Source organism: Aulonocara sp. 'chitande type north' Nkhata Bay, linkage group LG20 (assembly GCF_057382095.1).
Source record: "Aulonocara sp. 'chitande type north' Nkhata Bay isolate Kocher_YH1m ecotype deep benthic linkage group LG20, A_spYH_male_GT1.1, whole genome shotgun sequence".
NCBI lineage: Eukaryota > Metazoa > Chordata > Actinopteri > Cichliformes > Cichlidae > Aulonocara > Aulonocara sp. 'chitande type north' Nkhata Bay.
Window position 1 is genome coordinate 3,299,279 of NC_141363.1, and position 71,342 is coordinate 3,370,620.

Here is a 71,342-nt window from a genome sequence, read left to right on the forward strand (position 1 = left end):
TTTGTAACATGGATCAGTATGCCACACAGGCAATACTTAAACCCTCACTGTCTCCATCTTTTCCGTCTCTCTAATTACCAGCTTGGCCTCTAATGTTAAAAAAAAAAAGCTCTTAGGGGGAGACAAAATATTTATAGATCATTGTGTTTAACTACTGTTGCGTGTAATTACTGTCACTTCACAAACATATTGCTTGAAATGTAAAAAAACAAATATTTTCATGCTAGTAAATCTTTCTGGTCCTTAACGTGTGTTTGCTTTTGGGTTACACAGTGTTAGAAGGACTTGTTAGTGAATGCCATGTTTACTAGTGAATCTTGCCACACTGTTATTTCATGGGATCGTTGGCAGTCTATAACAAGACAAGCACTGTTTGCAGTTCTATTGTGGATTTAAAAAATATGCTTGTTTTATAAGACTCAGAATGCTTCTTACATGATGTATGCATTCTAGGAACGCATGCTGTAATAGGAGCACAGCAGCACTTGCTATAATTATCTCACACGATTAATTTTTCTGTTTGCTCTGATTCAACACTTGAACTGCTGAGCGAGCTGTTTGTTGCTCTAAGAAGCAGCTGTTCGCTTTGCTAATTGTAAGAACTCCTGCCGAGCCCTCTTAATGTGTGACATCTCTACGTCAACAAACCGCAGGTGAAATAAGTTTCCTGCTTCATAACCGCAAGGATTTTCTTATATTCCCAAACTGAACCTTTGAAAACCACCAATTAGTGTCTGATAGTTCTCACCTGCTTTGGATCTCCATCAGATCTCTGCACGGATGCACACCGAGGACTTACAGTACAAGAAAGCGTTACATGACTTATGAGCAGATGAAATCATTGTGTGGCCCACAGTCGACTGGACTCAGCTGCAGCAGCCTACACTTTGGCACAATATAAATACAGTTGTGCAAGCACAGTCTTTTTTTTTTCTTGAGCAAGTCCATGTTTATATTTAGAGCGTATATATTTAATTTGTGAAGCCTGAACAGCTTGTCCATAGGATTGTGGTTAATCTCGATTCTTTTTGCAATCATCACACCGCAGTCTGGCAGTTCTCTGGAAAACAAGCTAGCTCTAATTACTTTAATTGTACTACTGCAGTCTACAAATGTAAATATATGTGATTAAATCCATACACATGTTTCGCTCTTACCCCCGGGTGCATTTTACAAACTATACTCTCCAGTCACTTTTTGAAGTTGTTGAAAGCCAAACTGAGGGTTTTTTTGTGAATTAAGATGCACGACTCCAAAGTCTGAGTGTGGGTTACATTCAGTTTAGATCCATCTGGACACAAACTCTAATTAAAATGTAATGAAACCCAAAATACCTCTGAGTCTTTTAACACCTGTGGAGACAAGATGGGGTCAGAGTCTCCACAATGGTGAATGCCAGTTTTTGTCACGAGCGGATCCAATTTTTCCATTAATGTGCCAAAAGCTCCAATCAGCTGTTGCACATGTTCAAAAGAAAGTCACGCCTTGGTTAAGATTGCTGTTTGTAAAATGATAGAAAGGTCATATTAGTTGTCATGACAGCCAAAGCTTACCAGTGTTACATGAAGCAGTCTGAGAATGAATGGCCAAGGCTGAGTATTCAGACAGGAAGGGCAACAAAAGGCTGTGATATTCCTTAATGTGCCTTGAAAGTATATATCCAAGGCTGTACTTACTTTGCTTGGCTTCAGATGAATACTTCCCATTCATTGTACAGCCAGTCATTGCAGTTTAATGAATAAGAATAGATCCTGAACAACTCCGCTTGGAGAAGTGATTACTGAGCCATGTTTAAACTTCTCTAACAGAGGGCAGATGATGGAGCTGTATTCCTGTATCTCAGTCAAACTCAGCTGTTGCTAATGAAGAACAGCTTGAGCAGTTCCTTCAATCTGTGACGTTGACGCCCAGCCAAAGACCCCAACTGGTGCCAGCGCTGCTGTTGTGTCCCGTCAGTGAAGTAAGTCAGTAAATCTGTCAGAGTTACTTTTTTAAAAGCGCAGGATCTGTTCTGCCAATACAGGCATGCAAAACGTCATGTAACCCTGACAGTAAATCAGAAAACAAAATGTAAGAATGTGTCTCGTGGTTTGTACACACACAAATGCTCGTGCATTCATGGGTGTATATCTGTTCATACTGTATGCACAGACACAGTGAAGGGCGCGCAGACAAAAGGTGCAGAAGCACAAGCACCCACACACCCACCTTCACTTTGCTGTTCTTAAGCAAAGAGCCCGAGGCACAGTGAATGAGCGTGTCAGCAGTGTGGGATGACATTCTGTCGCACAAAGAGTGTGTGTGGAGACAGATGCCTCCTCAGCCTCCTCCTGTCCATTTACCTAACATACGCAAACACACTCAGATTTCATTGTTGGTGTTTTGTAATTTGAGTATAGAATTTCTGTTTTAAAAAAACCTTTACTATTTAAATCTTTATCTCTGTCAATTTTGGCACTAAAAGACAAAACTGGTAGAAGATATGAAAATATAGCTTCAAAAGGTTACATCTGGGGAAGATCCTTATTAAAGTGAAGGGGGAAGCAGAATAGGGTACTCTGCACAGGTAGCTCTGTGATTGGGTGGCTAGCACCAGAGGCTGAGAGGATGGGCAGGCAGGCAAGCAGACAGGCAGGCGATGTGCCAGGGTTCTCCCCACAGTCACAGACACTCTAATTAAGGAGCACAGTGGGGAGAAAGGGCAGAAACAACAGCTATGCATTGTCACATAGTGGTTTTCTTATCATGTCTAGTGCAAGAAAAGCTGCACATCTCTCATCTAATGGATATAAACACCTTCTAGATGCCTCCCTGAGCTGCAGTCTAGTCATGGACATGGAATCAGCAGTCTTGGTGTTACTTTCAGTGTCTTGAAGAGGCAAAAAAAATTTAAATCAAGTTGTCCTAATACAACTGTGTAGAGCTTATTTTCAGTTACCAATTCATTTTATAATAACTCTTGCCAGTCTGTATTTATATTAATGGATTTTTAGTCCATTCACAATATTGCTCTGCAAAATTACTGACACATATTTATAGCTATCATTACATTTCTGCAGCATCCCCTATTCTGTGATGCCCAGATGGACCAGATGGACTGACGGGGATGGGAAATACCTGTAGAGAGGGACAAATAATCATTCATTTTTAATATAAAACCTGCTCCAGTAACCTCACTAAAACAAAAACTGGAGGGTCTGTGGCACTTTGTTTCAGTTTAAGCAACAACACACTTTACATTTAAACAGCACAGCCTGGAGGCATTATGTCGGGAGGATGGCTTCTTATGAAATTTATTCACATGGAATACTCCACGTTAAAATGTAGGTTACATCCACTGAACTGAAAACAAACACTGCAGTAGACATGTTTGTTTTATTTTCAGTGCATATTGCTGCCTGTATAGACTAGTCATTCTCACATACAAGTTAGTTTCCCAGCTTGTATATAGTAATACCAAAAAAATGCTTGTTACTATGTAACAGGCAATGCATAGATGTAATAATAATCAATACAAAATGAAATGCACACATTTTCAGTAAGCGTGTGGAAATAAATATCTATATATATATAAACTAAAAGAATAAAATGATTAAAAGAATAATGATGGAGAAAACTGTATGGATTTCACAGATTAATTGTGGGAGAGATGAAGAGAAGTGAGGTAGGGATGGTAGGGAAGTTTGAGCAGATGGGTCCTGGTCTGCTTTGTGAGAGCAGCAGATGCCCTGAGATCCTAGGCCACAGAAATGCCCCCAGACACTTACAGCAAAGCGTTAAAGAGGCCAAGCCCAGTAATTCCACCTCATTACATCTTCCCTCTTTCTCACAGGAATAAAGGTTAATGTATTTCCTCAACTAAGTATTTCTACTGGGAAAAAGACCAGGTGAATATTTGTACTTGGTGAATGGGAGCTGGTCAGACCAGTGAAAGGCAAATCTGGACAACTGGGATTTGTATTGTGAAATTGGGATTTATTATTGATTTTGCTGATGATGTTGTCCATCCGTGTTCTTTATGGACTCTTGCTTTAGACCAAACATCCCCTGGTCAGACAACAAAAATATATATTCATATGTAAAACCTTATATTTTGCTATTTGTTTTAATTTGTTTTTGCTAATGATTGCTTGGACATTAGTTTTCCTTTTAATATGTGACAACAGATGGCACTGTAAACAAAATAGTGCGATTAAAAAGAACATCCCAGAAATGATCTCTTCTGTTTTTTGTTTGTTTGTTTGTTTTGTCTTTAACCTTTTGACAGAGCCGTGTCATCTCCTCGTGTAACTACCACCACTCAGCTTCAACAGTATTTACACTCCCACCAGAGACTGTGGGGTCAGTGTGGTCAAACACAAGGTGATATCCCCACTTTATGTCAAATGTAAAATGCCAGCTGCTGTGGGTAAAACTGCCCCCATGCCCAGCAGAAACAGAGTTAATAAATGTAGCAGATGCTCGGCTCCACTCACTGATCTTGGGCAATGAAGCGGGTGCTGCAGGACCGTGGGCATGCTGCATACCAAGCAGACGCCATCGCTCAGCCTTCTCTGAGAAGAGTGTTACCCTCTAGTGGACCAGAGGGGTAAAAGCCAGGAAGCTATGTCTTTAAAACAGGGAAAGAATCAGCACGTTAAATGATGCCCTCTTCTGCATCTTCCTGTATTCTCTTCCCTCCAACAACACCACATACCCTCACTCCTCTCCCTCTTCCCTCATAAAATATCCAGCGGTCTCCCACTTGTTCACAAACCTGTGGAACTGCATACCTAAAGTAAGTTTCTCTCTCCTTTTTTTTAGTCTGATTAATTTGCCAAAGGAGTAAGAAAAAATACAATATATAAAATGCATAAATGCATTTAACTTACAGCATTTAGATTATTATTTCAAACTTAAAATTCCATATCACAAAAACATCAGTGTTTTACTTTTTTGGGGCGTTTATATTCTGATGCATGTTAACATGAGTAGGGCATAGGATACAGGGCTGTGAAAACATATTATCTCCCATATTTATTTTTGCATATTGGTCACACTTACAGTATTGAGATTATCACATAACTTTTATTTTTGAATACAATTTTTAAACAATGACATCATTTATTAAGGGAAAATGCTCCTGATGTCTTTACTCAGGTTATCTTTCCTTAATATTAAAATTTGTTTGATGATCTGAAACAGATTCGTGTTACAAATATGCAAAACATAAATCAGGAAGTGGGGGGACACTTTTTTACTGCACTGTGCCTATGGCCCACTTATGCAAACATGCACAGTGACAGTGGTAAAATGCGGCAGTGTTAGAAACACCTCTGGGAGCTTTCTCTTTTCCCCCTCCACTCCTCTGCACATGCCCAAACCATCTCAGCCTCCCTTTCTCTAACTTTGTCTCTAAACTGCTCAACCCGATCTGGTCGCCCCCAATGAAAATCTTCTGCTCTGGTACCTCCAACTTGGCCTCCTGTCTTTTTTGTCAGCACCATTGTCTCCAAACCATACATCTCCCTTTCATTCTTGCTGCTATCCTTCCGTCACAAATCACCCCTGAGTGCATTTCACTGAATATAATCAGAAATCAGGAATATTAAAAAAAAAAAAAAAAAAAAAAAGTTATCCTAGATAATATGCCTGGCAGAGTCTGGCCATGATCATTAATAATTAAAAGTTATAAATAGCATTAGAGCACATTATTAAAAACATTATTACAGTCTAATTTTGGTGGTAAATAATAAAACATTCACAGGATGTTGCTGTCATGCTTTAGTTCCTATACAACCAAGTTGTGGGCAGCTAATATAAACTCTCTGCAGTAGCTGCCACATAAGCATGCAGAAAATACACTTCCCAAAACATTCCAATGTCACCATAAAACAATGTGAGCAATTTATATTTTGTATTTTTTCACTACAGGCGATACCATACAACCCCCCACAGCATCCATTTTATCAATATTAATCCAGAGAGGCAACACTGACCTCTAGTGGACATATATTTAACATGAAGCGTATGTCGCACACTGACACACGCTATTGAACACATGTAAAAGGCAGACACTACGCATGCAAATGAAATGTGACAGTCTGGGGACCTGGGATACGAGCTTTCCGACCAGTATAAAATAATAATGCTAGGAGTTACTTCCGCCTGGATCCCATAATGCACACTGATGGGAGAGAAGTCCTCTCTCCCCCTGAATTTTTTCCATGCAAATGGCTGTTTAAAAAAAAAAATTAATAATAAGTTAATAAATAATTATTTTAAGAACAAGCTGCTGGTTGTTCAATGAATTTTCCATTTTCTCCCGTATGAACGCAGATAGATTTGTGACGTAGAAATGAGGACGAATGACGAAAGTGCGTGTGCTTCGTCTCAACTGGATGATGCACGGCCATGTACTAGGAAGTGATGCAAACTCGGGACCCTGTGCTAAAGAACCTAATCATAATTTATCACTTTCACTGACATTGACACCAAAAGGCACATTTTTAATAGAATATTATCGCAGTGATGAACTTTACTGTATAAGATTAGCATAATAATATACAACTGTTCTCTGTTCTACTTTGAAGAGGCAATACTGTAGACTGCCTTTTACTCTAGCCCAGTCCTATTCTGACATACCATGGCTCACCTTTCAGTTAAAAAAAAATAAAATAAAAATGTATAAAAGATGAGTGGGGACAGTTGAGACATGTTTTTCCACCTATCTCAGTTACTCAGAGACAGTTTGGGCTACACTGATCCAATTTGGATATATTAAGCGTATATCCCTGCTCTAATTACTTAGGTCCACTGAAAGATGAATATATACCTATCAATCACAATTGTATTTTAATCTATGATATAAGATGGGGGGGGGGGGGGGGGGGGGGGGGGGGGGTCACAAGCAAAAGCATGGTGTTCTGAAAATAAGTATTGTATTGCAATGTTGAGTGCATCTAAGTGGGCTGTCTGGGGTCCTGTCATGCAACCTCACAGACATCTGGTTACATGGTAAAGCTTGTAAAATAAAAATACAAATAATGTATAGGCCTGCATCAATATACCCCAATTATCCACAATAATATTAGAAAACCACTAAACAGGAAGTCAGCTTTGGTCACATTACAATGCAGTGCTTTACTTACAAGTCTTTGGGTCTACCCATCTAAACACTGCTGCAATGCACACACCCCAGTAGCAAGTGCCTTTGTATAACTACTAGAGTGAAAGCGTGTCTGTAAAGACCGCAGGTACTTAGTTACAAAGTTATTATACAGTATTTGTAAGAATTAGTTTGAATTTACAACTTTAGTATCTGACTGTTTCATAACTGAAAGACAGGTTGCAATTCAGCTTTTTCCAAAAGCAATTCATGTTCTGCAGAAAAAAGATTCAAAATGCACTCAAACAGGTGGTGAACTCTGATTACTCATTCAGCCAAACACTAAGTTGTTGAATGACTGCTGAGCCATAAAGTTAAAATGCATACAGCTACCAGTGGGGATCCATTATGTAATTCTTCCTTTTACAAGTTGATAATACTGGTATAACCATTGTGCTTATCCTCTTGTAAACTGCGGTTCTTATTTGTGAAATTATAGGATACCTACAAGTGTTTTTCACTGAGGACTGTGTACATGTTCAACTTCACTACAGTGAAGTTCAATATTCAAACAACCGCAACTGAAAAAATAGCCAATCAAGTTGTAGAAGTGTTTTTAAAGCAGTGCCACTATTAAAGCATTAGATGGTATAAAGAGGATAGAAGTTTGGTTTCCAGGGGTTGTAAAAAATTTCTATAACAAGCATGATTAGAGGCAGTAATCTGGACTCGTGCCTAACAAATCATCACTAGCTTGAGATCAAGTTGCCTATGACGCATCTTTTTTATTTAGGGTCGACAGTGAATATCCAAACATAACTCTTTATTCAAGTATTAAAATGTAAAGCACATTATTTTGAACAAAGTACAAGAGTCAACACAATTAGAAAAGCATAACTCAAACGTTTCCTTCACAATCAATGTGTAATACATGTCACTTCTCACACTTATCGCCTCTCCTCGGGCTCCTCCTTAGTTGTGTAATGCATAGAAATGTTTGCACAGTAGCTTTAGTAAACTACAATCCTGTGTCCCAAAAATATCTCAGTTGGTCCCTTAACTAAAATAAAGGGAATGACAACAAAATGAAAGTATCTGATGAACGGATCTGACCTAAATTAACTAAAGTGGCCGCTAGCCAAGCAAGTTACTGCACTTAGCAAATCACTTTCACACATATAGACTGATCGGTTCTGAGGGGTTTTCCAGCATTTGGAGTACAAGAATGTTTATGGTGAAGCTAATAACATTATTAGCGTTAGTATACATATCTTCATGAGCTGTGTAGCATTTGCACTGAAAGCCAGATAGTATAGCTACAAACATAATGCTGCTTGCCTATTAACTAACATCAAAATAAGCCCAAACCTATGTACTATCCATCAGGAACATCATGCTTGATTTTTTTTTTTTAAATCAAAAAATCAATGTAAGAAAGGCACAACAAAATGAGATCAATATCCCAGCCTAAATTAGAATTATTGTTCTCGCACAATTTCTTTTTTCTCTCTCTCCACCGTGTATTTTAGAGTACTTATTTAGATAAATTAATTGAAAACAGTTACCTCATTTTAAATGAGAAGATTAGCAGGCAAACCTCCCAGTTTGACAGGAACAGAGGCATGGATATTTAAAGAGCTTTTGTGCCTACGATTTGGTTTAACTGGTCTATATGCCCTTGATATTTGACATCGTCATAAATCTGGTAATCAGAGTAGCACATTACTTACAACTGATGTAATGGGTTCAACACTTGGGAGACATCTTGAAATAACCAGCGTGACCAATGGGAAAAACCCAGTGGGAAGTCCAAATGCAAGTTAAAAAGGTGCTGCTATGAGACATCATTTAACATTCTTCCTGTTTAAGCGAAAATGAATGAAGGGTGAAGAAGACACACGAATGAAGCAATTGACATCACCTTGTAGCCACTTTGTAGGGGTTTGCCCCGAGCACTCTCAAAAGAGGAAGCAAAAACCGTTATTTCTACTTAAGTGAAAAACATACTTCCTTACCAAAGTGCCTGTGAGTGCTTTAGATTGCAACATCTTCAGAAAATTAATTCAGTTTATAGAAGCAGTGCTATCCTTGCGACATGAGCCATGTACTGACCTTATAACGTGGAATTAGTAACAACTCAACAAACATTTCTGGGGGGGAGGGGGGGCAATTCAACAAAATATGTCTGCTTATATAAGAAATAAGATGATCCCCAGAGAAGAAATACACATTAATATAACATAAACGTTAACATTAAACTTAAGATTTCCTAAACAATATTAAGTACCATGAATTCCAACAAATCACAATGCTCTTAAATATGTGCGTCACAAATCAGTCCCTGCTGCCAACAGTGGAAGCTGTAATACAAGGATGCACTGCACTCCCGAGTATTTTCTTCCACGTGTAGCACTGGGATAAACTGAAAATGAGCAAACTGAGGAAGTGAACTAGTGGAATGATATGGGCTCTGCTGCAGCATTAGACTCCTGTTTGCTGAGGTCTTTGTCTTCAGTCATCTTTTAAGAGACGGGCAGTCTCAAGAGCAAAACCTGGAGCTGAGTCATGTCCACCGCAAGGACAATCAGAAAGTCCTACAAAATCCTGGAAGAGCCTGTCGCTTTCCTGCCATCAGTCCGCTGTGATGCCCTTCTCTCTGAGCTCCTCTGTCACTCGCACCAAGTACGTGGGGTCAGGATAGCCGAAACTGTAAGAAGGAATAAAAAGCCATCACTGTGCCGGTATGAGTTCAAGCTCAAGTAATAGTGGCAACAACTGACAGCACATCTCTGTCAAGAACATGGATGAGATGCGTCACTAACTGTTCACCTCCAGCTGAAAGTGAGTACATACCAGCGTGGCCCGCCCCATATTGAGGTCTTGTGGTGAATGTCATTCCAGGTGATGACGTTTTGCATGCCCGTAGTCATGGAGGTACCGATGGTGAAGATAAGGCGCTGTTCAAAGGCCCGGCGTAGCAGGCCCAGCACACGGTTCCCCTCAGGGCTGTCAGGGAGGTAGGCCACACGGTCTGTTCCTGGGTACCGCACACCCGGGTTGGGATGTTCTGGCTATTAAGAGTTAAAGTGTGATGAGCTTATAAACGCATAAATGGCTTTAAACAATCAAATGCCTCAGTTCTGGGGCACTGCTACACATCCAGGTCTTGTATTTTTAGCCATATTTCACACAGCAGGAATGTGTTTTTTATATAATCTATTACAGCTACTTTGTAATTTTGACAGTTTCTTCAATCCAGGAGAGATTTTAGGAAACAATAAAGACAATCTTAAACCTTAATTTGATAAGAGATAAGGCACCTGTGGCACATTCTACCCCTTCTACTTGGCGTCTGTTTCCTGGGAAGGTAAACCCCACAAAAGTGCAGTTTATTTTTTCAGGGGAATTCCGACATTGACACTTGTTTAAATTTCCTACTGTGTGGAAACCAACTTTCGTTGTCAACAGATGTTTTCTCAGCTCAAGTTTGACGTTTACACAGTAAGACACAGAAAAGCTGAATGCAATCTAGCGTGACAGGCTTTGGAGAGATTATGACCCTTATTATGTAGATTATCCTGCATCCTTAGAATAACCTTTTAAGGTTAATGAACTTCCCTCTGGAAACTGTAAATTTGTGGCTACATTAAAGGTCATTAAAGTCAAACAGCGAGACATCAGTCATGACAGAAAGAGTAAATATACGCAGTCAAACTGAGGAGAGAGACTGTCATCATATGTGCAATATGGTTTCTTTTATGCCAAAGTAAGACTCTCTTACATAAATACACTCCTATTCTTAATTATTCACTGGAATTCTAATGATTAACAATGTTTAACAATCTGAATTATAAGTCCAACAAATTTCTTTACACACACACAAATGATTACTAAAACTTTTTCCCCTGAGTTGCATCTACTGTCCACATCTACTCACCGACTGTAAGCCAGGAGGGAAGCTGTAGATGATGCAGATACACCCATAGCCTTCATGGCCAGGAAGCTCCAGATCAGGATCTCGTTCTACAATCATCGAGCCATTGGCAGGCTGATTCCCAATCAGCTGCCCATACACCAGCCGACAGACGGGACACGCTTTCTTCACTTTAAAGGCTTGATCCAGGCAACAGCGACAGAAAGAATGGCCACATTTTTCCAGGGTAGTCTTCTCCACTATGTCCCCCATGCAGATCGAGCAAGTATTACTGTCCTCGGTTTCACCGTGGGAAGCCATGCTGGAGTCCACATCTTTCCTCTGGGCAGCCTCGTGGAGCATGACGCACGCCTCCTCGTCAACAGGCTTCTTTAACCTCTGCTGCTGTCTCTGGGAGCGCCGAGGCTGGGGAGGTGGAGGCTGGAGCAGGCTCCCCTCTCCGTTCTGCTCCAGGACTCCCACACAGGGCAGCAGAGCCCTCTTCCTCTTGGATCCCCCCTCCTGTTTGCTCATTTCTTTGCGGGCACAACGGCATAAGTCAATGAAAGCTTTTCGCGTCTCGCTGGAGATGGGTCCATCCATCACACCAGCCCCGACGCTCCTCGAGCCTTCCACCGGCTGCAGCCGAACAGCACAGCAGCCCCCCCTCTCTCCTCGCCTAATGATACCAGCACTCATCCCCTGCTTGTGCTGGAAGTCAATGAGCCAGGGCCGCCCAGCTGCAGTCAGGTAATCCCACACTGCCTGTGAAACCAGCACCTCATCACTGCCCTGGCCAGCACTCACACTCATCTCATCAGAGGAAACTGCACAGAGAGGCACATGAAAGTCATCAGTGTTTGAGCAGCAGAAGCAAGTTCAAACAAAAAGTGTTGCTTTTTCATAAGCATTCATCTTTTAATGAGACATGGCCGCAGGAGTCTTTTCACCTGTGCTGTTTTGTGCTTTTCTATATAATTTAGGCGCTCAGGCACACGCACATAAAACCACCATAGCACTCGCTGTGTTTTGCCTGCAGTGTATCTGTGCATGAGAAATTAATCTACGTCTATTTGCAGCGGATTCAGAAAGAAACATAACAGCGTCGCGGCACTGCTGAAGACGTATCAGCTGTTCCCAAATTCAGACTGTAAACAAGGGAAACTTAATCCCGTCACACGCGCGACAACACGAGGGGGGGGGAAGCCCACTGACAGCGGGGGCCACACGCAACAAAAACACTTGAGAGTGACACTTGTTTTGTGGTGAAAGGGTTACCTTGTGATCCCATAAATTCCTTCAATCGCGAATAAAGCGTCCTGTTGAACAGAGAAAGAGAGGAAGAGACTGAAGCACTGGAATAAACGTAATCACAGCTGCTCGCCGATATTTACACTGAGACATTCTCCACCGCGGCGGCAGCGATATCGCAACATTAGCTTAGCCTCGCACACATTTAGCTTGAACATTTAGCTAGCCTAAGTGTCTCCACCACACCAACCCCTCCACCTCGATCACTTCGACACCTCACCCTTTGCCGTAGCTCGTCGCTGCCTGTCAGGGAGGTTTCTGGCTGGATTAAAGAGCACTGAGCTCCATCGGAGGAGGCCTGTGTTGTTGTAGTTCTTAGTTATTGTTGTTGTTAAATCTGACGTACTGCTGCAGTTAAGCTAATCTTTTTGTAGTCAAGACATGATTCACATCTCTGAAGGATTTAAAACGGACGTTCCCCAAACCCTGCGCCTCCTCTTGTCAGTCACGCCTGTGTTTGCCTTCCTCATACGTCCTTGGCGTAACACGGAGTAAATAGCATTTGTAGTTGCTCTTCTTATCTGGCTCCGAGCACACTAGCCGTGTGTCCGCCTTTTACAGTCAGATAATTTGTTTCTCCTCTTCATTCTGCCCGCTTGTGTCTGAGCTTTCTAATGTAACCGTGCCCTTTCTGTTTAGCGCGTGGCAGCAAACATTATTAAGGAAACTAGGACCTACGAGAAAATGTGACCAGGAAGCTCGTCACTAAGCTGACGTGATTGGCTGACAAATGGTGTGTGTGTGTATGTGATTCATTCTGTAATGTCATGATTATCAGCTTTTATGATAACAGAAGAATACATGGAGCATGACAGCTTCTATGTGATAATTTATTTATTAATGTCACAGTTCAGAATGTTCTGTATACTACAAATAACAATACTGATATCTGTCTACTTATCTATCTAATCTAACTGGATATCTTATCCAGTTTAGGGTCTTGGGGGAGGATAGGGTAAGAATTCGGATGCACACTGGACAGGTTGCCAGGGCTAACACAGGGTTAGAAAAACAATGTAGTAAGCATATGCACCAGTAACAATATATTATTTGGAACATGGTTATCATTTACTATTCATCCTGTGGTTACTAAACAATGCAAAAGTCTTGAGCCATCCTTCATTTGTTTATATTTTTTTATCTACGAGAATAAATGGCAAATAGATCATATTTAATAATGTGCTTATTAGAGCAGCTATTTTATTACCAATATCAAAACATTAATTAAAAAAATCCCTTCTCTTGTGCTTATAATAAGGTTACACGTTTTTCTTTTACTTGCCTGTGTTTATAATTTTTCTGAACAATAACCAAGATCTGAGATCAGGGTTGCATTAATGGGAGATGACAGTAATCCGCCATCATCCTGTCATGAATTTACTCTGTCCTTAATGAGGCAGCAACACGGAGCCTGTTAAAGGAATTATTAGCCCTCACAGAGAGGAAAAGATAAGGCAACTCACTGCTCGCAGAGATGACTGAGGAGATACACCACATTAAACATCTGTTCATTTTCATTACAACACTTTCTTGCCAATTTATCAATTAAACAGCTATTGAGTCTATAGGCATCAATCAGTGTCTGTTCGTAGAACAGGAATAGAAAACATCAGTTTCCTATTCACTGTGATAATAAAGGTTTCCTTTAAGCCTAAATATGTCTTATAAAATACAGCTCAATATTATTAACCAATAAAAGTGAGCCCTTTGACATTTCTCTTATTCTATATAATTTTTACTTGTTTTCTTTAAGCTAATTTGTATATTAGTTCTGTTTCTTGGCGTTCTATCTTTCTGAAATAGATAGCTCCATTGACTCCATCAAACAGATCACAAGTAAACTTCTGACTTTAAAGATTTTTCCTGTGTGACAGGAATACATACGATCCTTGAGAAACTGGGACTATTGTGGAGGTCTGCACTAAAAAGCTTGTAAAGAGATCAAATTAATATTGAGCAGAACTGAATTTAGCCTTTTGGTTCAGCCCTCTGCATCAGTCTCAGTTTCTCATTAATTAATTCCCACCCCTGTTAAAAAGGAACAAGCAATGTGCTTAAGAAATGCAGTGTTTTTACAATATCACAGTCTCTATCCTTCTTCTTTTCACTTTATGTAGGTTTGTGTATGAATGAATAATGAATGAATGAATTATGATATGTGTGCTTTCAATAAAATGAAGTCACACGAGACACTAACACACGTTTACAGATCTACACATACGATACTTCACATTTTCAAATAAATGTTGATTTAAAAGTTGAAGTAAGTTTTCATCTTCCACTTAAAACAACAGTGGACGCAAGGGCATAAAGATCCTTCTCCAGACTGATGTATGGTGCACAGTTCACGAAAAAGGCTTTCAGTGAAACAAAAATTCTAATATAAGTTTAATAAAAATAAAAAATAGAAAAAACATGTCAGCTGCTTCCTTCTTTGTCTAAATTTCCACAAACTGCTTCAGGTGAATATCTGCGATAATGGCTACCCGTCCAAGGTGTACCACCATCTAAAGAGGTTGGAAGGTTTTGTTTTGTTCACTGTCCAACTGCTGCTACAGCAGCGAAACAGAGCATCATGAAGCAAAGTAATGCAAACAGTTCTTAAAACCATCGCCCTTAAACTGTACTGCGATAGTGACCGCCTTTGCTTTTTAATTTCTTTTTAAGACAAGATGAGATTTATATGTTTAAAATATAGTCATATCTTGCTGAAGACACCATGCCTTTGAGCACAGTGACTAATGGGTCATTATTCACTGAGACTGGGGCAGCTCCAAGCTTTGTGCACCTGGCCTTTTATTTCTGCAATATTAAATCTCAAAAGGGTTTTTAGTATTACACGTGTCATTTTAATGCTTTCTTCATGAAAATTGTCTCGGAGAATGACACAGATACTTTATTGCTCTGAAGAATAATACATAAATGATAGACTACAGCAGAATTACCAAACCATTATGAAAAAGTAATCTAAGCCCTCTATAAATCCAGCCATGGGGGGCCACAAGCCAGTGCTGGTCCAAAGCCCGGATAAATGAAGAGGGTTGTGGCAGGAAGGCATCTGACATAAAAATCATTGCCAAATCAAGAATGAGATTCCCATGCTGGATTGGTTGGAGCCTTGGTTAACAATGACACTGAAAACTGTGCTAATGTTGGCAAGACAAAAGAAGGAGAGAAGGGGAAGTGTGTTTGGAAGGTAGGCTATCTTGTAGAAGGAAAAGACAAAGACCACAGAAAAGATTAATGAATGCAGTGAAGGAGTGGACACAATAAGATGCTAGAGATACGGTGATTATGGAAGCAGCCAGAAGAAGAAGAATCAAAACCCTCTATGACTGTTTACATTGTTCAGAGATTTAATGTGCACCATCTTACTGTGCACAGCTTTAAAATAACGTTTTGTTTTGTTTGTTTGTTTGTTTTTACATTAATTACATCTAAAGCACATTCAACCATTTTTTGCAACATACTTGTCAGGCCATTAAAGGCGATCAGGACTGTAAAAAAGAAAGAAACTGGCTTTAAAACTCACAAAAAAACAAATTATGGCTTATTATCTGGCAGAAAAACTAGAAAGATAAGCAACAAACTATTGTTAGATCATCATTTCTTTAAAAATCATTAACTCACAAAATAGCTTTAGGTAGATGAAAAAAATTGCAATATTGAATTGAAAGTGTTGATAGTGTCTACTCTATCAATCTACAAAATAAAGTACATCCTGTCCCTTACATTTCATCATCAATTTCATCATCCACTTACAGGTCTCAAAACTAGATAAATACAACTTCAGATAGACAGCAATCCATGACATATTATACTGTGCCATTATTTAACAAAACTATGCCAACATGCAGAAGCACTGTGTGAAAAACACAGATGAACTCAGTACCTTGTAGATCACGGCTGGTAGAAATGACTTGAAGTTTACTGTCAGATGTTTTTTCAGTCTCTCGCATAGTTACAGATGAATTTATGCCCTCTCGTTTTTACAATACTGCTTCAGTTCATTGAGGTTTGTGGTTTAAGCTTGCCCAAAATTGGGTCATGCAACAGAACAATGAGTCCAAGCACAGCAGCACATCTACAACATGGCTGGGAAAGAGAAAAAAAAGATAATCAAGATGCTTTAGTGGCTCTGTCAAAATCCAGACTTCAACCAAGTGAAATTCTGTAGTGCAGCTGCATGAGGCATGACTGAATTTTGGCAAGACTTTAGCCGTCAGGCGGACAGATTTGCATTTTGGTATACCATGAACTCCCCCATTGTTGCCTTAATGAGTGCAAGGTGTGCAGGTCGTGTGGTTGCAAAATAAAAGCACCTCAACAACCATGCTTGAAAGTTGGTATGAGACGTTTGTGCTAATATGCTATGTTTGGTTTTCTCCCAACGTTGTGCTTTAGGCCATTTTGGTCAAACCTCTCCACTTTGGTCTCTCCGGCCCAAAAGACATTGTTCTCGAAGTCTTGTGGTTTATTCAGGTGTAATTTTGCAAACCTCCGTATTTTTCTAATTGTACTGTCGCGAACATTTAACCTGCAAATAGAGTCTGAGTAGCACTTGGGGTTTTTGCAATTTATCTGAGCATTGCATCATATGACTTTGAGGTGAAGTTGCTGGAACTTCCTGGGAAGATTGTTAACTGTCTTGGGTGTTTTCCACTTGTGAATAATCTTTCACACTGTAGAATAATGAACTTTAGATTGTTTGAAAATGGTCTTATAACCCCTCCTAGGCTGATGGGAAGCAGCAGTTGCTTAAGATCATTGCTGACACCTTGCATCCTTAGAATTGTGTAAACAAACACGTGAATGCTCCACACCAGAAAAATGCCCAAACCTCTGCTTTTACAGAGGCGCTCACATTTAAAGGTGATCAATTTGTCAAGTGCATTTATTAGCAGCACCAAGCTGCTACTTACACTTTTAATTCTTATGGAAACAGTAATAGTGTGCTTACTTTTTCACACACTACCTTAACCTTTGTTAAATAAATAATGACATAGTGTAATATGATATATTTTGTTGTTTATATGACAATGTTTTTACCCAATTTTAAGACCTGCTAAGAACCAGATTACTTTTGTTAAAGCCTAATACAAAAAAACTGACAAATGAGTGTACATTCAGTAAAAACTTCATACAGCAATCCCTCCTTCTTTGCACTGCCTCCTATTAGATCCATGGAATCAGCTGTTCATAGTCTACCACACCTTAATAAGCTGGAGTGAATGAAGGACTGTACTGTCACCAGTAACCTATACCCTTCAGCAGAATACATGAGGCATGCAAAATGCGCCATTACTGTCTGATTCACATAGCTCCCCTTTCAAATATTAACTACCTAACTTCACTGCTTCTATCCCACGCATTCAGAAGCTGCAGGCATTGTTATTCTACCCGTTATCATCAGTGTCATCTGTGGCTCCGTCCTCAGTGAACACTCATATGACTGTGTTGTCCTCTTCTTTCCATCCACTGGCTTTTGTTCTATTTGTGTTTTTTCTGGCAGCTGCCAAGCCTCATACTGGCAATACTGCCTCTCTCCTCTCCTGTTCAAGTACAACTGCTTGAAGCAGCTCCCAAAGTGACATCAGCTAGCCACTGATTACATCCCCCGATGGCCTTCTGTCAGTTTTCATGTGATTTTCTGTGAGCTTAAGTGCTTTAGTTTACAAAGAAAGCCACTAGAAGAAAAACACAGAAGTAGCAGGTGCATATGACACCCTCTATTCCCATGGGCCTAAAAAGTTGTGCTTCACTATGATTCATAGCCAAGGACAATGCTAGAAAGTCATCTATCGAGCAAGCTGTGAAGCTAGATGCTTTGGTTTCCACCACTGTATCTCGGCCATTTCTTGTCTGTTTTGTAGTAAGATAGGCGTCACTACATTCACTCCTTCAAAAAAAAATTTTTGCTCATATTTTAACTTTGTGTATGAGTCTTTTGTGTGTATTGTAGCATGACGGGAGGAGTACTTTGTGTGAAGACTCCATTTCTATCCAACGTTTGCAAACATGAGCAAAGCATTTGCAGTGAACCTCTCCTGAGAGGTGGTTTGCGTCCCGTTAATCGCACTGTACCAAAATTGGCTGCAAATTGATGGCACTCAAACAATCATTCTTAATGAAGCAAGCAGGTGAAATTAAGTGGGGGCTGCATTAGGAAGGTCATCCAGCATAAAAAATAATCTACCAAATCAAACATGCCTAGTGACACCTTGTGAATAAGGGAGTAGCTTTTATTCCCTTATTCACTTTTATGTTTTTGTTTTTTTACTGAGAGGTCAATTTTGCCTGTAGAACACTTTCTACTTTAAGGATTTACAGCTATATGCTATAGAACATCATCGCTTGATGAAGGCATATAAAATAAGAATGAAGCTTTCCAGTCTAAAACCCTGCATTATTTGTAATGACCAGCAGGAGGGAGAATCCACTGCATGGAAGCTTGTTTACACCAGTGAGGGAAAAAGAAACATTTTGATTGGCAGAGCTAAGTTTAACTTTAATGTTATCTCAAAATGTTGAGATAACTCAAAATTTTAGGTTATATTCTCACAATTCTGAGTTAGTAAGTCGATATTTTGAGGTAGTATCCCAAATTTTTGACTTATCCATGGCAATTGTTTTTCAGTTGAACAAACAAGCTTCTATAGGTCACATATGAAGGGACCCGAGATTTATTTTACTAGACTGCTATACAGTTTCTATATAGTTTCAAGTTATTTTTTACTCACTAACTCAAACTTGTAAGAAAATAACTTGAAATTAAAAAAAAAAACTCAAATAACTGCCGCCAATATACCCAGTGCATTGGTTGCTTCGTGCATGGCCGGTAACATTATCACAGAGTCACTTCTATTTATGCCGTTACAGCACAGGTAACCAAAGTACTCTCCTGAATGATACATGTAGCCACTCAGACAATACCTCCACATCAGCACTGATATAGGAGCAGAAGAAGTCAAAACCAGAAGCAAAGAAAATTGCAGTTCAAGTTTTTGTTCAACCTTGAGACATTTGGGGGGGGATGGGAGTATACATATATTTACAAAAAACTTGAATTTTACAGTGTTTATTTATCAGATAAAATAAGTTAAATGTCAGTGTTATTATTGTCCGGCGGACACGCCCTTCGCGGTCTAAGTGAGCAACTGTGAAATGGGTCGGTCTAGCCTTCAGAGTTACGTCATGAGCTCTCTTGGTGGAGTGAAACTCTGCCGTCTGCTCCTTGCTATCTAAAATATAACCAGACGCTGGCGTAAATTCTCGACCATTTCACACTTCTGTTTAATCCGTTTTCTGTTTTATTCAGCTGTGTGAAAAGCCCCGGAGGAACCCTCCTGAGGGATTAATAAAGTTTTATTTAATCTAATCTAATCTAATCTAATAACTTTAATCTCAGACAAACCGATTTACTCACGAACAATTAAAACACTGACAAAAGCTAAACAATAACATGTTTAAGTTATTTAAGTGACTTATATATCATGTTTAACCTGAGTTAAACATGATATAACTGCGAAAGACCGCAGGGGTTTGAAAACGATGTGCCGGGAGTTCGCTGTTCTCGCCGGCTCAGATATTTGAAGTTTACACAGCCACATTCTCGCCAGAAAATATGTTAAAAGTTTATTTGCGACCCAGAAAGAGTAATAAGAGTAATATTAAAACTAAGTAGCTGCAGTAGTAGTAGCCATTGTTGGAAACTGGAATTGGCTGGGCCAATCTGGGATATGGTTTTTCAATTTTGTTGTCCAGGTGGAAAATCGGGAGAAAATCGGGAGAATGGTGGCTACGGGAGATTTTCGGGAGGGGTACTGAAATTCCAGTAAATCAGGAGGGTTGGCATGTATGGCAGTGACAGCAGTACAGCCTACCATGTAAAAAAAAAACAAAAAAAAAAAAACGGCGCATGACCTACAGAAATGGCAGCTACCGACAGCAGACGTGACACCATGCAGCAGACTGTGACAGCACTGAGCAGCTCCTTCAGTGGGAGACTGCGGCACCCACGGTGTGGGACGGAGAGATTTCGCAGGTCTTTCCTCCCCACTGCTGTCAGACTCCACAACAAAGACTTTAACTGATCAAGCACACACATCCATACATATGCAATAATACTAAGTGCAATAATCCTTTCTGTCATCGTTGTATTTTTACTCAGTTGTATATAGTATTTGTATTTGTATTCTATTTTTATCTTATTGTATATTTATTTTATTTTATTCTACTGTATATAGTATTTTATTTTATTCTATTCTGTACAGTTGTGTACTGTATTTATTCTTATTGTATTCTAATTTTTGCCTCATAACTTTTGCACTGTCCACTTCCTGCTGTGACAAAACAAATTTCCCACGTGTGGGACTAATAAAGGTTATCTTATCTTATAAAGGTTATCTTAACTTAAATGTCACCTCTGTTGTCCAGTGCCAGCAGCACCACACAGAGGGTGTAAAATGGCCCTTAAATAAACAATGGGCCATGTCCATCTTTTATATACAGTTTATGGTTGTGCCAGAAATGGTCAGCTACTACTACGACGTGTGAACTCAAAGCAGTAATTGCTGTAAAGTTTAAAGTGACAGTGAAAGCACTGGTTTGCACCTTGAGCAGCTCGCCCAGTTACAACAATCAATTAGTTTTCATAGTGACCCAGTTATCCTATTACTGTAGAACTCAAGGAAGCCTGCTTTCATCGAGTTGTAAAACTCATAAAAGTATGAAGTGTCCTCGCTCGCCATCAGGTAGGACGACATTATTCAGGTGGTGGAGCTCTTTCACTGCTCTGGTTCCATGAGTATACTCTTTCTAGAATAATCTCCGGCGGCTTCGATCTGCCGAACACCGTGCTCACGTTCCAAATACCGGACGTCACGAGAGAACGTGAAAAACACGCGATATTTCCAGAGACACCAGTGCATATGTTGTAAACCCGAGTTAACTGTTTAGTTGTCAGTAGTCATTTTTGCCGGGCACTACTGCCAGACAACAGTGTGAATACCGTGGTTCTTCGAGGGAGCTTAAATTGCTAAAACAGTGAATATGTAAGTCTTGATTTACCGTGTTTACCTGGTAACCAACTAGTTACTTGTTAGTGCGGATCACCCACCTCATACTAGCTAAGTGAGCTAGCACACGAGTTAGCCTCAGCAGTTCAGCCGTACTTAACACTGTTGCCGAGACAAAAAGGCACAACTCTTCGTTAACGCCACAGGCTACAACTTTCCATCAATCTACTGTATTTTTGCACAATCCTGTCTCAAACTCCTAAACGTGATCTTGCATTGTTTATGGACCTGACAACAGCTCAGTCATCGTTAGCTAGCATGCTAATGTCAATGAACATGACAAGGGTAATGCTAAGAGTGGAAAAGCATGATGTCACGCTCCGGGGTATTCACTTTAAGCTAACGTAAGCTAACACGCACTTTCACTTTAAATGTGATTGCAAGACATTCTTCTCTTAACCCTGTGAAACAATGGCCTCAGTGTGGTTCACATCTAGCAATGGCGGATTATGGTAGTATTACCCGAAACCTTTCAAGTGCGATAATCTAATTGTACCTCCGATATAGATATATATCTCAACAAGTGCATAGTTTGGCTTAAAAGATATTGTAAACTTTTTATTGGACAATAAGTATTAGTATAGGACGGATAAAGAGGGCGTTTGGGAGGCCTATGTGCTCATTTCAATGAATGAGTTACGCCTTTCTCAATTCCACAGTGTGTGGGTACTGCACTCTATACACGTGGGCCATGATCTTATAATGCCCACACTAGGCAGTGGAAATATGAGATCAGAGAGATGCATTGGTTGTTTTGGATTGTCTTAATGTTCATTTTTCATTTTTGTTCTTGGTGTATAGGCAGCCTGCAGCAGCCAAGTGGTATGACAGACGAGAGTCTGTCTTTATAGAGTTTTGCATGGAGGACAGTAAAGATGTGCAAGTAATCTTTGACAAGTCCAAATTCACTTTCAGGTAATTTGCATTGTTAGCATATTAAATGATGACATTGTTAAAACCCTGTTTGCTAAAAGTGTCTTTAAAAAAAGTTTCATTTCATCTTACAGCTGTGTCAGTGGAACAGATGATATCAAACACCAGAATACAGTGGAGCTTTTTGGGGAGATTGACCCTAAAGTAAGTTTTTAACTTGTGCAGACAGTTCAGGTTGGACCCTGCGTACCATTGTTAGGAAACCTTCACCAGTTTCTCCTTCTGATATACAGGAATCCAAACACAGACGCACTGACAGGTCTGTGTTGTGTTGTTTACGAAAAGCAGAGCCTGGGAAGTCATGGCCAAGACTTACCAAAGACAAGGCAAAGGTAACTCTCAGCAGTATAACATTTACAAAAACTCAGAATACATCAAAATCTCATAGTATACATCATTACCTTGTTGTTAACATTGTCAGTTACATTGACCCTCAAAGAGGTAAGATCAGGGTTTAAGTTGAAAGGTGGAGCATGTAATGCATATGTAATTTTTTTTTTTTTTTTTTTAATGGAAGTAGGTTTAAGAGTGAATGACATTTTTGGGAGAATCAGGTTGTTCATCTTTCATTCAATAAAAAGAATTAAGAAAAAGGAAGTAGATAGGGGTTTGTCTCCATCAGGTTGCACTTTTATTAAGTATTTTACAACTTGCAACTTACTGTTTAAAAATAAAATAAAATAAAATGACTCCACAGTTTCATCTGCTCCGCTATGAAGGACTGTATTATAAACAGTAAGCTCTCTGTTGCACAAACAGTTTGAAACCATTTCCACATTACCCCGAGCATTGTTCTGTTTTAAAAAAAATACCTAAGTAAATATCAAAATTATAAAGTGACTGAATTTTAAACTTTGCCTAACCAAAACATTTTAATCTACTTGCTTTTAGTGCAACTGGCTAAGTGTGGATTTCAATAATTGGAAAGACTGGGAAGATGACTCAGATGAGGACTTGTCAAGTTTTGATAAATTCTCAGAGGTAAGTGTGTCAAACATGCACAGTCTGCTCATTGTTTGACTATGTTCAGCTAAACTGACATGTTGATTTGTGTCCTGCACCTTCCTCCAGATGATGAATAGCATGGGTGGGGATGATCTACCAGATTTAGATGGAGCAGATGAGGAGGTATAATATTTGTTTGTTTTATATAGCTATAGTACAACTGTAATTTGGCATTTAAATTTTATATAACAGGTGTTACACATAATTTTAATTGTTTTTTCCTTTTTTTTGCAGCATGAGTCTGCAGACAGCGATGATGAAAGTACGTAGCGATCTGAAAGGGCTCTGTTGTGATTTATAATCTGTAGTCACTAGATCACACGAGTCCCAAAACTCTGATAATGCCTGGCAGTGCGAAAAAGTGTCAAAACAGATGATTAATTATGGAATAATTTGAGTAAGAAATTACACGTGTGGGGAAAAAGTCACAAGTTATGAGATTTTATTTAATAGAATAAATTTTTATTTATTCAATGTTTTTGTTTTTATACATGTTAAGATTGCTGCGTTTAAACAAAATGCAACTAATGCAATGTACATAAGACTTTCAGCCACAGCTAATTTGCAGATCTTGTCCCTGGTTACGCTTTTCTCAGACAGTTAGAAAACAGCAATAATAAGAGAATTAACAGCAACCATGATAAAGAAATCCCATAATTCATAGCACTAACACACATTTGGTATATCAGAAATTGTTTATTAGTTTCTTTAACGATCCACTTTATCCAAAAAGCCCATAGACTTTTTTTGTAATGACCATAGCCATAAAAATTAAATTTCATACTTAGATCATGTTTTTAACTTTCTCTTTCAGAAATGCCTGATCTTGAGTAGTTGAATATGGATGCCACCTCAGTAGTTAACAAAGTGAGTTCTAAGTTTGTTGAAGAGGGAGACTAGGCATGAGTTGGCATCCACGTTGAAGAAGAACCTAATCTCGACGCAGTTTCCAAAGCGACACCCCTGAAGGGAGTGGCAGGGAGTGACTGTTGGATGGAGACATGCACAGAAATCCATAGCAACATACAGTGCTGTGCTTTGCTGTTTTGTTTTGCATGGACAATTCTGTTCAAATGAAAATGTTATTGTTCATTGACTTAAATGATGATGTTATGGGATGTACTGATGTCTTACAACTTCTCTCCGTCTCTTTTTTTTTCCTTTTTTTTTGCCGATGTCAGGTTATGTATTAAACGTTGTGATTTCTAATGAAAAGAAAAAAAACCTCAAAAATGCCTATTTTCCAAAAAAGTAGATTTTTTAATAACAGATTTTCCCCTTTAATGTTTGTATTGTAAATTGCACATATTTTCTTTGTTAATTTAAGAGGCAGGAGTTCTGCTTGTAATGGGTTTTTCAAATGTATGCCAACATCTACAAATATTTAACAATAACTTTTTTTAAAAATATGTTTCAGCACTTAAAATAAACATGCTTGTGCAACTTAACAGCTTGTGTTGAGGTTATGGTAGTGGAGTGCTGCTGTTGTTCCACGTAGTCATGCCTTTGCAAAGATGAGTTTCTTTATGCTGTTATATGAATCATCAAAATTAATTTTCTTACAGATATTCCGAGGTGACGGCAGAGATCCTGTGTAGTTAACAAAGTCACACAAATGGTTTAATCCCGTATAGATTATAAATGTTTATCATATACAACAGAACTATGATTGGAGGTTTGTTTGATTCAACATGTGTTGAATTCTTTCTTTGTCTTATATTGTGGGAGTTTGGCTATTAATTTCTAATAAACTTTACTGGTCACTGTAATTGTTCTCTTGCCCATAGTGGCCATAGTCTTGCCTTCCTAACAGTTCCATTGTAAATGATGGAAGACTGCACTAATATATGCAAGTTCAGCTTTATTAATATTGAGACTTTTGCCGTGTGAGTCAGCATGTTATAAAGCTTTCCTTTTAAGAACAAAGTTCTCAATAGGTTTTGTTTTTGCTGGAGCGATGGCAAAGCTCAAAGAATTGTATTAAGTTACTCCAATTTGCTCTTCAAAAGTATTTTCACGCAGAACAAAGACTGCAAACGTACCATAGTTCTTAAATTGAGCTTCATAAGGAAGGGGTCTTTTAAGGGTCAGTGCTAAGAGATTTGCAGCAATTAAAAGTCCATCTGTAAGTACTGCATTAAAAAGAACTCTGAAAAATCTTTATATCCCATGATCCAAGTTCTATGAAATGTGAAATAATGGATTAATCACGTCATAGTGTCAGGCTTTTCACAGAACTGCACTCAACTTTTCTCTAGCCTTTAAAAGGGAAATTCAGGGGCTTTCCATCTTCTTTGTTTACTAGAAGGAACTACCCAAAGGTCACAAGTACTGTAGTTCACCTCAGTGAAGTTCGTGGGCTAGATAAACTATTGCTATAAGATTATAGTTTGTTGATGAAAGATGTCAGTGATGATCCCAACTTCTCATAACAAAAGCCTGTTTTTATATATATATATATATATATATAAACATAACTTCAAGGAAGTTGGCCCATTTTTTATATGAGCAGCTTCAAAAGTTTATGTTGTGTGTGCAGTTACCCGATCCGTGTCCTGTATTCTGCAGTTCACATTTTCACCACTGTGTGGTGAGTATATTCCAGAGCTTCTAATCTAATGTGAGATGTTTAGGTGCTGCATGTTAGGTATGCGTCAGCAGTCTGGACCCAGAGAACAGGAAAACACAATGCAAGCACCTTTTCAACACCCTCCCCAGTAAAACTGAACTGTGGGCTTAAACCCACAATAGGTGGCTTAGGGAGTCACGAAAAGGCCATAATACTACTCTCAATAGAGATGCCCAACTGGACCAAAGTCATAAAGTGTCAGAATTTTTTTTTAAAAAGAAGAAGATAAACACTATTTAACACAAAGTTGTTTTATTTAAAAGTTGTTTGTTCCATCATATTAAACAGGCAACTTCAAAGGTGACCTGCTGTAGAAAATTAATATTTCTACCAATTATATTTGTATATAACCTTTACAGTGAGCAAAAACAACCCTGGAACAAACATATAGTCACTCTGGGCTGTGGAAACGTGAACTCAGATTCAACATCGAGGTTAATGCAAACAGATCATAGAAACTAGCAGAAACTGTTACTGCCAGCGTTTTGTTTAAATGGCTGAAAGGAGAAAATCAGTGAGCTCAGCATAATCCTTTCAAAGCACTGCAGCCGTCCCTTTGGCTGTCCTGGTCAGCATGATGCTCCAGTGCAGATGCTCAATGCCAGGCCTGCTCTCCCCTCTTCCTCTCCAACCGTGGATTTTCCACCGCTTTATCTGACCTGAGCCTCCAAACTATTCCAGCCCACACAATGTAAAACTCTGCCTAATCAGTTCTGTTGCCATCAGCCCAATTTGTACCAATCCAGAGAACAAATGGAGAAATTGAGAAATTCCTCGTGCTTTATAGATTACACCTCTGATTAGTCAATGTGAACTGCTGATGCTACTTTAACTAGATGAAATAAAAAGAAAATAGTTTAAAATCATTTAAAAAAAATTCACACAGTATTAATATTATCTTCAGTGCTTGGAGAAATATCTGGATTGCTGGAAAATCAAACAAGTTAGTGCAGTTAGTTCACTGCACTAACAGGTTCTTCCCACCACTTGCTCACTGCTCTTGTTTTTGAGGTTCAAGACCACTGCAGTTTCTCAGGGGGGGTTCAGAGTCAGCGATGGGCTACTGATTGGTGTTTTATTGCCAGCTTTTTTGGTTGAATGCTTCAGCCAGGCTGTTGGAGGTACATAGGTGCTCTCATTCTCCTGCAATGAACCCAGAGTTGTAGCTGAAGCCCTAAAAAGATGGAAAACCACATGGAAATGTAAGAAGTCCAAACTGTAAATGCTTGCCAACCATGATTTTTGTTCTCTGGCCCACTTTGATTAGTTCATGGCCTTTTATGTTTATGTTTTTCTTTTACAATAAGCTGAGGGTAATCAAGGCAAGAAAAGGGTTGAATTGCTTTGTTTTGATTTGCGGTATTGTGCAGTGACCCCTCCCCTGGACTGTGTGGCACTGCCTTGGACCTGGGGTGTTATAAAAAGGCCCCCGAGCTCCCCCTGCTCTGGTAAAGAGGCTGAATGTCTGCAGGACATGCTTACCGTTTGTCTATCCATGTTCTTCTACTAACAACCAGCGGGGTTGGCATATAGATGCGCAGAGACTGGCGTACTGCTCCACTCAGGAGCTCTCTATGACAGAAAGCAGAACAGCAGATTATTTGCAGTTGCACGAGAGTTGCAAGTTAGTAAGGTGTAAATTTTGTCGCTATTAGATTGAGAGAGGTCTTTTTTCGGTTTAAGAGCAAATTTTGCTCTTTGTTTTTTAGTGTCAAACTCAGTCAATCCTGTGGAGAAACATCTTCTCCTTTTAGTTGATTAGTTGTTGACTTTTCATCCCTCCACTCAGAAGTTGCTTTTTGACCTTTCGCCACCATGTGGGAGTTCAGGTCCATGTCTTTCTGGCGGGCGGTGTTTGCTGAGTTCTATGGCACAATGTTCTTCGTGTTCTTCGGGCTGGGGGCGGCCCTCCGCTGGACCACCGGGCCCCATAATGTTCTTCATGTTGCCTTTTGCTTTGGTTTGGCGGCCGCCACCTTCATCCAGTCTATTGGCCACATCAGTGGAGGACACATCAACCCAGCCGTTACCTTTGCCTACCTGATTGGCTCTCAGATGTCCCTGTTCCGTGCTTTCTTCTACATCATTGCCCAGTGTCTCGGAGCGCTGGCTGGTGCTGCTGTGCTCTATGGGGTCACACCCAACAACATGCGGGGAAACTTGGCACTGAACACGGTAAGATTGCCGTCACCTGCTGTTACCTATCATTTTCCCATACTCGGAAAGGAACTATAAATTAAAATACTTTACAACTAGGTGCACTCTTTCTTGAGACTGGATGGATGTATTGAAAGCTAAATGTCTGTTTCAATTTCAAACAGTGTTTGTCTTGACTTCTCAGTTCAATCCATCCCTCTGTCTTTCCCTCTGCAGCTGCAGCCAGGCATCAGCTTGGGCATGGCCACCACAATTGAGATTTTCCTCACCCTCCAGCTTGTCGTCTGCATCTTTGCTGTGACAGATGAGAGACGCAACGGACGCCTGGGCTCTGCTGCTTTGGCCATTGGCTTCTCTGTGCTCATGGGGCATCTTCTTGGGGTAAAAACCAACCCGGGGTCTATAAACTTGAAAATACACTCCGGGTTCATACAACGATATCCTAACAAGCTAAACAAGCACCTTTACAGTCCTAATCCCGACTTCTTTCTCTTACCTAGATGTACTACACTGGCGCCGGAATGAACCCTGCAAGGTCCTTTGCTCCAGCTGTTCTGGTCAGGAATTTTGTCAACCATTGGGTAAGATAACTGTATCTGCAAAATGACTTCACACCATAGCATGAACATAACATCCTCAGACTAAACAACACTGTCTGCTCTCTGTCATATCTGTAAACAACAGGTGTACTGGGTGGGTCCTATGATTGGTGGTGCCATGGGTGCCTTGCTGTATGACTTCATGCTGTTCCCTCGTTTCCGTGGCCTCTCCGAGAGGCTCGCCACACTGAAGGGCGCCCGATCCCCAGAGGCCGACGGCCAGCAGGAGACCAGGGGGGAGCCCATCGAGCTCAAGACACAGGCCCTATAAGCCCGGAGTTAGAAGATTGGCTTTTCTGAACCCCCTCCTCCCGCCCACCTCATCCCTCACCTGTCATGCCTCCCTCTGCACCCTCAGTTCCTGGTCCATCCTCAGCCCACACACTATTTTTGCACACATACCTCCTCCCTGTCTCAACACATGCTACTATAGATCCCAAACGTTTTGTTTTCCTTTTTTTGAATCTAGAACTGGACCTCCTGATTTACAGTAAAGGGGCACCCACAGCCCTGGTCATCCTTTCTGATTTTACCACTACCCATCCTACATTTTCTTCTTTTCCCCTTGGATCACAGGACAAAGATGGAGGGTTGGAAGAAGACTTGCCACTGACAGAAGCACCCTGTGCCCTGTGGTGTGGGGAGTCAGTCACTCCTGGCTGACCAGGTGGCTATATACTGCTCAGGACAGGGGCTGCTATTGCTGTCTTTCCTTTGCTTCCCTTTCTCTTTCTTTTCTATTTTTTCCCTCCTTCCTATTTTGTAGTCTGCTAGGAGTGACGCTACAATAGAGCAGTGGACTTCTGAATGCTTTTTTCCCCCGTTTTGATCCAGTGTGATCTCGCCCTTTGTTTGTTTTGTTCCATGAACTTTGGGTAAATTACATGTAGTTATTGTACTTCACTAGTATTTATTTGGCTTATGTGCAAGTGCATGCGTGATGAGGAGTGAGAGAAAGACAGTGTGCTTGCGTGTCTGTGTGCATGTGTATGCTTGTGTGTTTGTTTTAACTGATCATTCCTTTGTTTGTGTTTTGAGTTTTCTTTTCATCTATTTTGCCAGCTTTTTTAGAGAAAGACGCTCCCTTTTTATTGCGCTCGCTAAAACCACAAAAGTCCAATACACCAATTCAATCAATTCCATGTTTAGAGTGGTCCTATTGTTTTTTAATAGCAGTTGAAGATCATCAATGCATTTGAATCCAGTCAGATTCAGGCAGTTCCAGGTTTGTGTCTCATCTAGTGAAGCACACGCACTCACATTCATATTTGTATTAAAATAAACAACAAAAACACCCAGTGAAATTATTTGAACTTTCAGAAATTCAGTGAAGTTATAATTGCAAATCCCTAAATTGTATTATTGCACCCATATATGCTAACCATTGTTTGTTTGTTTTAATGATTTCATTTCAGTGGGAAATCCGCTGGTTTACATAACCTCCACCATATCCCAAAACAGCTTCCTGAGAATTTGTTTTGGATGGTGACTTCCTGAGTTCATTTTTTTCTCCAAGCTTTAAAGCAGCGCTTACCAGATATTCATGTACAAGTGTGTAAAACTGGTTTGCTTTTACCTTCACGTGCCTGCCATGGTAAAACAAAGAGAGCAAACCTGACAGGAACAAGCATTTTCTCTTTGGACTGTGCTGTTTGACATGACTGAAGGGTCGTTCTACATCAGCTTGAGGTTAGAAATGAAAGAGTGCATGAGGTGTGACGGCTTCTTGCTGGTGTTAGCAAACACCTGGTGACTTCTCTTTTCTTAACTGTGCTGGGTGGCTCTCAAAGAGTGAGATCACTTCACTGGACAAGGCCCTCGGATATTTTGGGGGAAGAGACTGAACTCTTTAGTGTGCTTGTACAGGGCGGTGGATGTACACCTTTATTTTCATACAGTCTACACATGAGAGAATGAACTTTGAAGTTGAATTGGCCTGATGTCCCCTCTCTCTTCCATCCCTCCTTCACTCACCCTACCTCCTCCCTTTGTTCACCAGGCAGCCACTCTGTTCCTCTGTCATGAGGGAACATCTTCAGCTGCTGGGATGGAGGGAAGGGGACAAGGTACCGAGATAAGTTAGCATTTTACAAATTACACCAGAGCAGTCACTGAACCAGATATGTAAGCTGATTCTCTTTCTGCTTCCTCTACATAATCTTTGTGTGTGTGTGTGTGTGTGTGTGATTTCCCTGGCAGTGGTTGAGTAGAAATTACATTTTAATGGCCTGTTGAAACTAGAACTTGTTTTCTAATGGGGGGAAAAAGCTTTGTGATGTACAGTGTATAGTGTTCTTCTTTTTTAATTTCATGACTGTTGAAACTGGACAGACAGGAAATATAATACGCTAGCTATGCAATGTCTCCCATTTGGCTAATGGATTATGGAAGCGACGCTGGTTATGTTATACAGCAATATGGTTTAATTCAATAGACAGCCTTTGTGGTAACAGGCATACCTTCCCAATCAAAATGCCATTGCTTATTTTTATATTTAAAAGAAAATCTGAAAATTATTAAGTTTCCAACTCCTGTTTTGTCTCCTTTCTTTTAGAGTAAGTGTAATAAAAAGAAATACAGGATTTAGATATATGCTTTCAGTCAGCATAGACCAATAAAGCAATTCTTATATTTATACAGCAATCGTCATATAGTTAATAACACACTTCTCACTCCCAAACGAATCATTTCCATAAACAAATCAGATGAGATTGTGTACCTCGAAAGCTGTAAATCATCTGTCCGCAGCTGCTTGTACTGAAGAATATTTTCCACTGTGCAGTGATAACTCATGGATCTTGACTTAAGGGAGAAATGACCAATTTCTTGTAAATAAATTCAAACAAATGTTTTTGACTATTTACAGAAAAAGTGAAATTTTATTTGTCTCCACAGTGAAAGACTATAAGGATTGTAGTAGTATCCCCAGGGTGATATAAACAAAAGTCACTCCACAAGATATGAAAGGTTAAGTATACATATAACATCTGTTCTCAACATCCAACACACACTGTTATGTGATAACATGCACAGCACTGGCAGTGACGATAGGTAGTGCTAAACTTGTTGTAAAAACATCTTTTATGGGAATGACTGGTTTGGGTTAACATTCAATGCATATAAAAACAGCCATAATAAAATTTTTAAAAAAAAATTAAAGCTCGGACAAGTGAGAAAACACTATAATGTGTCAGAATTACCGTTAGGTCCATGGGCGTTTGTACAACAGCACAATGTTTGTAGTTTTGCATCTGTACTCCACCCCAGGGGTTTCTAAACCTGACAATCAACATGTGATTGAAGTGCAGATTTTCAGCTTTAATTCAAAGACTTTATCAAAAGTATTGCATTAAATGATCAGGAATTACAGACTTTTATAGAATATTACATGGCAAACCCTCTGCTCTCATCTAAAATGCTGCAAAACAGTTTAAAATAGTGTTTCACATTGCAAAGGGACCCAAAGCAAACTGCTAAAGCAACCCAAGAGTTTGTAAAGGCAAAGAAAATAGGCTATACTTCAATGGCCAAGTCAACCACCTGATGTCAGCCCAGTACAGCACGATTTTCCTTCCTGTTAAGTGCAGAAATTTTAGTTTATCTAGTTATTTTTAAGCCTCTAAATGTCAGTACTTTCCCAAACTGTTAATGCAATATTTTTGTTACACCCCTCCATTTGAAGCTACAAGTCTGCACTTCAATCACAACTTGAATATGTGATTTAAAAATCCCCCATGGTGGTGTACAGAGGCAAAACTACAAAGATTCTATTATTGTCCAAACGTCTATGGATTTAACTGTCTGTTTTCCTGAACTGCTTACTTAATAACATTATTGTTGTGCTTGAAAATAAAGGGAAATAAGGGGAAATCGGTTTGAAAATATATTTTTACTTTGACTCTTCTTTGGTATTTTTTTAGTATGCTTGGGCCTTAAAAAAAACTTAAAAAAACACGCACAGTGGCACAAAGTTCGTTGAAAACAATAAAACTAGAACTACTAAGTATCAGCTGACATTAAACAAGAAATTGTTTGATAGAACAGAAAACACAAAATTGAATTTTTAATTGACATACAGTAGATCTAATATAAACTTTGCCCATCACCCTTCATAACTTCTGACATTTTGCGCAGTCTGTCAGTGTTGTGACAGTCTCACAGTCACCACTGCCAGAAAAGGTGTTTATTCCTTAATGAGTATTTACCATGCGCTATATGCAGAGACTAAATGAATAATATACTGTGAGAAAAGTGAAAACACAAAGGGTTACATACAATGTATGACTAAAATAGACCAACATGCAATATACTCCAAACACTAATAAAACAAAATCCCCTGGTGTCTTAAAGTCCACTGGCCAGCAATGTCATGTGCCCTTGCCCTTTTTATACCCGCTGTCACACTTATAGCCACTGTTGGAAAAATGCTATAGTCTGTACAGTAATCCAAATCTTTTCCTAAATACAAGCAAAGAAACACACACACACACACAACAGAAGAGAAAAGAAAAGCAAAAAGAAAAGACATTAACAGACCTGCCACTAGGCAAGTTCTTGTTGACATGCACACAAAGGCACAGATGGCTGCAAAAAAAGCATTTTTGTTCTGGTTTGTTCTCAGTTTTACTTTGGATTTAAACTGATTTTCTCCTCTTTCTTAACATGTTGAGCCCCAGACAAATCAAGTTTGTCTCAAAATCTTCACTGGTCGTAGTCCAAACTTTAGATGTTGAGAGTCAAGGAAGAGAATCTGCTCAAATGGTGGCACGTTTGTTACATGACACAAGTCTGGCTTCAATCTCTAGCCGGCTTCTTCTTTGCACAGCCCACAGGAAGACTCTAGATTAATCGTAAAAGTTCAAATCTGGTAGCCTAGAAAAAGAGAGCGCAAGATGTTACTGTCTAATAATCAGTCACCATTGCAATGGATGTCTTACAGAAATTAACCCAAAAAAAAAAAAAACGTACATGGGTTCCAGGCCAGGAGCTGTTGTTGCACCATCTATTATTTCATCAGAGAACTCTGATGAGTTGAACGGTGACGGGAACTGTTGCCTGAAAGAAGAAGCAATAGTTAAAAACCACAAAAATAATAAAAATAATAAAAATACGTATAGACCGCAGAAATCCACGATATAGATTCACAGATAAATGTGCGATGTAGTGAGTCCATGAAAGATGAACCGCGATGTGAAGCAGGAATACACGCACATGTATAGATGTTTATTTCCGTGGCACCGTTTAATGTAAATAAAATGTTTTCACATTTTATTTACATTACACAGACTGTCAAGTAGCATCGTAAATGTGGTACACAACAGTGTGTTTCCTGTAGATATGCTGTTTTCAAGACGCAATAAAGAATATTCAAACAAAGTTGTTCACATTTCAATATTTTTTGTGCCCAGAATCTGAATATCTGATCATTTCTGATAATTTATAGATATTTATGTTGAAACAGGGAGTGCGTGGTACAGAAGTGAAATATATAGAGTTATCACATTATCACTGGTTAATATGAACAGATTGCTCTAAATGAGATTAAAAAAATGTGTAGGCTTGATACTTACATAGAGAAGCTACTCTGTGAGGTTTCAGGCCCTTGTAGTATAGGTGCTGGGGCTATAGGCTCCCTGCAAATGTATGTAAAATGAAAGGTAAGAACACAATGTGAAGCAAAAGGAAAGTCCAGATCAGTAGGAAAAAAAAACAGTGGGTCAATCAGTTATTTAAAAGAAAAACACTGAAAGATTTAAATTAAGTAATTGGTGTGGATGTTGAGTATAAAAGAGAAATACATAAAAGCAACACTTACACATTGAAGCTAGAGTGAAGCGAGGGCATGGTATCCCTGGACATACAAAATAAAAGCACATAATATGAAGTGTAACCAAAGTCCAAGATAGCGAAACAAAAAAGGCAAACAGTCCAACAGCACAGCTACTGCAACATTATCTTTTCTAACTATTAACAACAAAAACAAAATGAGACATGAAATGAAACATGATCTGTCATAACTGAAGTATATTTTCTAGATTTGAAGCTTCAGTGCATTATGGCATTAAGCATAAATCAGGATGTTTAATTACACCACCTAATGTGATATTTATGCCACACCTACCTTAAATTAACAGTATTGTTCATTACCATTAATGTTAAAATATAATTATTGTTGTTATCGATGAACCTTCAAATGCACTGTTTTATAAAAAAAACATATCTATCTATCTAAAACTTCAATAACTTTTAGCTTTAAACACTAAAATGTTTGTGTTTTCTTATTTTCATGACAGATGACCTCATAGATTTCATTGTAAGTATAATTGTGACTATAAATGGGTAGCATTGGCAGCAATTACACCTTTCATGTAATTGCTGCCTGTGCTAAACGACTCTTCCTTAAATAGCAGAGCTGGTGGTATGGAAATACTGTACCAAAGACTGTACAAGTGACACTCACATGTTGAAGGAAGATGGTGTACTGGAAGTTGGGCGTTGGGCATCCCTGCACACATAAAAAGATACACACACATACACATGACATGTTCCCTATATGTATTATTTTGTTATGAATAGATCCTTACATGCCGACTTTAAGTTGGAGAGACACAGGGATGTAACCCTCGTTGGTGGACGACGTAGGCTCTGCTTCAAACCACAAAAAAGAGGTTAGTTTTTTACTTTCACTTTCTTTTCCTAAACTGAGAACATATGACTGTCTTTGTACAGGACAACCATTACCTGTGTAGAATTTTCTGAAAACGTCATGTTTAGGAAATTCAGGATACAGATACGTTATGTGGTCAATGTCGCGGATGCGGTCCCCGAGGCCACGGATCTCAAGATCTCTCTTGGTGAAAGGCTGGATGTTTTGGATTTTTTGTCCCCCATCTGGAAAAAAAAGTTTGATCTGTCACGTCATGTTTATAACCGCCAATTGCAAAACGAGTCGAAATGCAGTGTAAAATGCAAATATTTTACTCAAAAGTACTGGCTGCCAACAGTGCTACCCCTCAGCCTCCTAGTAGATGCACCTTTGGTACAAATTTGAAAACTGTAGGTGATTTTCTTGAGGTCAAGGTCACTGAGATTCAAGCTTGTCAAAGATTTTTAGCAGGTGCACATAAGGAGCTTGGAAAGAAAGTGACTGACTTCTTTAAGTTTCTTGAATACGTTTCACCTCTTATCACCTCTTATGTTCTACAACCAAAAGGTGGAGAATCTCAGGTATTTCAACCCTAGTTGGGGTTATCTCTTACGAAGGTCACTGACCCACTTTTAAATCCCATCACAAGGTAAAAGCGTGGGTCATTACTGACAGAGATTTTGGGTGAAACCCCTGTGAGATAATGCCTCACCCTATCATGTGACCTTTTGAGGTCACCTGAATGCAAGATGTTCTTCTTGCACTTGCACTTTGGGAGGAACACCCTTCAGTATGAAAGGGAATCAGGAAAACTAGTGGACCACCTCTTGCTTTGACATGAGAGGCAGACAGGCTCAACATAGAAGAGCAGGTGAAACCACTGTGAGAACTTGCATTATGCTATCACGTGAAATATTGAGGTCACCTGAAAGCAACATATCAGTGAAGCTTGAGACTGCATAGTAGGTGGCAGAGAGTTGGTGTCTTAAGCCACCTGCTCTGTTTGATGGTTGTTCACAGAGAACACAGATGCCCCTGTTTCACTCCTCTTTCAAACCATCTGTCTTCTCTGTCCAAAATTTGAAAACTGGCATCCTCGGAAGAGTGGCCTTTATCCTTTAGGTCAGTGTTCATTTTGACAGCAGATTTTGCTTTCGTTTTATTCATAATCTTTTGACTAAAATGTCATTTAGTTTTAGTCATAATTTAAACATCTAAATTGTTTTCAGTCTGGTTCTCGTAGACTAAATATCATGGAGTTATCCTAGACTAAATCTGATTTCTGTGTCTTATTTTCCCTGACATTAAATGTGAAATGTGGTCACATGTCTGCTATTCTCTTATAACATTTTGATACATTTTCGTGAGAAACAGGGAGCACCTGTTTCTTGGCAGCAGATCAGACGTGTGCATCTAACCTGACTCCACAAGGATTTAACGATTCAATCACTTCCAAACTTGTCCCGCCTATGTACACAACTTAATTAGTTCTGATTGGATCCCATGACTCAGGAACATTTTCATCGTGTTTTTATTCATCGACAAAAGTGTCATCATAGTTTTTGTCGTCGTGCATTAGTTTTTATTTAGTTATCGTCTTATTTTTGTTAGGAAAAAAAAAACAAGTTGTTGACGAAAACTATGATGGAAATTATTAGTCAAAGAGATTAACATTGCTTTAGGTGCTGAGATAACATTGAACTGAACATTAACCAGTGGTCTGTCAACACTTACTTTCAGTAGCAGACACATAAGCGATGGTGATGCCTCCAATTTCCGAGTCACTAAATCGAAGCAGGAATGTTCCATTGGGCCTGTCTTTGAGAATCAGGTGGAGATGCTGCTTCCCAATAAAACCAAATATCAGCCTGTTGGAGCAAAACACTGTAAGCTTTTTTATCACAGGCTATTGACATTCACTGGTGAAACAGCAGCAGAATCTTCCTACCCTTCGCTCCAGTAGGTCTTCAGGTGTTTCTTGGTCAGCTCCATTACTCCCTCAAACCACTGCCAGAAGGTAAACGGTCGACCTGGGAGAACCTCCTGTAATGTTGAAAGGCACTGTAAGATTTGTGGGTCAAAGTGACCTGTGCCAGCAAATATAAGCACATGCGAACCTTATTAAACTGGGCCCAGGAAACCATCATGTTGCTGAAATCCTCATTAAAGTCGGGCTTATCAAAGACCTTCTGTGCCAAGAAGTGTTGGTTGTACTGGTCCAGGTTGTGCTGCGTCCCAACCTCAGATGTAAATTTGCTGTTGAGAGTGTTGTACATCATCCTCCACGGCACGCGGTCCGGCACCACAAAGGGTACTCTGTCCTGATGGCAGTGACATAAAGGCTGATAAAGCGAAAACACTGATACACATATTTTTTTTTTTAATTTGTGAGGGGACGAGTAAAACCAAATTTAAAATGGAAAGAGAAAAAGGAAAATATATAAACGCACTATTATGGATGTTAAATGCAGACTTTAGAATTTTGGTGAACTGCGTTTATTCCCTCATGATAAATGTCTGCTATTTATTTATGTTCTATTTTTATGACATTTCCACTTTCCCACACACGGGCTCTAGGGACACTCAACTCTTGCCAAGTTCAGGACATTGGGTCAAGTGTGTCACTGCACTCATATTTTTTCCACATGACTGCTGCCACACCTCTTATTTAAAGTTCAAGTTCAATTTTTTTTGGGCAGCACGGTGGCACGGTGGTCTGTCTGCGACAGACTGGCGACCTGTCCAGGGTGTACCCTGCCTCTCGCCCTATGACAGCTGGGATAGGCTCCAGCGCCCCCCGCGACCCTGAAAAGGATAAGCGGAAGCGAATGGATGGATGAAAGTTCAATTTTTATTTGCCACATGCAGTGGCAGGTTGCCCTGCAGTGGAATGAACCCCGCCCCTGACCTTACACACACAACACAGACATCACATGGGGATGCAAGTCAGAGAACGGTTGCATTACAGGAAAAAACACTGAAATATACACTACAATGGGAAAGTACAAGAGGAAAAAAAGAGACCTCTACTCATGCTGGGCTGTAGGAGGCAGCATGAGAACAGGAAACAAAAAAACTCCTCTGCACAGAAAGCACAGAAATGTCCACAGTACAACATTATAGAGCATGTGACCAGCAACAGGGTTGGGTAGGGGATGAGGAGTAATCCCAGGCAACACAGCAGCCATCCTGCCACTGCGCCGACTCTCCAGCGCGGGCCCAGACCCGCCTCGTGTTCCCAGGAGCCAACAAGCATCGAAGGCATAAAGGATATGCTGTTAGCTGCTGCTTCTGCATTTGTGCATTTTATAAGCAACAGTCACCTCCTAACAGCTGCCTCTGTGTTTCTTCCACCGCAAGGGGAAGTTGATATAATGCCTCGCCAGTCCCTGCTGAATTCCAGTTCAGGGGTCAAGTCGAGAGTATGAAGCACATATTGTATGTTGTAGCTTTCAAACACTTGTAACAGCAGAAAAGACAAGCTGCAATACTAAATGTAAAAAGGAAAAATCAAAAGAAGAACTTCACACTTACTCGCTCAGAAAATGCACAGTCCCATATGATGGTGGCCACAGCATTGTTGTCTTGACTGCCGTGAACAATAACAACCACTGGCTGAGAGATCACCTGTAATCAGACATGTTACGTTACCCGACCCCTTTAAAGTCACCATAACTACACCGTATGTGTGCTCAGCATGCATTCAACAAAACAGACCATAAGTTAGCAAAACAACTCAAGTCAACTGTGTAATGTGAACTGTTAAACAACAGTCAGAATGCCGGATAGGGTCAAACCTGTATCCTGTACGGAGTCTCACAGCCTGTGATGTTGATCTCTGAGGAGAACAGGAGGGCAAATTTCTCCTCTGTCACAGACTCTGATCCTTTTCTGTCTGCTCTCTTGATTTTCTTGATGGACTGTTAAATCAAAAACAAAGTTTGCATTTCCCAACGATGCTGAACGTCAATCAAATATGAGCTGTAAATGTAGACCCGCACATACCATGTTTCTGAAGTTGGAGCATGTGCTCTTGGTGGCTGCGTTGTGTTCTAGGACGGCCGAATTGTTGATGAGTTCACCAACATTATCACTGCAGGTAACATCATTTTATTGTCAGTTATTTCCTCATACAAATACTGGATAGTCAGTACCTTGATATTAACCACTTAAAGTTTTAACCTCTGTAGTTAATTTGATTTAATTATGTGCTAATCTACAAGATGCTAAAAAAACAAACAAGATCGTGACATACATCCTGCACAGCCTCAGATCAAATTTACACAGCAGAAATGCTTGTTGACAATATGAGGTGTTCAGTGTTAACTAATAAATCTAACCAAACAGCTGACTCTGTTGTTAATGTTACTGTAGATAAACGCTACAATTGTATAGTTAGGCTTACTCACACCTTTGCCTTTCAAGTAAATAATAAATGGTTGCAGCTGATTTCTGTTATGTATCTACATTATTGTGTTAAAATAATGTGGGAAATAATTATTTTAAGAATTTTGGTGATTTTAATTTAACTGTGAACACAACATTTAAACTTTAATAACAACACAGCAAATAACAGGAGCTTTAGAAGAGCTTTGAAAGTTAGGTGTGAATGTTTCCTGCCAATTGTGCTATAAAGAATAAGAAAACATGCCCATAGTTTCCACACTTCCGATGTGGGGAAGATTGCAACATCAAGTACATGTTAGATCTTGTCCCATGCTCTGTTTGCTCTGCACAATTTTCTGCAGGTTCTTTGTGGCCTATTTGCTCTGTGTGGCACCTTTGGGGAAGCAGACACGCAGACCTACGCCTCTTATGCATCCATGACAGAGACAGAGAGCAGAGGAGAGACCCAGCGATGGAGCTTGATCACAGTTTTTATTTCTTCCCTCACAATTTGCCACAGTGAGGATATTCTGTCAAAGTGTGAGGGGATTTCAGATTCCAGCCCAGAAACACACGACTCACCCATGTACATTTGCCAGGTTCCTGGCCTGTATTTCATTAATGATCTGCGCCTTCACCAACACAGGCTTCCCAGGAGCTACCTTCTCTCCCAGCAGATATCGCACAGTTGTGGAGAACTTTGACTGTGTCTTTATCACCTGTGGGGGCTGCTTGTCCACTATAAGAGAGCTGAAAGGGTTACAGAGTTAGACAACTGTCTTCTTCTTTTTAAAAAAGGTAATAAAGTGATTCCTTTACACTGCTGTTTGTGAGACAAGAAAGGAAACAATGGGACTGTGCTACCTTTCAATCAAAACCTGCACAAGTTGTGACAGCCCTTCCTGGAGCTCCGAGGTCAGTTCCCCAGTCAGCATCAGCTCTTGTCTCAGGTTTCCATTCATCCCAAGAAGCTGCTCAGCCCTAACAGAGAAAGTATAGAAAGAAAGCAAAAACACAAACACCCAAGCTGGTAAAAAATGCAAAATATTTGTTTAATAATTGACCAATTTATACATTTATAATTCATACAGTCATTCTCCATCAGAGATTTTTTGTCTGTGTTAAATAAGCTGAAATCTGATGGAGTCATTGGAGTGTCCAGTAAGTGGTGGTAAGAATTGGTAAGTATTCAAGAAAGTGATTACAGTTGATCCTGAGGAGGGATATAAAAAAGGACTTGACTCTAATGGTAGATTGGAGATCACCAAATTCATCCAACTGCAATCCATCCAAAAGTTCTAATAATTCATATTTGAGCAAAATGAAGACTGAAACAACAGATCAAACCAACTGCCAGGCCGACTTTGCTACATCTGGATACTGATCAATAAAGTTTTCAAATAAATCCAAAAATCACTGAAAATATGCAGACTTCAAAAATCCATCTCTTAAACGAGAGTGCGGTATGTTACTGGATTGTGTGCATAAAGGTGCCCTCTTTTTAGTGTTAAACTTGGAACATAAAAACAAGTGTGTCAAAGACACTGAATCATGGGTTTTAACCAGGACGGCATAAACCAATACCACAAAGGCTGTGAGTACAAACAGTGGAGTGGTGTGCAGCTCACCAGGTCTGCAGGGGGCTGAGGTTGTCATCAAAAGGAAATCCTATGGCTGCTTTGCGCTGCTCCCACCTCCACTCGTTCAGCCTGTTAAGAAATCGGTTCTGGCAGATGCCCAGCAGCTCCATAGACTCCTTCAGCAGCTGTGAACGTTTCTACAAAAACCAGAATCCAAACACATTGCAATTTGATTATTAACTGAAAACAAGTAATCAAGTAATAACTGTTTATCTATTAACTACCAGTATATTTAAATGAGCTGAGGAACATCAAAAAATCAAACAGGTTTAATTAAACGGGATGAAGATCTCGTCTTGTTCTTTGGTGTTAATAACCTGAAAATTTCTAAAGACATTTAGTTTAACTTCTCTCGAGGATGCCAGTAATGTTGATGATGGTAACATAAGCCCTTGGCTCACCGTGGCCATTGCTTGTATATTGTACTCCAGCTGTTGGATGTGAGTCTGAAGTTTCTTGATTTCTGCATTTGCAGAATCAAGTCCATTCTGCTGGAACGACCCTGTTAAAACAAGAAGCAACATGACATGTCGAGTCTTTCCTGCATTGTTGGGAAATGCTGCTTTGCTTTAAGTTAAATAATAAAATGGAATTCCTGTGCTGTACGTAGAAAACGTTTTTTTTTCCCTCAGAAACAAGCTTTCTGGCAAAGAAAAGATTGCACAACCTAAAGGTGAGTTTCTTTTGACAGACTGACTTTTATGTTGGAGACCTAAAAAAGGGTCACAGAGGGTTGGAGCCTATCGTAACTATCACATTGCAAAAAGTGGGGCGCACCTAATGTCTAATGTTTGAATTATGCCTAAGTGAAAAAGCCACATTGTAACCCCACTCAACACCCCACTTATTCAAGTTTGGATGTACGCGTTTGAAAAAAACGTTTGCATAATGCTTTCTTTAAAAAGTGTAATTTCAGTACGGCACATGAGTACAATCAAAGGGTTTAACTGCATATGTGTGTTCATTCATTCTGAAAAACTCTTGTTTTTTCTCTTTTGAATGTTTATTATCAGTCATTATTAAGACAAAAGTATTTTTATCCAGTTACTTGAATAATAAAATGAATAATTGATAGATTACTCTATTACCAAAGTAACTATTACTAAAATAGCATGCAGCCTGTTTCATTTGCTCCAACTTTTTCTTACTTTTTTCTTTGTCCTTTACTTCGTACTCTAGACTGTTCAGCTGTTTTAATAGCTTTCTTATCAGAAATATAGAACAGATCATTTCCTTAGGGATTAGTATTCTGATTCTGATTAATCAGTAGCTGCAGCCCTACAAACAAAACAACCTTGTGGTTCCAACAGCTTCACTGCTTGAACAATTAAATGCATAATAAAAAATGATATCTAATCATACTTCTTTGAGAACATCATGCAAGTACTGTTTATGATGAGGGTCAAATGACCAACATTAAACAAAAAGCACCACCTAGAAATCCTTTGGTAGTGGGCAGCACCTCCTCTATTGATCATTCAGTTTTATTGGGTCTTCAAAAAGTGAGTGAGTGCTTCACATTTGATCTTACTACATTAAGTCTTGTATATAATTAGACAAAGCTTGACCGCAAAAACGGTTTGACACATCAAATCAGATAAAGATAAAAATAAATATCACTAGCAACATCCCCAGACAATGGGGTTAAGGTATCTAAAAAAAAACAAAAAAAACGCCAACATCCACGTAACTGTGCCATCTCTACTTATTCTGCTTTGAAAAATGATAACATCTGCCACTTCCTACTGAGCAGACCAGCTAGCGCTCCATTCGCAGCACCTGGATTTTTTTAATTCATGTCGCCGCCAGAGAATGATCTTCTAAATAAAGTTTTTATGAAAACTCTTTCTTTTTCAAGCATTTAAAAACAAATCCTCCAAAAAAATTAACAAGTGGAATTAAAATAGCTGAACAGACTCAGAAGAAAAGGAAGCAGACAATAAAAAGAGATTATGATTTAACCTTGAAAAACAGGAACTCTGTTGATGTAAGCTGTATTTTTGCCGTTGAAGTCTTTTGGCAGTTATTACTGCGCTCTGACTGCTTACGGTATCTAAGGCATGTAATCATTCATGTACTGCTAAAGGAAAACATGCGTTTACCCTGTGAGTGTGCACTCTCAAAGTTTTGCCTCTCCCAGTTAAGCTCCTCTTGTATCTGGTGCATCTTTTTTCGGATCTCCTGGACTTCGAGCACCTTCAGGACCAGTTCGTCCACGTCCTGCTTGGACATATCGTTCGTCGGGTACGCTGGGTACTGTGCAGGGGAGGTCTATAAACAGAAAAAACATTAAATGGACTTGCAAAGCACCACAACTTGACCTTTTTTGCTTTTGTGGGTTTTTTTACACAATAGTTTACACAATTAAACATAAACTGTATCTGGTAAACACATCAGCTTCACCTGGTTCCCCCTGAGATATAACCTCGTGGCTTGTGACTGCCAGCTATCACCAGTGTATTTTTATAAGGGTAGAAGTAAACTTGAAACAATGATGTCTTGTGGGGATTTCTAAGAAGAGCTAAGCTGTTTTATGTTGCAATATGACATATTTGGAAATGCAAGTTAGATTTGATCAAAAACACAAGTATCAGGTCAGCATGAATTATGACTCATGACTCATTTTCTTTTATATAAAGAAAATAATGTTGTTTTTTAAATAACTACACAAATTTTATTGCCACTCATTGCATAAAACCAATGCCTCTTCTGGTAGATAATTCCTCTACCTAACAGATATGAAGTTCATTAAGGAAGATCTGTAATCAGACACCTATCTGCTTTCGTGGGTGTTAGGCTGTTTTTCTGTTCTTAAAACCGCTCGCTCTCACTACCACTTTCCCACACTGTCAGTCTCAATAATGAAATAGTTACTCTAGTTCAATCAGAGCCAATCAGCCTCCACTTAAATCTGTGCTCTCTGCTTCCTCCCCCCATTTCCACCTCACCAACTTGCCACACCTGCAATAACACTGTTCCTATTGACAGACTCAAAGATGCTTTAATATCAAGGATTTGAACTGTTGCTACTACTGGGGATTTACGTTTCAGCAGGAAATCTATGCAGTGGGTACGTTGTAATCAAAAACCCCTATGAAACCCTAAAATGTAACCACCCTGGAAATATAACAACACGTCTGAATAATAAGGAATAATAATCACAGTATCAACATAAGGACGAAAACGAGAGATCGCCAAAATAGGCAGAATTGAGGTGAGGACGTGGAAAAACTTGAGGGATAAATACGTTTGCCTTTGGAAAAAAACTTTAGTTAGACTTAACATAAAAGGGACTTACTCCATTTATCAGAGCCCTCTCCTGCCTGAGGAGGTCTCTGACCATCAGTGCAAACTTCAGTGGCTGCTGGTGAAACAGTTCCTGTAAAATAAGCAAATAATACCACTAATTATAAGTATGCAATGCAATAATGAATGCAAATGATATCAAAGACAATGCATTCCTAACATGTATGTTGTAGCAGCTTTAAGGAAGTTTCTAAAGTTGTCATAAAGTCTACCAAGGTTTTTGCATTCTTCAGAAGTTTGAAGTCCAAGCAACAAATGCTGCAGAAGGTTGAAAAATCTAAACAGGAATTTCTGCAAAGGTGAAATTTTATGGGTGATGGTAAAGCCCATAAACTCAAATAAAATGTCACTTTCTTTTTTAAAAAACTGATAGTTTCTTTGGCTTTATTACCATGTGCCTGCTCATCTGCATCAGCTTCATCTTCTCGACAACATTGGCATTCTGCTGAGCAACGGATTGCATCATGCTGATACCCTGGTCCAACAGAATTTGAGCTTGACTCTCTTGCTCTACCTTTTCCTGTGAAAAGTCCTCCCTGTGAGAACACACACACACACAGTCCCTTATGAATAAACACATGCAATATTTATTAAGAATAAACATGCATAATGTGTATATATAAACTATAGAAGCATGTACATGTACAGTATGTGTGTGCATCATACCATCGTTGGTTCTCTATCCATTCAGATATGTAATGCCTGACTTCAATCGGGAAGGTGTTTGGTGGATAGAGGCTGCTGACTGTCTCATAAGGCAGATGCTGCAATATCTGAGTCATGTGGATCCACTGGGCCATGATCACGCAGGGCTAGGGAGTAAAAAGAAATTACATGTTTCTAACCTTTCCCATGACTTTTTTTTTTTTAAACACAGTGGAACTAAACAGCGCATCTTTCTGATTTAACAGCATATCAACATTGAGGTGCTCCTTCATTCACCAGGAGACGCTACAGTCTGTAGTGTTTGATTTGATTTTTTACTCTAGATGTCCATCCTGACACAACCAAGGGAGCTGTGCCTCCTCTGGGATCAGACTAGAGAGCTTTTCCTTGTTAGGCTAATGTGTTAACCACTGCTTTATGGGTCCAGAGGGAGAAAGAGAATACAGATCAAAATTATCTGAATGTTTGTCAAAGAGACAAGAGCTGGAATTTTTAGGTCAGCGTCACTCTTTATGGAGAAAAGGTTAGGTTTTTTTAATTTATCACCCAATATGATTTTCATCTCTATACATACATACACATGCAGTATGTAACACTGTTCGTGTTTTTATAAACAAGCCAGCCATTGCTGTGATACCCCTTTAGCCCTAACAACCATCTGTTCAGCCAACTCTGCAACATGTGCTGAAAGCAGGCCTGAGCACATTTAAACAATGAGAAAAAAAACTCTGAGCTGCTCTGTTGACACCATATTTTATTTCCTACCTATCACTAGTCGCCCTTCGCTGCATACCAGACAGCACATAAGCAAAACAACAGTAACTGTGAATCTCTGTGATAGGCCAGTATTGGTTGGTCATACTAAGGATCCACTGAATAGCATAACAAAGCAACAAATTGATTATTTTTAATTAATTTGTAATATCTGCAACAGATATCAGAGCTCAACTGCGCCAGTAGCAAACATGCACATACGCTGTTCATAAACAGTTTGCACAGCTGCGGAGATACAAATGTTTTTAAATGATCCTGCTGGGATCAACCAACTACAGTCTAACCGCACGCTTGTTTTTCTAAAGCTAACATGAAAGTCAGACAGTTGACCATAAGTTAAACTTTCCGACTGGCATGTTGATGAGCCGTTTGATTTTCACTGTAATACAAAGCCTTGCATATCTTTTGACAGTAATACTGTAATTATGTAAGTTGAAAAGGATTTCCTGATTCATTATTAATGTAAGTTGGTGGAAACATGAGTCACCTGTTGTAGGACCTCTCCAACAGAAATGATACGCTTTTTAAGGCGGTGTGACACAAGCAAGAAAACTGCCATTCCCGAGTCACGATTTCTGTTTTGTAACATTGAGCAACTTTTTTTTAAACTTTTGTATCTTAACTGACAAAACAAAGCATTGCGTAACAGCGTTTCCACCGAGCGAGCCAGAATTCCTCAAATCCAGCAACTATCACTCCACAGCTGCAGAGATTAGTGAGTGTGCACGTGTGTATTGAATTGCGTTTGCAGTGTTACATATTCACATGTATGTTTTTGCATTTTGAATAGCAAACTTTTGACAAAGTGCACTGCTTCAAGAGCCTCTTTAATATAAAAAAAACCCATCAATTTTTATTATGTTGTAGTCTCACATTTATCTTTTACTGAAAATGTAAAAAATGCATCATCTCAGTGTCATGGTCCTGGGCCATGTGGGCCCAGTATTCTTAGTTCCTTGTATTTTTGTATTTCGTTCCTTATTTAGGCCATGTTTTCTGAGTTGCCCTGTTGTGTTGTTCCCTAAGTGTTTTCCCTTCATGGCTTTTACCCCCTGTGTGCCCCTCTGTGTATCTGTGAGCCCTCGTCTCTCCTTATGTTTTATTCCATGTTTCCCCAGCCCGTTATGTCTGTTTTCCCCGTGCTCTCTCTCCTCCTGTCTGAACCTCTGTGCCTGTACATGTCATGTTCAGTTCACCCCGCCCTGTCTCGTTATGATTATCAGTATCACCTGTGTTCCCCGTGTGTGCCCACTTTCCTCGTTTACCCTCTGTGTATTTCTGTCTGAGTCTCCCTCTGTTCGGCGTCGCGTTCTCCCTCATGCCGTGTGTGGTTCTCCCCGTGTCTTCCGGTATATGTTACTTTAGCTTTTCCCAGTTTAGTGTAGTTTTGCATTGCTTTTGTATCATCGTTATTGTTTATCACCTGTCAGCAATAAAGCTGCATTTTGAGTTTATCCCCCGTGTCTGTGAGTTTGCAATTTGGGTCCTCATCCTGCCTGCCACACGGCCGAATCATGACACTCAGTGTTGTGGCACTTTTCACCATGCTATCAAAAGCTTTGTCAAATATAAACAGCTTTTCAGATCGTTATCTTTAAAAATGCCAGCATGTTAAAAACAGTAACTGGCACAATCACAAAGGCAAATGTAGAAGTCTGTCTGTGTGCAGACATTTTGTAAACACAAAAACACAGCAATGTAGCAAAACACAGTAATAAAACCCAGTTTAAACATGGTTGTAATCTAAAAGCTTATCCGTAAAACTAACAGAATTGACTTGTTACCTGTTCCAGGAATCTAATTCTTCCAAGTCCCGGCATTCTTGTGGACGTTACGTTAATATGAAACACCCACGTAAACATTGCTGTAAATCTGACAAACCCCATAAAACCCACTCCTTCCCTATAAGGACAACACACACCACTAAGGATGAGTCATAAACAGCCAAAGGAACACAACAAGAGATTCAAAGCTGTTGATCTGATACAGACCAAATAAGATCCAGCAGTAAAAGTCTATTCCACAAAAGTGCCACTCCTCAGGTCACAGAATCCCAACATACTTAGGTGCCATGCATCATTACACAACAATGCAGCCAGTTTTAATGTTCAGAAGAAACTTATCATGTTAAGAGTTTTAGTAGAGAGCAGCTCACTCTAACCCGACACGATCATTTAGTGACCAGTCTTTATATGCTTATGAAGACTGCAACTACAGATATGATGTTTGATTTCCCCACTTCACTCATGGTCGGAAAATGTATGGTAAATGTAATGTTGGATCCTGTTAATGCTGACACCAAGAAACCATCTATGAAGAGACGTTTATAACAGTAAAGGACTTTATAACTTTGACATAGTCCTACATGAATATGATTGAATATTACTAGTCAGATGATAGCAAATCGGTTGATGAATAAATGCACAAAGAAGCCGACACAATGTACATGTTTAATTTGAATTTTTACTATAAAATAGAAACAGCATAACAGAAATAACTTCAATGTACATGTGATTTCGTGTTCCTAGTCCCTCTGGTTGTGCTGTAACATTAGATTTGGGCAACACAGAACCCAAAACAGCTCAGAGGGAAAAACCCTACAGGCTGTAATACAGGGCTTTCTGCTCTTGTTTCTTGTGTTTTGACTGAACTGGTTCTAGAGCTATAATTATGTAGGTGTATGCAGGAGTATGAAAAAGACAATGGAATTATTTGAGTCTTTTCCTCTTGCGTTGGCCCTGTGTTTATATACTGGGTTAGGGCTTTTGTAACGTGGCTCTTTGTTGTAGCCAAAAGGCTGATTTGTTCGACAGTTTTCACTGTCAAGCAGCAGTTTATAACAAAGTTCTTATTCTCTCAGTTATCTAGAACCTTGCCGTGCTATACTTGCTATACTGGTTGGGTTAAAGATTAGACCCTAATAATGACTTTGTTTGAGTTTAAGTGTATAATCCATCACTATCTTAGCCTTTTCCTCTTTAAGCTGCTTAACAAACATAACTGAATTACTGCCAAGTCAGAGGGTTGTAAAATACAACACCGATGTTTAAGAAACAACTGTCACAGTCAATCAAAGAATAGCATCATAGCATATTTGTCAGATTACCAATTCAGGCTTTTAGTGGTCTCTGCAAGTTCCTGCCCCTTATGTCACTAGTTTGTAGATAGACGTGGAAACTCGTGCCTGCCTGCCAATTCCTTGCTTTCTGTGCCTACATTTTCTGTCATTTATTTAACATTTTTCCATTAAAGAACACTAATCGGTTTGTTTTTTTCAAGACTGTGCATGTTTGTATTGTGTGATTACACAATATTATTATACTAGCGTTATCTCAACATCAGGAGCCTGCTGCACGTACATCCCTCTGATGTGCTGAACAGCTTTCCAGCATTTATCCCCTGAGAGTAACTCAGAATGATTAAGTTTCTCCTGTCACTATTTGGCCTCACAAGTTGACGTAGATGACAAAACTGCAACAGGTCTGGCTGAAATCGTTTGCCAGGCCAAATATTTACTTCCTATTTCTATGATAATGTCTAATATAGGCTAGATGTGAGTGGACGTGTCATATCATGGGAGTTTCCCCAGTTGGGAGGCGGGGGGATCTACAGTGTGGAACAAAGTTAAAGAAAGAGATCCCTTAAAATTGTCTTCTAACATGTAAACTTGCTCATATTATTCAATTCTACACAGATTATTTTATGGGAGTTTGCTTTTTCAAGCAAATCTTTATCACGTGGCTACAGTATTATTGTCTTTTCTGGTTGCATTTTCATAAAGTTACCCAAAATGTGCAGCATAGAGAAATCCCCCTTAAACGGGAGCACTGCATGATCAGCAAATGAAAACAGTAGTATTTATCTGACTGGCACGTTTGCTGTGAAATGTAACAATTTAAACGAGAATCCATCAGGACATGTTTTGTACTTTATCACTTTGTATTACTTTTCCATATTCATTATTATTATCAGTTAATGCATTATTCAAAAACCTTGGCCAGTGAAGGCTTGCAGTGTTTCACAGACTACGCTGTCTGCAGACTGCCCTGGTGAATTCAGTCAAAATACGAAGGATGACAGACGCACTGCTACACAGACACTGAGAGAAAAAGCATTTCTGCAGAAGCTCATTCGCATCTTGTTGCTGTTGTGTTGTTGGCCAAATGTGTCACCAGGTCAAGGTACGCTGTCATAAACAAACAGTGCCATAAAAAAAACCTTTTATTTTCACAGCTCAACGCTTTAAATTGTGTAATAAAAACAAATATTCAGCTTTTCGCCAGGGATACAATATATCTATTTTTTCTGAATAAACATTACTGGGTGAAATAGGGAAAAACCCAGACCTACCTGAAGACCTTCTGTTCATATCATTATATATGATAAAATCTGTTACGGGGTAGTCAAACCATAACTGGTCATTTTCCACTGGCATTCTCAGAAACCAATGTGGGGAAATTTGCTTTTCTTATGCGACTGTTTTGAACTCGAATCGAATTATATGACTAGAGAAAATCCTATAATTTGGCTCATGGGAAGAAGAATGACTCCTTTAAGCCTTTTCGTTAACTTCACTTTCTAAATACACACCCTTCCTAACACAATCTCCTACCACTGACAGTAAATAAAGATTACTTCTAATTATTTCATCATTTCAATTCTAAATCATCCATTCAATTATTCTGTAAAATGGTAGAAAAAAACAAAACATCCCATAGAAGGTTAAAAATCTTTGGAAAATTTGTTTTGGTGATGAATTCAATTTAAGTCTGAAACAGCAGAGCGACTCATCAGTGATCCAAAGTACCTCCATATTTCAAAAACGTGTTGCTACTTTTTGTCTTAAACAATAGCAAATATAATATAATATAATATAATATAATATAATATAATATAATATAATATAATATAATATAATATAATATAATACTGCAGAAAACACACTCAACCTTTACTTTTGGTGACTCATACATATCAAAAAAATTCTGACTAATAGTATGAGTAACTGATGAATAAAATCAATTGATTACTTGATGAGTTCAAATCAACATTCAATTCTTGAAAAGCAAAAGTGAAATTGCTGCTGAGTGATATTTTTTATTACAGTTTCCAGAAGATTCCTACGGATCTACAGTTATAACTATAACCATTCAGAAACAAATCCTATAAAACATCAAGATCGAGTCTAAATTTTGTTTGGCCAATGTTGAGAGCATTGCCAGAACTCGAGCTGCTCCGCAAGTCAAACTAGATGATTTCCTAACATTGTGCTTTATAACTGGTCATGCCATAGTAGAGTCATACACAAATGGATCCACGCATATCTAAAAGAGACAGAGAATCCCCTTGAAGCCTTGACATGTTCGCCATTTAATCTCTTAAGTGAACTAGTGAGTAAATATACAAAAAAACATAACAAGTAATGATTGATACTTATTTAAAAACATGGCGGGATATGAACAAATACACTGAAAGTAATCCTATACTGAGTTACCTAACACCTTTTATAAATTATCAGCACTTTACACCTGGAATGACAAGTGCAGTATTTCAGAGATAGTTTGGCGCAGGAATACGTGTGGTTGGTGATTTGTTTAATGGGAATGATTGTATTTCTTTTGAGCAGGTCCAAAAGAAATATGGAATACATCAAATGGATTTTTTTGCATTTTTATAGGCCCGTCACTTAATTACTTCAAGTTTTGATACTTTACACAATACAATGCAACTAGGACCCATGGAAAAGTTCTTTTTACATTTAAATGCAGATAAAAGTACTATAAGACAGTTTTATAATACAGTGTGACAGTGGCAGAGAAAAGGACACTAAAAAAAACTGCTGGACATTATGAACAATGCTGGGCATCCTCTGCACACGGCCATTAACAATCAGAAGAGTCTGTTCAGTGACAGGTTGCTCCTCCCCAAGACAAGAACTAACAGACTTAAAAACTCCTTTGTCCCACACGCCATCAAACTGTTTAACTCCTCTCTGGAGGGGAGAGGGAGGGGAAACAGCAGGACAAAGGAGGGGGGAACAACTAAGCTGTAGTGCCTCTTCACCTCACTGTACAATACCTTGTGCAATACTTTTGTAAATAGTCAATGGTGCAATAGACCTCAATACTTGAAATGTGCAATTCACTTGTATTTTTATTTTTATTCCTATTTATTCTATTTATCCCCTTCGTATATTTTATTTATATTTGTCTCTGTATTTATATGTGTGTGTGTGTGTGTGTGTGTGTGTGTGTGTGTGTGTGTGTGTGTGTGTGTGTATCTTATCTAATATTGGAAAACTTATCAGGAGTTGGGAGGGAGACCTCCAGTGTCATTGTGATGATCATGCCTGGAGCGAGTGCATACAGTCTGTGCATTCTTTATTCCTTAATAATAGATTTAAAGAAACACAATATAAAATTTTACATAGATAGTATAGAACGCCTACTTTTCTGAATAAAATTGATCCGAGTAGGTCAGCACAATGTACTAAATGTAAATCTGCGGCGGGGACCTACTTGCACTGTCTTTGGACTTGCTCAAAAATTTCAAAATTCTGGCTCTGTGTAACAAAAGAATTAAAGGGTATACTTAAAAGCAGAAAACAAAAAGATCCAGCTCAGTATTTATTGGGGCTGCCAACTCTGAACAAATTTCCAGATAAAAACAAATATAAACTACTATGTAAATTATTGTTCTTGGCAAGAAAATGTATTGTTTTCAATCGGATCAACTGATCAACTAATTGAAAAACCACCAACAATAACTCAGTGGTATAAAGAAATCTTTAGAGTCCTACAAATGGAAAGACTGAGTGCAAAACTAAGCGGTAATGACAATATCTTTTTGGATATATGGCGCCCTTTAATGATGGATTGGATTTATATAGCGCTTTTCAAGGCACCCAAAGCGCTTTACAATTCCACTATTCATTCACTCTCACACACTGGTGGAGGGAAGCTACAGTTGTAGCCACAGCTGCCCTGGGGCAGACTGACAGAAGCGAGGCTGCCATATGGCCTCTAGCCAACACCAGTAGGTGAAGTGTCTTGCCCAAGGACACAACGACCAGGACAGAGAGCACAGGGATCGAACCAGTGACCGTCTGGTTACAGATGCGCTTCCCAACCCCCTGAGCCACGGTCGCCTTACCTGACGATCTGAGTGAAATTATACAAACCCAACCTGCCATCGGCAGCCCCACTCCGATGGCAGGTTGGGTTTGTCAGGGTTTGTGACACAAAAACAAAACAAAAACAAACAAACAAACAAAAACCCAAAACAAAAAAACAACAACACAAAAAGCAAACCCAACCTGCCATCGGAGTGGAGCTGCCGATGGCAGGTTGGGTTTGTCAGGACAAATGTGTAAATGGGTGGTAGACCCAATTATTTACTATCTACCATACGGTATTAGTTTTATATGTCTCAGACTGCTTTTTGTGTTGTTGTTTTTTTGTTTTGGGTTTTTTGTTTGTTTGTTTTTGTTTTTGTTGTTTTTGTGTATCAAAAAAAATCAAATAAAGAGATATTTTAAAAAAACAAAAAACTAGATGATGGCAAATTACTTTCAAGATTTGTTTCTACATTACGTTCTGAAAAAGAAAAGTTCCAGTATACATACCAGTCTGGCAGACCAATATCAGCTGGCCAATACATCAGTTAGACTCTACTAAGGAGAATCAAAACTAGTTTTAAATACTGAATGTGGCATTTCTTGTTTCTCAGCCTGACAGCTAACTTCACAACGAACTCAACCAGGACATCACAACGAAAGCATTTGCTTCCCCTACTGACCAAGCAAACCGTATCTTTTGAAGCTAAACGCCAAATCATCCTTTTTCTGATAAGTAAGGCTAAAGTTTCCTGTGCTTTAAGTGAGATCACCAAAAATTACTTCCCCAGCAACTGAAAAAATTGTGCACAAAGCTGAAGTATAACATGTAGAGTGAGCAAGGCCCTCGCTTTTGACACAAATAAGGAGAGATTTCTCCTCCAAGGCCAACACAGATTATGTTGTGTACAGCTCAGACAGACGCAAACATAAAAGCCAAGAAAATGCAGAAGAATGTAGGGAACAACCACTTTTCCATGTGCAAAAGCAGCTCCCTCTTTGCAGCTTATGCTTGGACTCTTTTGTGTGAGTGCAATAAAATAAAGGTTGTAGAGTCACACACAACAGTCACACAAATCAAACTATTTGATTTGAAAGAGAAACCAAGAGACTTCCGCTTGTTTCTTTCGTGTACTGTGGGAAGTAGTGGGGAGGACTCTCATGTTTCTAGGACTGCTAACTGATGGCGAGTTTATAGTGTGAATCATTTTCATGATTGTGCCCATCTGCCTGCCAGGAGCGCTGCCTTATCTCTGAACATTTGCAGGACATATCCTTGTCAGCTACAAGGTGTGTGTTGTTTTCACAGCGGTGCCAGGCTGAACACTGGATCCCTGCCAGAGTAACTATCTTTAGTTATTCTAAAGTTATTTTAAAGACTTAAAGTGCACACTTGCACGCAATGGAAATGCTGTTTTACTAGAACTATAATATTTGTGAGATGTCATAAGATTACTGCACTAGATGATATGAACTTGATGCCTATAATTATTTCTGGTTCCATCCAGTATAAGTGTTGGTGCCACAAAAACGGCACACATTTTGGAGTAATGAGGGTACAGGATGAAACAGTTGGACAGCAAGGCATGAAGGGAGGGACTAAGGTGGCAACATTCATGCTGCCTTGATAATTACATAACTCCCTTCCACGTTTCGTAAAAGACAAGTATTTACCAAATACTTATTTATAAGATAAAAATATATTTTAAAAAATCATAATCACTATTTTGGTGTTCAAAGAAATAAAACGTGACAAAACTGCGACGTAAGGCTGTGTTTAAGGCCAACGGACGTCCATCCTGCCTGTTGTTACACAAGCAAAACATGACAAACACTCACATCCATTACGCGCGATTCTAGGAACTGACACGGTTTCGTGGTGAGCGGAGATAACACCAGCAGAATGAAACAAGGCACATTGACGCTTACCTTCGGCTAAGTAGAGAACTCAAAACATTGAAAAAAACAATAGCTGCAGCTCGTCGCCTCTTCCCCCTCTGCTGGGCTTACGAGTCCACCGAACAGTCCTACAGAACGTGCCCTTCTTCCATCACTCAGTGTCTCGATGTAATGCTGAAGCTGAATTCGGAAAGCTGAGCAATACGCGTCGATAAAACAGAAGAAAACGGAACTTTCGGTGCCAGCCGTTCGCAGCAACTTTTAACAACGTAGAAACTAGGTTAGACTCACTTCCCTGTTACGCACGAACAGAGGAGCGCGCTTTATTTCCTGCCTTCAAGTTCGCACATGACCTGTGTGTACTGTGTGTTTGCAGTTGGACAGCTACCAGGGCTGCTGTATGATTCACAGCGAAGTGTTCCCAAACAGGAAAACTGCTCTTTTTTTCTCTTCTGTTTTTTTTAGTCTGGGACTCATGTCTGTCTCGTCATTGCCGTGGAATTTAGGCTACGTGAATTTTGCACTGTGTCTGTGGAAGACCGCGATAGGGGGGTATACTGCTGCCTCGGTATTTATCATTGCGCTGAAACAGAAACTGTAAGTGAGTGCAGTGGGCATGGTGAACTTCCAGAGAAGGAGTCGTAGGCGGAGTAATGTTGAGTCATTTTGCAACATAATGCAGTCTGACTTCCAGTAAGGAGACACATGATACCATATCTGCAAATGGCAGTGCCTTCAAGAGGGATAACTTCCCAACGGTAAAGCAGAGGGAAACTTATCAGACTCGCACTATTCGTCAACATGAAGGATTGAACTTTCTTTGAGCTCCGTGTTCGTGGTAAAGTCACCCTTCGGTGGCTTGAAGTTTACCCCGTCAGGCTAATAAGAGCTCATTAAGATTGTCGTTTTCCTGTTGAGCTTGGTGCAGTCGCATTCAGATATCTTCTGTGACTAACGTATGACTCAACAATGATGTTGACATGCAGTTAATAAACATGTCTTCAAATAGCTTACGCAACTTCAGTAAGCAGATATCGGCCTCTCTGTTTTGTTTGGCAGCTAAAGATAAATTAAGTAAGGATTTTGCTCATAAAACGTCACAGCTTAACTACTTGCTTCAGTTCACTGTTTTAATACTGACGAACAAAGCCGGCAGTGGCGCTGTTAAGTAGTTAAAACTGGTTTAACTTTGCAGGGAAACATTCAAATGCAGAATAAACACAAAGGCATAATAACAATAATAAACAGTTAATGTAATATAATCAGGTATTTGACACCTTCTAACTTCATTTTCAGCAAGTGTTATTGGCCAGTTATTACAAAAGCAAATAAAAATAAAATCAGAACACGAAGATTAAACGCACACTTGCTCAATCCAACAATGCAGATTAAGTAGCAACATTAACAAACTACAAAAACTTCTTTGAGTGATAAATGACAGATCACAGAAATAAAAGTTCACCACATCTAAAAAAAAACAAACAAAAAAACATTTGGTTTTTTGAAAGAAAACCATATTTTTTTAATCTAATATAACATAAAAACAGAGCATAATTATAAATTCTTAGGTAACACACTATGCTATTGGAACACCGAAGTGGTGGTTATAAGCTCTGTGTTTCTATCCATTAAAAATCATAAATTATGTATGATTAATGATCCCATTAAACATTAAATGGACATTGTGCATCATCACTCATCAGTTCATGTTTCATAAGATTAAAAAGAAAGTTGTTCACTTTTGAAAATAAGGACATTATAGCACTCTCAAATGTTTTTCTTTGATATGTGCTTTTCTTTAATGGCTGTTTAAACTTCTACACCTTATGTAGAAAGTGCCGTAGGGCCAAACTCCAGCTAATCTATACATACAGTACTGTGAAATATTTGATTTCCTTTTTTTTTGTATTTGTCACACTTACACGTATCATATTATCAAACACATTTTAATATTAGACAAAGATAACCACATAAATACAAAATGTTTTTAAATGATGATTTAATTTATTAAGGGAAAAGGTACCCAAACCACTGCCCATTCTTCTGTCCAAAATTAGAATTTTAATGCAGACACATTTGGATGGTTTTTAAGCAAGAACGACCTTGTTAAGCTCAGGCCAAAACATCTCAATTAGATTCAAGTCTGTTCAAAACCTTCATTATGCTGTTTTAGTCATCCAGACGTGGACTTGCTGGTGTGTCCTGCTGCATATCCTAACTGAGATTGAGCTTCAGTGCATGAACTAATGGCCGTTGATTCTCTTTCATGATTTTCTGGCAGAGAGCAGAATTCATGTTTCCATCAATGACAGCAAGTCATCCTGAAGCAGCAAAGCAGCCCCAGACCGTCACACTGCCACCACCATGTTTGACTGCTCTCTTTATGAAATGCTAACATGACTCAAACTCCCATGGATGCCCAGTCTCTTTCTTATTATTGAATCATGAACTGAGGTAAGTGAGGCCAGGGTTCCTTTGTGATCTCCTGCATAAGTTCTGGATGTGCTCTTTGAGTAATTTTGTTGAGCTGGCCACTCCCGGGAAGGTTCAGTATAGTTCCCTGTTTTTTTCCATTAGTGGATAATGGCTCTCACTGTGGTTCACTGGAGTCCCAAAGCCTTACTAATGGTTTTGTAACCCTTTCCAGACCGATAGATATCAGTGACTTTGTTTCTCTGCTGTTTCTTTAGCTCGTGGCATGACGTGTTGCTTTTTTAGATCTTTTAGTCTACTTCATTTCACACAAGTTTGGGCACGGCTAGTGAAACTGAACTCCCCTTTCCAAAAATGTGGTTAATCACAGTGAATACTCTTACTTTTTCACACATGACTAGTTTGGTTTGGATAGCTAAATTGAATCTTTATTTAAAAACTGCATTCTGTATTTACCCAGGTTGTCTATATATATATATATATATATATATATATATATATATATATATATATATATATATATATATATATACACACACATTAGGAAGGAGTCAAATTTTTTTGTTGTGAGCCTGGTCGAGCGACCAAGTAGGCAAAACAAGGTAGTCATAACAACAGGAGTCTGAAATGTAAAGCATATTTATTTTCCCAACAAAAACAACACATAACCGCATTTCTGGCTAACAACAACACAAACAGCAGAAGTTTTGGCAGTTTGCTGGTCTGCAGCAAGTGTTTGTAAATACAGTGTAGCAAACACTTCAATCTTTGGAGTGGACATACCACCAAAATAAGACCAAGGTCTGCCCTACGGTGCTCAGAGAAACTACACAAAATCCAATAGCTACACCCCAGACTCTGCAGGCCTCAGCATTTTAAAGGTTAAAGTTGAAGACTGAAGAAGTGCAGCTTGTTTAGACAGGCTGCCAGGAGATAACTGCTTCAGTTTCTCTAGAAACCACAACACTCCTAGAACAATGTCCTTTCAAAAGACAAAACCAAAGGTGTGTAGATTTTTGGACATAATACGCAAACACTTCATGCTAACGCTTCAATTTAACAAATGTAATAGTTATCACCTTCTTCTAATTCAGGAGAATAATGCAAAGTTAAACTACATAATAATTTCACAATCTTTAATCAGGGGTATAACATGGCATAAGATAATATTATAATCCCACAGTAGCAAGACAGTGATTCCTTTTTAATTTGTTTTGCAAACACAGCACCTGGTCTCCTTGCAGTCCTGGTCTCCTTGCAGTCCTGGTCTCCTTGCAGTCCTGGTCTCCTTGCAGTCCTCCAGTTGTTCTTTTGCAGCAAATCTACAACAGAACTACTGAAAAACAAAAGAAGTGTTGCAATGGACGAGTCAAAGCCCAGACCTCAGGTCACTGAAATGCTGTGGTTGCAGTCCAGAGCCACAAACCTCAAAGAACCCAAGCAAATTCACAAAGAAGAGTGGGACAAAATTCTTCTAACGACGTGAGAGACTCAATAGTTATTGAGTTATTGCTGCTAGAGGTGGTGCTGCAAGCTGCTGCTGCATGTGGTGTACCAAGGATTTACAGCACTGCATAGTCAAATGAAAAAGAAACCTTTGTTAGATTATAATATTATTTTATGCCATGTTATACCCCTAATTAAAGATTGTGAATTATTATGTAGTTTTAGTTTGCATTATTCTCCTGAATTAGAAGAAGCTGATAACTATTGCATTAGTTAAACTGATTTGCATTACATTAAACTGCTGACTTGTTGTGAATGAATGATATTGTTTTATGATGCATTATACTGCTGAGTTATAAGAAATCTAATTTGTCTGAGTAGAAGAGAACAGAGTGTGCTGGAGTTTTCTGCCCCATTTCAGCAGGAGCAGATAAACAGGGAGCCAAGGTCGTAGCTTAGGCGCTGTGTGAGAGAAAGCATGTGAATGTTTAGGCTTTGTATGATAAGGTGGAGGCACCAGAGGCTATAAAAGTTTGAGCAATGCTCCACCATTTTGAGATTTTGAGGCTGTCTGCATCAGTGTCCATCTCCCACGTGTGTGATCATTAAATCATCGTTTGACTCAACCCGACCGGACCAGTGTTGTTATTGTGGTTTTTCTCTTGTCTCCATCCCCAATATTTTGAACCTTAACACCTTCCATATGTGTGCATGCATTCATAGAAATCTTGTGCATGCAGCAATATGCACTTGTAAATCTATCTAAGTATTACTATTCTATGCACATTCACATTTTGTAAATATGGGCACTGATTCATTACTGTCTTAGTTCAGAATGTAAATCCATTTTACTATAATTCTGCTTTAACAATTTATATTTTATTAACATCCCTAACATTTTTACCTCATGATGATGGCATTAATAGTTATAGCCTTTATCTTATGTACTGTACTTACAAGTAAATGCAATAACGATACAGATTATACAGTGTTTATACAGACCCTGTATACAGAAACATGCACAAGCCATTCTAGCTATTATCTGTATGACAAAAATATGTAAATATATACATATGCCTTCAGGATCTGATGCATCTGCACACTAGAAATCGTTAACATGAATGTAACAGTTCACTCTTGCATCACATGTTTATTACATACTGTAGATTTAAATTTTTACATATTTTTAAAATAGCTGTATGAATTATTCCAGCATCATTATAAGGTTGAGTCCTTTCTAATGTAATTTGTATTGATGGCTTTTAAGCACACGCGTGAAAGTCTTGCCAAGTGAAGCCAGCAGGGGTCGTCGATGTGTTGAAAAAGCTCAGCTTCTGTTTTGCTTTTTCTGGTTTTGAATTTGCAGTAATTGAAAGTCATTATGGTTTTTTGACAGCGTCGGTGTTTCACATCCTATTTTATTATCACGGTTGGTGATTTCAAAACAACTCGAGATTGAATGTAGTGTAATTATAATTTAATAATCCGAGAAAGAGAGAGAAGTTTGCATGAATGTATATGTTGATGGGAATTTGCACAAGAATAAAACAAAAACTCTGCAAAAATTCAGTTCAGGGGAATCAAGAGTGGATTCCTTACATAATTTTGTCACTTGTGGCTCTGCGGTTTCACGGATTAGCCACAGGGGGGGAGTAGTGACATACATACAATCTGCCACATGTTCAGGGATATGAAATGTAGCGCCGCACAGGAGCATCTGCAGGCTACCCAGCATCAAGCAAATCTAACCTAGTAGAATATCTAATGTTAACCCTTTGATCCCCTTCTATAAGTATCCCTGTCTAATGCTCTTCTCTCACTGATATATATTTTTCGTTGTTCTTAAACACACAGTCTGTTTTTTCTCCTGTATATCTATTTACTATTTATTTATTCAGTGATCACACTTTGGTCATGTGAGCGGGGGGCAGAGGCCAAAGTATTTTAGCAGGACATTCCACCTGTCAGATCTAATTTCCTCAGAGCTTTGATTGACCAACACAGAAACAATGCTGCGGCAAAGGCTTGAGCTTTTCCTTTAAAAGAACCTGAGCAGTTTCTTTTGTGTCCTTTGTTTTTTCTTGCTCAGTGCGGATTTTCCATTACGTATGTGGCTTGAAGGTGCAAACTTTACATAATAATTGTGTTGATGATTATTCTTTCGTTTCCCCGGTGTTGTCTCCTTAGCCCTTGTCTCTCTTTTCGGAAATGGCAAAATATTTAAAGCCTAAAAGATTAGATTCAGGTATTTGTGGTAACAGCTATGCCTGTTATTAAAGAGAGAGCCTATATCTAATGTTAAATGACAAAGAGCTTATTCTCTAGGAGGGCTGCACACTGCCACAATGTGATTTCTCTGTCACCAGTGTGGCAGGCACTGGAGCATATTCTTTAGATTTCTGCACTAAGCTCTGTGCTTCTCTGACGCTGTTTCGGGGTGCTCTTAGGTAAAGGACGCTCAGTGCAAGTTTGCAACATCTGGAACCAATACAGATGTGCTAGCTATCTGTGGGACCGGGGGGCTCGGAGGTTGTAGGCTGATTTGAGTGGGTTGGGGAGTGAGGGGCTGGGCTAGTTGCTACTTTGGCCCTGGGGGTCTGTGTGTCCCTGACTTCAAAATAGACTTGATTGCTAACAGCTGGCAGTCCTAACTCACCCCGTGTCAGAGCTGCCCTCTGATGTCAACCTTGTCAGTATCAAGGCCTGTACAATGGAAGGCCGGCAGCACGTATAGGTAGGGAGGAGATCTGTGTCGGGGTGAAGTGAGATTCAGAGAATGACCCTTTTTTTAATGATAGTTGTTACCATAAATAACATTCGGGTTTTGGGACCTTCAAATCGGGAGCATTCAATGACGATGAACATCATCGTCATTAGTTATGAAGTCTGAGCGCACGCTGGAAAATATTCAGTCTTATGCTGCCTGATCTGAGAGCACAACATCAAATGTACAAGCAGATATTAAAAACACGTATTATCAGTCCATGTCTTGGTTAGATTCATTTGAGAACATCTTGTTAATCTTACATGACCCATGACTCATATTAAACCCACCCAAATAAAGAAATTAGTCTGGCAATGAATAAATATAAATTTTATATTATTCTGAATCTTTGCTTCTGTGTGCCGCCGTCAGGGAAATGTGGCTGCGCTGTGTCCTGCTATTCACTACCACTTTATCAGTAAATAGGACAGCGACTCATTAGCATCTTTTATTATCCAGTTAGAAACTCTGCTCGCCTAATTACCTCCAATCAGCAGGGGGACAAAAATGATTGACTTCCTGGAGGACAGAACCCACTGTAGGACAAAAAGGACAAATTGCTTTTCAGGCTCTTCCTGGATGGACGTCAGGATATAAAAGTATTAAATGCAGAAGGTAACCATATGGGTTTTTTTTTAAGTACCCTCATTTGGTCAAATAATTGCAAACCCCCTCACTGCAGTGTCATCAAGTAGTGAGGGCAGCACTTTATAGCTTTATATGCGTCTGCTGCTTGCAGAAAAACGCGTTGGCTTCAGACCACAGTTGGTAAAATATTAGTAGCATATTTATTCATCATTGTACTCTGAAAACTCTCCCACAGCCACTGCGTGATCCGTCTACCTTTACAAGGTTATGTTGTTCTGCAGATAATGTTATCGGGATTGTGACAGCAAAAGATATTAAATAATTTTTAAACAGCTGCAGAGACAATTATCCTTCACCAGAGGATGAAGGGCAGCTGCTGCACAAGGTTGTGCTTATAACAGAGCTATGTATCATTATTAGGCAATTAATTACTCTTGTCATTAACGCCAGCAGCACCACGCTTCCACCGGGATTCACTCAGATGTTTCAAAACGCCCTTTAACAACCTGTAACCGAGGAGTGACGGATTCTGTTTTCAGACTTAAGCTAAACTTTTACTTATTTGCATGGAGTTGCTCAAATTTACTTTTTAGTTTTGAGTGTTTGAAAGATGTCAGGAAAAGGCCAGAAATAGCGCAGGCTAGGCCGCTGGGACGAGCTGTTGTTTACAGACAGTGACAGGGATGAAGGACCTCTGTGCTCTGGTGTTGGGCCTTAAGCCTCAGGGGTGTGTTCGCACTGCTTCTGGATGCTACAGCAGACACACACACACACACACACACACACACACACACACACACACACACACACAACCGCTTGCAGACTGGCAAAATTATGTGCACAGTATCCTCGGTTGCCTTATCTTCATTACTCACATTTACAGGAGTCTTTTCTGTCTTTAACAGCACTTAATATGCTGACTGTGCAACCAACTGTGTTAATTCAGTCCAAGCTAAAAAGATCCAAAGCCCTATGATTTAACTTTGTGCGTAAAACAACACACCGTCTATGTAAGCAACTGACCTCGATGCTGGGATCAACCATAGCTATTACTGTTACGTCAACCAGTGAAAAACTGCAACGAAATAAGTACAAAGTAATATTGACAAATTCTGTTTAATATTGTATGATACTCTTATCTTAAAATACAGTCTTTTCTGAGGTAGACTATTACAGTTCAAGAACATAATCATTTGTTTTTGTTTTTTTAAACAGACATCAAAAAAGACATGAAATAAATACTTTCATGTACAATATGCCGCAAAAATGAGGTAGAAATGGTTACAGAAAATTTACAATAACCAAGAACAAAGTTACTGTGATAACAGATCCAAATGTACACAATAAAAGCTTGCTTTGTTGGACAAACTGTGAGAAGTACAGGGGACAGGCAATCAAAAGGTTTTTTAAATTTATGTAATTACCAAATGAATTATCGCTTGCAGTTCCAGCACAACGCTGATGGGCCAGGGGTTGTTCTGCTAGTTGGAAAAAGTGTTTCTTTGAATTTCCAAGAGGGCAATCAGTTTAGTCAGTGGGGGCTGTATGGCATGACTGAAGCTACCAACTGGAAATGGAGGTCTGCACTGTGCTATAGGGTTGCTGGACATCAATCAGACCCCTTCCACTCCAGAGGAATCGGTATAAGGAGAGGGGAAGGGGGTGGGGAGAAGATGCAACGCCACATGGCCACTGGGTTTTGTGGCCAGGGGGCAATCCAATCTAATGAGATTGCATCGGGGAGTGAGAAAACCAGAAAAAAAAGAAAAAGAGTGATGAGGGCGGGAGAGGCGGAGAGAGGAGAAGGACGGTAGGAAATATTACATCATTCTGTTTATACCTCCTCAGGACCATGGCAACAGTCTAATGCACACAACCTCTGCTGCTGCAGACAAAAGACGGGTTTTTCCCACTTATTAAAACAACCACAGAGCTGCTGGGAAAGGGGAGATTGCTTTGGATTGTCTACATATGTAATATGTACACATCAGCTGTGAATTTTCATACTTTGGGATTTGTTAAAAGCTACACATACTTCTCAAAACTCGTCTTTTTGGATGGCATCTTGTGCTTCGTCGTAGGTGATTGTGTGTGTTTATTGTATTTACAGTTTCAAGTGATGTTACGCAGCAGTGAAATCATAAAGCAGACATGCATATGCAGGATGTGTAAACACTAGATATCACAGATTTTTGCAAGCAGTTTGTCCAACAAAAAAGGAATATTTTCTGTATTCTACATAGCATTTCTTCAACACAATCGTCACTTCACCATAAACTACAATAAAAATAAAGGTTATAAGAACAGGGAAAAAAATGTATATATTCATATATAATAATACATGGATTTATGGCATCAAAAATCCTTTGAAATACCTGAATTACATTCAATGTTACTCTTTGTAGCAGATTCAAGTTTCTCTCCCGAGGTAAAAGCCTCGTTGAAGTGGGTACTACAAGACCGTCAGGTTTCCCCTCGCACCTTTATCTCACGCTCCGCCACTCTCTACTAAGACCCTACGATTACATACATTCTTTATTTCATATTTCTGAGGTAAAATTCTTCCTGAGCATTTCAAACATGACTACATACTACAAAAAAAAAAAAGCAGTAAGTGAAATCAAAAAAACAGACATGCTGAAGGAGAAGCTGGATGTGCAGGTGGATTAATGTGGCTCTAATTGAAGATTTCGAGGGAAACTGGACTTAAGGCGGAATGTGAATAATACAAAATTAAGTATGTGATCTTTAACATGACAGGAAATAAAAGATGCAGAATAGTAAGGAGAAGCTGCTGTTTCGTGATTTGGTAACAAGCTGTCAACATCAATACACCGATGTGAAGAACCAGCCCATTTGGAGAAATTTGAGACTACTGCTGCTTTTGTATTTGGTTTAACAAGTTTTTTTGGTCAAAACTGGTTTGCTGAAATGTTGCAGATCCCAAGCCCTTTGCACTGAATGATTAGTGGCAATTCAATGAGTAAATCAACATTTGGAAAGCATGGAAGTGGACTGGTAATAAATAGGATCCTGAGAGTAGCAGCCAAGGGGGAGGGGGGGAGGGATTTTCCAAACCCTGATTATCCATAAGCTTGGACCGCTTCACCTTGCAACAAATAATTGATTTTGTCCTGGACCCAGGCTAATCAGGATCTCTGAGTCATAAAACAGCTATCTGATTTTCCCATTGGCCAAACTACTAATACACTTAAACAAGCCCCATCCTTATTTTCTTTGGGAAAAACAAAATATTGCGGGTATTTACAGCAAAACAAAAACAGCACATCATTGCATGCTTCTGCCAGTGAAACAACCTTGTCATCTCTCCCATGTTTGTGAGCTTCTCTGGCTCTTTTGGCTGAATAATCTGTAATTACAAAAAACAAAAACATTCCAAAGGCTTTCTATGCCGATGCAGAGACAGGGTCATAATGCAGTCCGAGTACTGGGACTGGCTGCTTTCTCAGTGGCTATACATCTTGCTCCACTCTACACAAGTGTCCAGTTCCTTTGCGGTGGTGTGTGGCCGCACCTTGCAGAAGGCATTCTCGAAGTCTGTAAAGTCGGGGGGTTTGCTGGACGTGGTGAGGCCGTGCATGGCTCCATTTGAGGAGGATGCTGACGAGAGCACCTGCTGGCTGAGCTGCAGCAGCTCCCGCACAGTGAAGCCCTCCGTGCGCTGCAGCACACCGTTCAGCTCCCTCTCGCTCAGGCTGAAGCCCTGGGGCGACAGAGCCTGCAGCAGCACCTCTCTGCGCAGAGCCACATCTGGTAGGCCGACGTGGTATCGCTTAGCAAAGCTCCGATGGACAGCATCTTGCAGCAGATCTGGCCTTCCAGTGGCGCATACGAGAATCACCAGACCTGTGGTCCCCACCTGAGCTTTCTCCAGGGTGCTCAGCAGTACCTGCCTAAGGCCCTCCTCTTCCATGGCTTCCACCTGACTAAGTAGCACAACTGAGGGTTGCCGTGCCCCCGCCACCTGCAACAGAGACCCCAGAATGTGTTCTGCCTCAGGCTTCCCTTTAGAGGCCAGCATGGTTCCACTCAAACGGTAGAAGGAGGCCCCTAACTGCGAAGCCAGTGAGCGAGTCAATGTCGTCTTACCCCCTCCTCTGGGGCCGAACAGCAGGACGGCTCTTGGTGGCTGCACCACTGGACTTGGCCTCAACACGGGCCACATCAGGTCCTCCTCCAGGGCAGCTTTGACATGTGTGAGTCCAGCCAGCTCACCCCAGCCCAATGCGGGGATGCAGTCCAATAACTCCCCATTGATGAGGTCTAACAGCCGCGGGTCTGGACTCTTCATAGCCTCAGCAGTTGGAGCACATAATGGAGGGTGTTTGACAGCCTGGGAATGCTGCTGCTGCTGCTGCTGCTGCTGGGTGAATCCCTGTTCTGTCATGCCATTCTCCCCCGTCATGCCTGTTGGAGGGCTGTACTGCCCTGCCGCCCCAAACTGAGGAGACACCAAGGGCTGAGAGGAGGGCTTACTGGGCTTGAAGGTCTGAGGGTCTGTGCTGCCTGAACTACTGAAGCCATTTCCATGGCAATCCGTTTTATCATTCACACTGTAGGGTGAGCTTCCCCCAGCCTTCACAGGGTCATAGCTGTATTTCCTGTACCGCGACCGGTCCCCACTCTCATCATCTTCAACACCCATCTCAAAGGCTTTTCTTTTCAATGTCCCTCCAGATTCAGATGTCCCAAGGCTTGTGCTCTGGTAACTATAGCTGCCTCCTACCACAGTGGGCCTTGAAGGAACAGGGGTAGGGGCCGGTAGACCTGAGGGGAGGTAAGTCGAAGAAGGGTGGCTGTAGCCAGGAGCAAGGCTGGTCTGAGGAGGGTATGTGCTGGGGGGGTAGTTGTAGACTGGCGTGGCAGGGCTATAGCTGGGCACAAGAGTGGGAGTCGATTGGAGAGTGTGGAGAGAGGCAGGGGGAAGTGCTGCGTTGGGTTGCGGACAAAAACCTGAGGAAAGATAGGTGCCATTGTAGCGAGAGGGGTACTCAGTGGACCCACTGCAGGAGCTGCTACCACTGTAACCTGAGTCTGAAAGGTTACTGTTCAATACTGACACGCTGCCAATCCCCGGAGGGCCCGTGGACGTGGCTGCAGTCTTGGGCCCCGAATGGCTGTCATGGCCTCCAGGAGGCCCCAGGGGATAGGCTTCAGTGCTGTGCGTCAGTGGCCAAGGCTCCAGCTCAGTCTTTTGGTTATTTAGGCTCCCAAAGGCCCCAGACTCTGGATAGGTGCCCACAGCAGAAGGCCGGTCATATGGCGAGTCCAGCACGCCGGCATACTTCTCAGCATAGCGCTTCAACAAGTTGGAGGCTGTAAGGGCAGAGATGTCGTCATTGGCCCAGGCGTAGTTGTAGGAGCTGCGGCTACGGCCAGAGTAAAATTCTGACTTGTGGGCCGGAGAGGAGGTGGTGGAGGAGACGTCCAGGTGCTGCTCAGGCCACTGGCTGAGGGACTGGGCATGCTCTGGGTTCCAGTGCATCTTTAACAGGCCTGATAGAAACAAAACAAAAAAAACAGTAAATAAAAGTTATATTTTTCTTCTAAGTAGACTTGCATCAGAAAAATCATTACACTTTAAATTTAGACAGGAAAGCCTGAAGTTTATTGGTCATCATATAAGTTCATCTATGGCCATGTTTTTCTCCACAGTAGGCGTTTACATGGGCATCTGGGTGCAGTAACAGCAAGACTTTCCATGATCTTAACCATGGTTTTATTTATTTATTTATATTTAAAACACACAAAGAAAGTGTCAGAATGCCTAAAATTCAGTTTTTCATTTTAATTTTTAATTTGTGGGCAAACCGGGGGGGAACTGATCAGTGGGTTGGATGTGTTGTTTCGCACTTTCCCAGCTTATGTTGGCGTAGCGATAAGATCCCACTACTATTGCCTGTACTGCTAGCATCTGCAGATCTCCCAGAGGAGCTATTGTTATCTCCCTGTGCATGTTGCTCTGAATGCCTGCTCTCTTCGCCCTGCCCCCCCACGTACCACCCACCAATCCACCCACCCACCGTACACCAGAGCTCCAAAGGCCCAGTGGCCGGCTGGACACGGGGAGGGGAGAAATGAACAAGGGTGTGTGTGTGTGTGTGGACAGTGGTGTGGAGAGAGTGAGAAAGAAAGCAAGAAAGAAAGGGGGGTGGGTGGGTTTGGAAATGCAGCATAGTGTGCTATTCATCAGCACAGTCTCCTATGGAACATTGGGAAAGTGGAATGCCTGTTCCTCTGGCTGACTTCAGCAGTGGTCGTGGTCTAATTGATCATCGCTGAGTTAACAGGACAGAGATGAGCAAGAAAAATCTGTTTTTCATGTTTCCCCTCATGCAACGGATGTAATTAACAATGTTTAAAAGCTGGTTTAAAAAAAACAAAATCACAATCTTATAATTATAGGATTGTTCATTTCATGAAGAGTGCTGCATCTTGCTGAGGCACTAGCTTGACATTCCACACATAGCTTGGCATTACTGAACTGTCATGATTTACCCCAAGGTGAGGACTACGTCAGTCACAAACCGGGAGGTAAAAGGGAATATGGCGAAAGTCATCATTGCTGCCGTCTCTGCCTTTCCTTCAGCGGACGCCTGATGATTCATTATTCATGGCTGTCTGTGTGTGTGGAGCCAGGACTCTTATTGCCATTTAAATCAAAGCTCAATATCCACAGTCCAAGATTAGAAGCTGCTGCTCTCTTGGTCTCTAGCTCACTCCCAAACTTTGGCCTCCCTCCTTACCCAATTTCCAAACCTCCGCGTGTGTGTTTTCAGATTACGCCTGTTTATTCAGTCAGATGAGACCGGCAGACCAGATGGCCATTGGATTATCATGTCCTTCATATTCAAATGCACTGCCTTAAGTTCTCAATGGCCAAACCAGTTCAAGCGCTTCCCTAAGCTTCACCCAACCCACAGAGCCTCACACCCACGGCCACAAGATGTACAAGAACAGTCTTGCACTGTGTTCACTTCTATTTTTAAAAACATGCTGAAGACATTGGCTTGTCCACACCCAGATGACCACTTTTTTTTTTTTTTGGTCTGACTTGCAGGTCTTTGTCCAGGCTGCAGAAACCATATACATGTCCTGCAGGCCCTGCCCATCTGCAGCCCAACCAGTTTGTGAGCAGCCCCAATAATGGGGCCTGTGTGTGACAGAGATGGATGAGAGCCCAGGGGAGCTCATAAAACCTGCAGTGGGAGGGAGGGATGGTAAAGGCAGGGATGGAGGCAGGGAGGGGAAAGAGTGGACAGCAGGCACTTCGTCCTTTCTAAGCAGACTTGCGCAGACATTAGAGGACTCAGTGAGGCGGGCTAACTGCTGTCCTCTCCATCATTAGAGTAGTTCTAATACAGGATGGTACACTACCCCGCTGACCGGAGTAATGACCAGCTGCCCGTAACTGAAAAACCAATTCACTGTTAAATCTGAGCGTTATTATAATTCTTCCACAGAGCGATGCGAGTGATCATTCACCCCTGATGAAAACAGCGGGGTTGCTGAGCAGTTTAGCGTCCCATGCAATTAGATCTTTCCCAGTGCTGGACTGTGGTTTTAGTAGTAGGAGTAGTAGCACTCCACAATGAACTGAGCGAGCGCTAATCTACACTTCTGCTTAAATCAGAGCCATCGCGCAGATTAATTCACTGGAGGGACGGGAAGAAACCTAAGATTAGAAGTAGGAAATCAGGACAATGTGGACATACTGTGGATAGCAGTGCAATCATTAGATTAACTTCAATACATGCTTTAATGCGATGCTGGGTTGTGACATAGAAGCATTAGCGCTGCTAATGCAATCACTAAATGTTGTAATCCATTTGCAAGTAACACTGATGAGCTGATATTTTTATTTATGCGCCACCATCCCCTGAACTCCGTCTCATATAAAAGACGACTTTTATGATTTGAATATTGTTTACAAATATGAATCCAATACAATCGAAGCTTTTCTTCATGCTAACAATACAAAGTAAAGCTCCTCTGTGATCTAAATATAAAGTGTGTAATGTTTTCTCTTTCATCACTTACGCTGTTAAATTTAAAGTGAATAAAAATCACTTGCAGTGACCAAGTTCAATATACACAGATAATGACATGGCTCTTCTGTTGACCGAGTGCGACTGAGTGTGGGGAGGTTGATAAGAACCTTCTGTGTATGCATATAAAACTTCCCACTGTTTGTGTGTGTTCTTGGCCCCAGGAGAGACAGATGTTCTGACCGCCTTACTGTCTGTGCGGCCATTGTGGCGGACGACCATCCAGCAGACGTGCACGGATCGGACAATCCAGTTGGCCCTGAGACAAAGCCTAAAGGATCCTATTGTCAGGGCCCTGTCTAATTATGGAAATCTTATTAATCTATTCAGCAGCAGTCTACTGACAGCTTTTGTGTCAGCCTGGGATTTATTGAGGAACTTGTGTGAGCTGCATCCCATTGTAGGAGTGTGTGTGATGAAGACAGTGGCACAGCTCACTTCAGCAGAGACCAGCTTTCCTTTGAGGAGGCCCTAAAATTAAAATTAGACTACTTATGCCAAACGGGGGAGCGTGTGGGGAGTGCTGTGATTTCTGCCCTCAAATGCTCAGATCTGCCACCTGCAAAGTCACAGAGTCTCCTGTTGACTGGCTGAAACTGAAGTAGCTCGTGGCCCATAAAGGCTTTTATCGCTCTCGACTGCGTTGTGGTTTCCTATAAAATAAGTATCAGTGAGTGAGGTGAAACCTTATCTTGGCTGGAAGCCCCGAGACGGAGGGCTCCAGTGCCATTTCACAGCTCCCCTGAGGTTGCTGCTCCCCCCCTCTTCTCCATTCCCGGCACTTTTGTTTTCCCGGCCTCGAGGAACAAAACGGACACGGATGCAACAAGCCTTCTGGGACTGTGGGCCGCTTGTAAACAAGAGAGCTTTGGATCAATTTAATCTGGGATATATTCAGAG

General features: G+C 40.1%; 5 protein-coding genes across 8 annotated transcripts in view; 2 read left to right on the forward strand and 3 right to left on the reverse strand.

Annotated features, from left to right (window-relative positions):
* Positions 1 to 7,889: 7,889 nt before the first annotated feature.
* Positions 7,890 to 13,005, reverse strand: dtx3 (deltex E3 ubiquitin ligase 3). 2 transcript variants are annotated; one of them, XM_086278080.1, is made up of 5 exons: positions 12,532 to 13,005; positions 12,279 to 12,319; positions 11,025 to 11,827; positions 9,941 to 10,158; positions 7,890 to 9,794 (listed from the first exon to the last, which is right to left on the reverse strand). In XM_086278080.1, the coding sequence occupies exons 2-5, from the start codon at positions 12,289 to 12,291 to the stop codon at positions 9,719 to 9,721; spliced, it is 1,110 nt and encodes a 369-aa protein (XP_086134206.1). In that variant the 5' UTR covers positions 12,292 to 12,319; positions 12,532 to 13,005; the 3' UTR covers positions 7,890 to 9,718. The 2 variants fall into 2 exon arrangements, with proteins under 2 accessions (XP_086134206.1, XP_086134207.1); XM_086278081.1 differs by lacking the exon at positions 12,279 to 12,319.
* An 8,190-nt stretch (positions 13,006 to 21,195) lies between these two features.
* ptges3a (prostaglandin E synthase 3a (cytosolic)) lies at positions 21,196 to 25,095 on the forward strand. Its single transcript, XM_086277917.1, has 8 exons — positions 21,196 to 21,364; positions 22,190 to 22,303; positions 22,396 to 22,465; positions 22,555 to 22,653; positions 23,213 to 23,302; positions 23,393 to 23,449; positions 23,561 to 23,588; positions 24,141 to 25,095. Coding segments are annotated over exons 1-8 (480 nt in total). The 5' UTR covers positions 21,196 to 21,362; the 3' UTR covers positions 24,161 to 25,095.
* A 1,425-nt stretch (positions 25,096 to 26,520) lies between these two features.
* On the forward strand, positions 26,521 to 31,853 carry mipa (major intrinsic protein of lens fiber a). Its single transcript, XM_086278731.1, has 4 exons — positions 26,521 to 28,130; positions 28,329 to 28,493; positions 28,613 to 28,693; positions 28,797 to 31,853. Exons 1-4 carry the CDS (start codon positions 27,771 to 27,773, stop codon positions 28,980 to 28,982), a joined length of 792 nt encoding a protein of 263 aa, XP_086134857.1. The 5' UTR covers positions 26,521 to 27,770; the 3' UTR covers positions 28,983 to 31,853.
* stat6 (signal transducer and activator of transcription 6, interleukin-4 induced) lies at positions 31,561 to 55,518 on the reverse strand. 2 transcript variants are annotated; one of them, XM_086278730.1, is made up of 22 exons: positions 55,173 to 55,518; positions 45,356 to 45,501; positions 45,081 to 45,225; positions 44,682 to 44,762; positions 43,486 to 43,654; positions 41,785 to 41,885; positions 41,372 to 41,520; positions 40,608 to 40,724; positions 40,326 to 40,493; positions 39,363 to 39,450; positions 39,155 to 39,277; positions 38,892 to 38,984; positions 37,475 to 37,678; positions 37,306 to 37,400; positions 37,092 to 37,225; positions 35,453 to 35,602; positions 35,296 to 35,356; positions 35,172 to 35,216; positions 34,527 to 34,562; positions 34,282 to 34,344; positions 33,680 to 33,766; positions 31,561 to 33,583 (listed from the first exon to the last, which is right to left on the reverse strand). In XM_086278730.1, exons 2-22 carry the CDS (start codon positions 45,487 to 45,489, stop codon positions 33,556 to 33,558), a joined length of 2,271 nt encoding a protein of 756 aa, XP_086134856.1. In that variant the 5' UTR covers positions 45,490 to 45,501; positions 55,173 to 55,518; the 3' UTR covers positions 31,561 to 33,555. The 2 variants fall into 2 exon arrangements, with proteins under 2 accessions (XP_086134856.1, XP_086134855.1); XM_086278729.1 differs by having other exon boundaries at positions 35,296 to 35,359.
* Positions 55,519 to 63,500: 7,982 nt separating this feature from the next.
* fignl2 (fidgetin like 2) overlaps positions 63,501 to 71,342 on the reverse strand; it is a 14,932-nt gene continuing 7,090 nt past the window's right edge. For both annotated transcript variants that reach the window (XM_086278344.1, XM_086278342.1), the window contains one exon: positions 63,501 to 67,890. In XM_086278344.1, the coding sequence (XP_086134470.1) occupies positions 65,840 to 67,879 (2,040 nt within the window). In that variant the 5' untranslated portion in view covers positions 67,880 to 67,890 and the 3' untranslated portion in view covers positions 63,501 to 65,839. The remainder of the gene's footprint in view (positions 67,891 to 71,342) is intronic.

Coding starts and splice junctions, on each gene's coding strand:
- dtx3 (XM_086278080.1), bottom strand. Junction 10,159..11,024: donor TCCCTCCTGGCTTACAGTCG/GTGAGTAGATGT, acceptor AACTCTTAATAG/CCAGAACATCCCAACCCGGG. Junction 9,795..9,940: donor ATATGGGGCGGGCCACGCTG/GTATGTACTCAC, acceptor TCCTTCTTACAG/TTTCGGCTATCCTGACCCCA.
- ptges3a (XM_086277917.1), top strand. Junction 22,466..22,554: donor TTGGGGAGATTGACCCTAAA/GTAAGTTTTTAA, acceptor TCTGATATACAG/GAATCCAAACACAGACGCAC. Junction 22,654..23,212: donor TTACCAAAGACAAGGCAAAG/GTAACTCTCAGC, acceptor ACTTGCTTTTAG/TGCAACTGGCTAAGTGTGGA.
- mipa (XM_086278731.1), top strand. CDS start 27,771: ATGTGGGAGTTCAGGTCCATGTCTTTCTGGCGGGCGGTGTTTGCTGAG. Junction 28,131..28,328: donor GAAACTTGGCACTGAACACG/GTAAGATTGCCG, acceptor TTCCCTCTGCAG/CTGCAGCCAGGCATCAGCTT. Junction 28,494..28,612: donor TCATGGGGCATCTTCTTGGG/GTAAAAACCAAC, acceptor TCTCTTACCTAG/ATGTACTACACTGGCGCCGG.
- stat6 (XM_086278729.1), bottom strand. CDS start 45,489: ATGGCCCAGTGGATCCACATGACTCAGATATTGCAGCATCTGCCTTAT. Junction 40,494..40,607: donor GTGCAGGTTTTGATTGAAAG/GTAGCACAGTCC, acceptor TAACCCTTTCAG/CTCTCTTATAGTGGACAAGC. Junction 33,584..33,679: donor GCTCCTGGCCTGGAACCCAT/GTACGTTTTTTT, acceptor CTCTTTTTCTAG/GCTACCAGATTTGAACTTTT.